A 72089-nucleotide genomic window follows, 5' to 3' on the forward strand; every position below is an offset into this window, starting at 1 on the left:
CAAAGTCCAGCTCATGGTCAGTAATTAATGGGGTCATTCAGGAGTCAATAATGGCACCAATGCTGCTTAAAGTCTTCAGTAACAAACCAGATGATGGGACAGAATGCATCCTTAACAAGTTTGTGGACAACACCAAGTTGGAGAAAGCAATCAATATCCTGAGGGGCAGGGCTGCTACTCAGAGGCACCTGGACAAGGTAAAGAAATCATCAAATTCATTAAGAGCAAGATATTGCACATAAGATGGAATAACATCATGTAACGCTACGGGCTGGGGCCCAACCATCTAGGAAGCAGGTCTGCAGAAAGGGACATTGGTGTCCTTGTGGACAAGAAGTTGACCATGAGCCAGCAGTGTGTGCTTGTAGCAGAGGGCTACATTAGGAAAAAGGTCACCAGCAGGTCAAGGGAAGTAATCCTTCCACTTCATTCAGTGCTTCTAAGACGACATCTGTAGTACTGTGTCCCATTTTGGGCTCCCCAGTGCAAAATAGGTATCGATTTACTGGAGTAAGTTCAGCAGAGGCCACCAAGCTGATCAAGGACCTGGAGCACGGGCCATATGAGGAAAGGCTGAGAAAGCCGGATTTGTTCAGCTTGGAGGAGAGAAGCTGAAAGGAAGACCATACTGCTGTCTACAGCTAGCTGTTCAGAGGATGATAGAGCTAGAGTCTTCATGAGGGTACATAGTGACAGGATGGGAGGCAATGGAAGCAAGTTGCAACATGGGAGATTCCAAATAGGTATTAGGGAAAAAAATACACCATAAGGGTGATCAAATACTGGTGTAGGACATCCAGAAAGGTTGTGTAGTGCCCATCCTTGGAGGTGTTCAAAGTTGGCTGAACATGGACCTAAACAACTTGATCTGTTTTGAGCAGGGAATTGGACAATTTGACTTCTGGAGGTTCCTCCTAACCTAAATGATGATTCTAGGATTCTGACAGTATTCTTGAGATTTCTAGGGAGAATTTCCAGCTACTTTTATCCTGATTACCACACAGATGTGAACATTTCAAGTCAGAGGTAGTCTTTATTTTAAAGTCTCTTAAAAATGGTTGTGATGTGGGTTTTTTTTCCTTTTTGGTAAGAACTGTTCAAAAAAAGAAGTGCTGACATTGAAAGCAAGAGGCTGTGAGAGAGGTTGTTCTTCCTGGAAAAGCTTTTTTGTCAGTTGTAGAGACTGCTTAAAGCTTTTCAGCCCCAAAGGAAAACTGCTATCCTTAAGGCTGGGGCAACGGGGCTGGATCAAGATGCTCCTGACATGAAAAAGGGAGCAGCGTGCGAAAGAGGTACAAGTGCAGTGAAAAGTCAAAAAAGAGAGCCCTGAAAATTTGCTGTCAGCAGAGGATGAGGAGGGGACAGTGACTATCTGCTAGCAGAATCACATTTCTGTTAGCAATAGTTGTGGTCTTATCCTCCCATAAACCATCCCGGAGAGCAGCAGGATTTCCAGAGTGCTTCCTGGGCCTGGCATATTCCTGCACTTTTGTGTTCACAATAATAAGGCAAGCTGCACTTCGTGGAGAAAACAAAATTATTGCAATTCATCATTGTGCAGTCTTCCACATTTTGTTCTCATATTATTCTGTGTGTGTCTTCAGTGTCTTACAGGGACTTCGGAAAGTTAGGAATTGCAAAGTGCACGTTTCTACAGTAAAGTATCTTTTGCCTTGGAACAGCACTATATCGTTTTATTTTTTTGAATTTTGCAAAGCCTTTTGGATATATTTTCTGGGGTTAAATGGTTACATTTAGACTAAATACATGCAAACAGGTGATTTGCCATGCGGTTCCTTTGTGGCATAATTTAAAAGTATTATCACATGACCTGTTTTCACAGGCTTGCTTTTTTTTTTTTTTCTTTTTAACTTTCTAAGGACAAAATCTCACTGTTCATTAGTTTGTCATTAAAAACCAAGAAAACATAGCTGACATCAACAGACATCACTAATCATTGCCTATAATATCAGTTGGCATGCATTTAGTTGATTTTATCACATGACTGTAGGTAAAGGGGAACCTCAATAAGTTTACAGAACACTAATATTAGTTGGTATGTATTTCAGACATAGAATACAGTTTTTAAAATGCTGTTACTGTGGCCAGCTCCCCTTTGTTTTCCCAGATAATGATTCTTTATACAGCAATTTTGAGGCTTCATTCAGCAGCCATTGAACTATTTTGAATTTTGCCTGCACAATGACATGACATTCATTTTTTCTATGAGTGGACACCAACAAAATTCCATAGGACGTTCCCAGGTATCCCAAAGGACTAAAGCCCTCAAAGCTGAACACGAGAGTTTACAGTTAGTGAATGTCACAGTCCTACCTCTGTGATCAGGTCCAGTGGGTCATGTTCTTTGTGGTTTCAACCTCCAACTCCAGCTGTTAGATTCAGAGTATCCGTTTTCTGGCAATGCATTTCATATGGTTCTTATCCCAGAGCAAATTCATGCCACAAAAATATTTCTTAAAATACAGATTTAAAAAATGGGTTTTGTCATTTTGTGTCTCACTACAGCTGGAGGTGTCACTAACAAGATGATGAACAGGAATCAGTTATGTGTTCTACAACAGACATCCATAGTGCTCTCTTTGCATGCTCATTGTAACTTGAGACAAAATAGTGATTCATTATTATAGACTAGAGTGCAAGATACAGTTAAAATACCAACATATCAATAGATGACAGAAAATAAATTGTCTTCCACATTTTTCATTAAATCTGTAAATGCCTTTAAATGCAAGATACTGTTCAGATGACCAAAACTGTATTATATACATATTAAGAAATATATACAATCTTCCATAGATCTTTATTCAGTAGCACATTCCCAGACTTGTGCAGTTCTTTAAAAATACAATTGGGAAATATAAGTAATCATTTTTGTCTAGATGTGTTCTTAAAGGAAGAAGTGGAGAGACAGAAGTGCATTTCTGCTCCTGAGAATAAGCCAGGCAGAATTATTCTATTCAGTCAATAATTTGGTGTGAAAACCTGATCTCACTGAAGCCAACAGTAATAGGATTAAATCTTTAGTTTTAATTCTTCTTTGAGAGTGAAATTTTCACTTGCATGGAGAGGCAGGATAAGGCTAATGCGTCATGTCAGTCTCATTGAGACTTTACCACACCTCCACTTCCCTCTTTACTGAAACAGAATGTACAAGTGGTCTTCCCCCATCTGTGTGAAGATAAGTTTTTTCTAATTAGAGTTCCATTGTAAGAACAATCCTAGAATACTTTTTTTTTTTTTTTTAAATAAATAGAAAATACAACACTTTTTAATCAAGATAATAGTAAATGCTTGAAAACACTCCAAATTTTCTGGAAACAGACTTTGTCCCTGAGGCCCTAGTTTTGCCTTCACTAGTCACCTTGTGCAGAACACAGGGTCTACATGACTTTCATCCTCCTTTTTCTCAAAGTGTCTATGTCTGATATGAATACTTCTATATAACAGAAATAATAATATCCTCAAAGATGAATGAATCTGTACAGAACTGGTATGTTCTTCCTGCCCACACTTTCAAACCATGCTATAACCACATCACCTATTGCAGTACTTTGCACTGTACTGTCACAGTGCTTTGCTGTACTTCACATAGACTTTTGGCAAGCAAATAAACATTTAACATTTTGTGGTTCTTGGATGCTTTTCTATCAGTGTAGAAACATAAGGATGATGTTTAGTATGTCTTTATGGCTTCAGGAGCAGCATATCAGCTGTATAAATTACAATTACTACAGAAATATTTTTCATAATATCCCAGTCAGGAAACCCAAACTGGATTGTAATAGCAACCTGAATTCCTCCTTTTCCTATCTGAATACCTGCCATGGATTTACCAGTGGCCTGTCTCCTCTCCCCTGAGCAGCACTACTGAAAGTAATGTTCATTTCAAGTCTTATGTTCAAATAACTTCATTGGCTGTGTGTTTACACACAGATCCCTAATCTGATTTAGAGATAATACAAACCACATTGTGTAAAAAACTATGATGCTGTGATGTATAACCCAGATGGTAATCTGATCTGTATGGTCACTGTTACAATCTGTTACCTCAAAAAGAAGAAATCCAGTCTGAATTTGAGCTGAGTTTGAAAAAAAAATATGGAAACCCATCCTTTTATTTTATAAACTGTGCAAATATGAACTGTAGGTACACGAATTATGTGGCTGAGATCACCTGTCTTTGCCTGAGATGTGACTACATGATCTGCCTGATCTCCATTACAGTCAACGAAGACATAGTGAGTTCTGTTGATCAGTTCCCCTGACCAACGAAGACAGGTGCCTGTTTCAAGATAAAATTAATAATTTCCTAGAACTCCATGGACTACAATGGGAATTTATAAAATAAATCCTGTGCAAACACCTACATTGGTAACATCCCAAATTAGGCAAGATAAAACCCCATCTAGCTATCCAAAGTGAGATGTTTGAACTAGCAATCAAAGTTCCTTCTAAAATCAATGAAAGGAGACCAGCACCTCCACAAAGCAATTCACCTAATCCTTGGATGTGTGTTTATCATCATAGATGGAAGGAAACATATTGTCACTATAGGGAACCTTGAAGCTTAGGTTAGGCACTAACAGTGGATTTTGTTCATGATTAGATGTAGACATGTGAAGCAGGTATCTCAGCTACCATTATAGACAAAAGAGTTTCTTCTTTTGGTCTTAGCATCATTTGAGATGATCTAGGATATACTGCCCTGTGTCCAGTAGCCACTCGAGATGATCACAAGTCATATGCCATAATTTCCAGCCTGTTGCAGATATGTAAGGTGTGCTGAAGTGCATCAAATGACACTGGATCTGTGTATTTAGGTAAATAAATGGAACACAATGAAAATTTAATCATATCTAAAAAAAGAATATTGTGTAAAGTAAATGTGTAAGAAATCAACCATTTGTATTATATCAACTACCGTAACATTGACCACAAAACATGAACAGAATAGACTGTATTCCAAATCTCAGTGTACATAAGTTTGAAAAAACTGTGAGGAAAGGCTCTTAATGTTAATATTTGCTTTTACACAAGTGTTCTTCTCTCCATTTTACAAGTCTGATTGAAAAATACTACTACTGCCACCAGTACATACACAGAAATGTGATGTTTGGCTTGTGTGCAGAAAACAGTGTGTATACTTCACCCTCTTTGTTCAGTTATAGGAGGGGAAACCATCACTCCTCAACCTTGATGAGCTTCTGTGCCCATAGACAAGTACCTTCACTACGTCTTCTAAAAAATGCATCCTGATCTTGTATAAAGAACACAATACAAAACTGGGAGGAGTGACTGATTTACCAGCACTGCCATCCAGTGAGGCCTGGGCAGGCCGGAGAGCCGGCGGAGAGGGACCGAGTGACCTTCAGCAAAGGCCAGAGCAGGGTCCTGCCCCTGGGGAGGGACAGCCCCAGGCACCAGCAGGGGCTGGGGGTGACCTGCTGGGGGGCAGCTCTGCGGGGAAGGGCCCGGGAGTGCTGGTGGGCAGCAAGGTGCCCACGGGCCAGCGGTGTGCCCTGTGGCCAAGGGGCCAGTGGGACCCTGGGGGGCACCAGGAGGAGCGTGGTGGCCAGCAGGTCGAGGGAGGGGGTCCTCCCCCTCTGCTCTGCCCTGGTGGGGCCGCACCTGGAGTGCTGGGTCCAGTGCTGGGCTCCCCAGCTCCACAGAGACTGGGAGCTACTGGGGAGGGGCCAGCAGGGTCCTACAGAGATGATGAGGGGACTGGAGCATCTCCCTGATGAGGGAAGGCTGGGAGAGCTGGGGCTGTTCAGCCTGGAGAAGAGATGGCTGAGGGGGGATCTCATCGATGTCTGCAAATACCTTAAGGGTGAGTGTCAGGAGGACAGGGCCAGGCTCTTTTCAGTGGTGCCCAGCGACAGGACAAGGGACAACAGGCACAAACTGCAACACAACAAGTTCCATCTGAATGTGAGGAAGATCTTTGTTACCCTGAGGGTGACAGAGCCCTGGCACAGGCTGCCCAGAGATGCTGTGGCGTCTCCTTCTCTGGAGACATTCAGAACCCACCTGGACGTGATCCTGTGCAGCCTGCTCTGGGTGACCCTGCTTTAGTAGGGGGTTGGCCAAGATGATCTTCAGAGGTCCCTTCCAACCCCGACCATTCTGTTATTCTGTGTAATACAAAACTCCCACTGAATTAAAAAAATGCCTCAGTCATATCTCTGGGAGCAGAATTCAGCTCAGAGCTATTATGCTTGCACTCACCTGCTGCTTTATTTCTAAAATACATTTCCAATTGATACCTTGTATAAATCATTAATTGAGAGCAATGTGCTTTATCAAGGAGATGGTATTCCAGTCACAAAATGCCATCAAAATGGCAAGCCCCCAAAAGTAAGGAAGAATGACCAGAACATTACAACTATATTCTCGGGTTTCTCGATGACAAACTGTTGCATGACTATTACACATTTACAAAGTATCAGTTTTCATTTGGTCATTGTTGTTTAAAGCAGGAGAAGGTTTGCTCTTCTGACCATCAGTTCCTCCTTTGGATGTGTCCTGGAAGAAAAGCCTTGGCATCCACAGTGACATTAATATTCGTTTGTATTCATTCCGAAAATTCTGGTTAAGGAGTCCATATATTATTGCATTAAGGCAGCTGTTGAAATAGGCCATGAAGTAACTTACAATAAATAACCATTCAGGAACTTTTGGTGCCATTTCCATAGGATCAATGGCTACAGCCAGTCCAATGAAGTTTAGAGGTGCCCAGCAAAAGGCAAAAATCACAAAAACTACAAACATGGTAAGAAAGTTTCTAAAGTCACTTGGCTTCAGTCTTGGTTTTGTTTCTGATTTGACTCGTCTTCTAACTTGAATTACTAAAACCCAAATTCGAAGGTAGCAGAAGCTCACAATTGTGATAGGGACGATGAAGTGAATTACCACAACAGCTATCGTATAGTAGGAGCTTGCAGTCTGAACAAATGTGCATGAATAGATGCGTGGATCATACTTTAAAGAGCCAACAAAAAAATTTGGCACTGTTGCAATTACTGTTAATACCCAGACTAAGGAGACGTACAGCATGGTGTTCCAACAGCTGTACACTTTGTCATAGGCAAAACTATGACATATATAACAATATCGGTTTATCGCGATTGCAGTGATGTTGAAAATAGAGCCTATTACACTTAGTCCCATCACAAAGCCACTCACTTTACAGTGCATTTCACCCAACGTCCATCCATTGCGGAAAATAGCTAAGAGCACCAGTGGGTATGGATACAAGGCCACCACCAGATCAGCCAAAGCTAGGCTCACCACAAATGCATTACCTGGGGAGAAAGAAACATACATAGACATAAGTCTGAAAGCAAGCATAGCTGTGAACAAGAATGAAATATAATATATTATTTTTGATATCTGCAATGCTAAATTATTAATGATGTCAGCAAGTGGCAGGTACATAGGACCAATAGGTCTGTATGGGAAATGATTTTACAGTTCAGCTTAGCCATGGAAATAGCTGCAGCAACACGACGTTTCAGATCTGTCGGTGACAGAATTATACCCTCCTTTCTGTTCTAATCTTTAATAAACATAACCATCAGCGAGCCATTACGTAAGCACAGGTTGAGTTATCTCAGTGTAGCTAACTCCCCAACTGGATTGAATAAGGTGAAAAAGAAAAAAAAATAAATCTAAACTGTGCCAGGTAGGCAGGCCATTATGCCATTCTAACCTATCACAGGGATATTAACAGGTTTGACAGGTGTCAATGGGAATGATATACAAAGACCAGATCTATAGGGAGGTTGTTGTATGTATATTCTAAATTGCTACACAATAGTCTGTAGTATAGATATTTTCTGCATGAATGGCCTACCCATACTGCTGTTATTTTACCATTGGATTGACTAAGAGCGAATTGCTTTCATCACCCTCTGTGGAAAAGCATACTTAATCATACAAAGGAAAAAATCATCAATGCAAGAGAAAGTATTCAAATTCATGGAAGGAGCCTTTAGATCCTTTTCTGTTGATGACATTTAAAGAAATTTTAGTGATATGGTTGAGACTTTTTGCCTCTCTTTAAACAGTGTTCTTTTCATCAGTTTGAAATTTCTGAACATTTTATCTAAGGATACGTTAATAAAATGTTGAGATATTAAACAATATTTCTGAAAAATGAAACGTGTAATCATACTCTAGGAACTTCCAGGAAGCAGAAAATAGAGGTACTAAATTTAGATTCTTGGCATTTAGATAGCATAAAACACAATTCTGGTTTGCATACTCACTTTTTTGCTTTAAAGTCCTTCACAGCAAGAACAGAAGTGCAAAAGACCCAAGCGGCTTTTAAAATTGCTTGCAGAACATAACTATTTTTCGAAAAGAGCAGTTAGATGCTCAGTTCTACAAATGCTGAGCTTTCTGGCTGTCACCTAGGAAAGCAGTTCTCCGTTTAGTTTGAAGTATAGAAATAACGTTGTGGATCATCATCATTAGCTGGGAGCCATAAAACCAACAACCATGTAGGATTGAACTCCTCAAAATATGGCAGACGTTCACCTGTATGCTGTTTGCTCCAGCTGCTCTGCATCTGTAGCTTGCTTAACCTGAATGAAGGGATAGGGAGCTCTCTTTCTCCCACACACTTTAGCGGAAGACCACGCTCATCAGAATTTGCACAACAGCTAGTGAACTTAATAGAAAGAAGGATTATCAATCTCTAGCTACAGAAACATGGCTTATTTCAAGAGTGGTGTGCAATTTATTTTAAACGGTTCCTTTTATATGTTTAGCAGCCTGTGGCACCATTGCTTTATACTTTATAGGCCACAGAAATGTTTTCATAGCTACAGTTCACTGACATGGCACTGGAGGTAAGGCAACTCCATGCTACTTGTCTTAGAAGCAGGGTGTAAAACCAATAGTACTGTGTTGGGGTTTGTGCCCTCCCAAGCCAGTCACTCCCTGTGCTGGGAGTTAAGGGTTGTCTATTTATAGAGTATGTTGTTGGACCTGCACAAGGACACATTTCCTGCTGGCTTTATACAATTCAGTGATGACATGCTGTTGTGGAAAAGGTAAACATAATTTTCAGATGCAAAACCACATAAAGTAATTTTTCTGTCTTATTCGGGATTGCTAAGGCATTAGAAAAATGTCTCCAATTTGGTGCTTCACACTTCAAGGAAGAAGTAAACTCTAGTTAGAGCTAATCTAGAGCAAAGCAAATATCTACCAGTTTTGTGATCTGTGAGGAAAACTGAACAAACTAGGGAGATGATTGAGGGGGAGATGATAATCTCAAATAAGCAAAGCAAAAAGGATATAATCCATTCCCATGACTGTGGTGAACACAAACAAGCTTCAGGCACAACAAAGACGTTTCAAATTAGATGCTGAGAAAAAGGTTTTAATGGCAAGAAGAAGGAAGTACTGGAACATCTTGCTTTGAGTCTGCCATTTGAGGTTGTAAGAATATGTTAAATTAGCATTTGTCAGTACTGGCCTAGATACAGCTGATTCCTGTTTTGAGCATAGGAAGGATAAGATGACTTTGAAGGCCTCATCTAGCCATATGATAACTAGAATAAAAGACAAGACTAACAAAGGAGCAAGGGCATCTTTATCAGAATGTATTTATATCATAGCAACAAGAATTTCTATTATGTTTTTTATCATTGTATCTGACATCAGAAGATAGAGAATTCAAGAGAAGTCAAGAGAAAGAAAGAAAGAGAGAAAGAAAAAAAGAAAGAAAGAAAGAAAAAGAAAAAGAAAGAAAGAAGGAAGGAAGAAAGGAAGGAATGGAGGAAGGGAGGAATGAAGAGGAGAAATACAGAGTTTTGTCTGTGTGTGTGCTAAAATTAACCTAATCTATAAGGCCTCCCAGCATCAACTTATATCTAAAATGTAATTGTTTAGTTAAAATCAAGTGGGCATTCAGCTCTTTCAATTATATTTGGAAATTTACTGTGCAGTACATTTGGCAAGAGAATTTCACAAATTTTTTTTGTAATTTAGGACTTGAAAATTCCAGCTGCAATGAGTAAGGTCAGTTAGCAATGAACCTGTCAAAAACATAGTATACCACTTTACAACACAGAAGAAAAATTGTGCAATACCTATAAAGGTCTCAAGTGATATGTCACTTTTATTGCTGTTTACAGGGTTGAGTGTTCACACTGAGCACTGCAAAGTAAGGTCCAATGTTTTTTTCTTTCTAGGTGGCTGACTGCGGAATGAAGTTTAATGTTCTAGCATTGCAATGAATAATCTACGAAAGTAGAGAGAAACTTTTCTATTTCATAAAAAATACATAATCAACATTTTGAGAAATAAAGTTCTTAGATGTCTTTTAAGTGCTTGGAGAAAGTCAATGTTCCTTGGTACATCTAAGACACAGCACTTGGACTGGTTATAATTACATGCATAAGATAACCAAAGAGGTAAATTTTTGCTGTCAGTAACAAAATAAAAACCACAGAACGCTCATCTAGTTGGAAGTATTATAATTATTTCCATAATTTACCTGATGTTTCCAGATTTCAGTTTCATCAGACAGAAGGTTGTATTCATTTACAAGAAACACATTTGCTTGCTGGAATGGAAAGCCCCCTTGATTACAAGCAGTAGTTACTAAAAAGCAACTGTCTCTCCAGGGACTCAAAAAGATACGCATCTGCAAAGTTGCAAACATTGATGGTTGGGTGCATAAAAAACCAAAATAAGTTTGATATTGACTTTGGGTGCAACAGAACTAGATCGACACTTCATGAAGCATTCTTGCATGTTGGTTTTGCTACCTCAATTAAGAGAAAAAAGGAGCATTTCACACCCTCTTGTAATCTTGATATGACTTGATATTGTAGGAATTTAATGCCAGAACAAACTTTTTGGTAAGGTCAGAAATTTTATGAGGTAAGCATCTGCCTTCTGAAAAGACAACCGACTTCCAATGTCTAACAAAACCAGAAGCCATTGCAATTGCCAACCATTTTTTAAAGGTTTTGCTTCTTTCTTAGGTTTCAAACTGGCTAAAATGATTAATTATAAATCATGGTATTTTGTTTTTCATCAGACAGTGTTTTGGTTGTTACACATTTGTTTAACAAGTTGTTATACATTGCATACAGACATCACCCTCTTAGGTCTATTTCCCCCTGGCTACAGTCATGTTCATCCTTGTATACTCTTCTTCTGCATCCATTACTCGTCTTCTTTAGCATACAAATGCCTAGCTTCAGGACAGGAAAATTGTTCCTGTGCAGCCTATCCTGCAGACTGTTTCCCTGCCCCCTCCTCTCCTCCTGTTGAACTTGGATTCTTGTGTAGCAACAAAAGTAAGGAGCAGGATCAGGCAAGGCTGAACCTCAATCAATATGACTATAATGTGTTGGCAGATTTTTTTGTAAATACCAAGGATGACTCAGGATAGTTATTTTATTCTCCCATTTCCATATCCTAACCTTAAGGGGAAACTCACAGCTACTCCCACAGATTTTTTACTTCATTATGTCTTCAGCTGGAATGTGAGAAGGCTCTTCTCACATGTTTGGGCTTGAGGCCTAAGAAGTACTGGTTATAATTAAATAGCCTTTTATACTGGCTGAGAATAAGAACTAGAGGTTTTATGTGACATCATGCTGACAACTACCTGTAGGTACTTATCTCTAGGATAAGAGGAGCAAGGTCTTGGCATGCATGAAGTAAGTCCTGTCATTCTATAAAATGAAGCCAGTCATTCCTCTGCAGCGTTCGCAGTAAATAAGTATCCTCAAGAAGAAGTTAGACTGACAGACTGTCCATACACACTAGGCATGTCGCTAGTGCTAGCTCATTCTTCAACCTCCTTCTTTATTCCTCTGCCAGACTCCTGTAGCCCTTGTACTTGAAATGAGTTCTGGAAGGCTTCTGGTAGCTTTCTTGTTGTGGTTGATATATAAAGACAGAAATTTGAGCTCAGTTTCTAAACACCCTTATAGTCAAAACCACAAGATATCACTTCAGGGATGCCTGGTGTCATCCATTCTGTAAGGTACTTTTATATAAAACTAAGCATACAAAATGCTTTTTTGCTCAAGTATTTAAGAAGTTCACAAAATACACAAGGTGAGTCTAATATTTCATTTCTTTCCTGTAAGTCTTTAAAAGGGGAAAAAAAATTGCAGTCTTGATCATAATTCCAAATTTCTGCAAGCTATATGCTGCTTGATACAAAACCCTTCCTCGGCTGTGATACCACCTCTCTCTAATAAAGGTAACTTTGATCCTGATGCTAGGCTTGGTATGGAAGTTGCTGGTGGCTTATAAGTTTTGTTTCTGACCACCAGCAATTGTAGAAAAAAAATGTTATTTTTATACTTTTATTCTTAATGTTTTTGCCCTTATTTATGTTTCATACAACATGTTGTTTACTATGTTACATTACATTGGTGTAAATTATCTGCCTTTTAGGTCTCTTTAATGACTGCTGAAGTTGGTGGCAGAATTGCTATAAACTTAAAGGAGACATTAATCAGATATAAGAAAATAAAGACCTGTTATTAACAAGAATGTGTAATACTGAAAGCATTTGGTCCACATAACCACAACAATGAAAAAAATGTAGCACTTGAATTATATTTGGATGTAAAAAATCCAAAAATCAAAGCCTAAACCCATTTTACAGTTCCTGCAACTTTTAAAAGAGCAGGTTTTACCTTCAGACAAAGAGGAATAGCAGTGTGCTAATCCCAAGGCATGTTAGCCAGGATTCGCTACAGCAAGTGCCTTGTTTGATGTGTTGTTTGAGTCTAGACCAACGTGGAGATTGAAGAGGTATATATAACAGCTTGAAGAAAGCAATCAGTCCTTCAGTCAAGAAGACTGTCCCTCTTTAATGTCTCCTTGTCTATAATTGCCAATAGAAACAACGCAGCTCTGATGAAGTATTGTCTTGAACTTTCTTGTGCAACGTCACCTTTTGAGAACCAAGCTTAAACGTGATTTGCAGGCTCCAGACCCTGTTGAATCCTCATTAAAGGGAGTCTCAAGGTCTGGGCCAGATAAAACAGGAGCATACTCAACTAAGAGAAAATTGGTAGAAAATTGACTTAATGTGTCTATGTCTCCACTCCTTGTTGTATGAGAATAGCCCTGAGATTGAAACTAAGGACCAATCTGCTCAGCCAAACCATTTAAGCAGCAGATTATTCTATGTGCCAGCCTGACTGCAAACCTGAGCATGAGGTGTGAGTGCTTTTCCAGCTCAGACTTCAGGCAAAACAGGTGATTACTGTGATGGAACTGTGTAGCTGGTCACACTCCTGGAGCTTCTTCATTAATACGTATGTCCATGTACACATGGATGCTTACTACTTATTCAGCTGACTGTCTTTCCCAATTTTTGAGTTAATTTTGGCATGTTTTATGAGGAATTACATAAAAAATAGAAGGCTATGCTTTCAGAGCCAGGACTTGTGCTAAACTTCCAGGTGCTGGCTTTTAAACTGAAGCCCTGGCCACCTTATTGCTGGCTCTTGCTGCTGCCATTGTCACCTACATTTTCTGACCTGTCATATTTTCCACTGGGCTTCAGTTCCTGTAATTCTTGCAGCTCATTTCAGGCTTGGTTGTAGAGATTCCTCTTAAGGTTTGTTCTTTAAAGTGGAAAGAAAAACATGACTCTGGAGGAACTGAAGAACTGGCACCAGGTCAGCAGGCAGAACTAAGAACTGTGTAGGTTTTTTTTCCTTTGTCCAGAATGGCTCTGCAAATACGGCTTAAACGGCATGCAGGGAGATGTCAGCTGCTCCTGGAGAAAGGCTAATGCTTCATACTTCCTCACTACTGATTTTTGTCTCTAGTTTTGGCTTTTTTAATTAGTTGTGGGGGTTTTTAACAGTAATTAAGCTCTCGTAGTTCTTGATTTTTTGTTTAAAAGTTACCTCTGTCATCTCCTTTTTTTCTCACAATCCATCAGAAGAAGAACAACCTTCTACCCTGATTCAGGTGAAACTCTGTTCATGTCAGCAGGAACGAAGCCACCAGAGGTTGACACTGGCAGCAGGTGGAGCAGAGACTTAAGTCTTTCACAGACTGATGTTTGCATTCCCTGTGACAGTACAAGCCAAGATCTAGGGTAATCTTTGATTTACTGAGACATATTAAACTGTATAATGTTCAACATTGTGTTACTAACAGAAGATTTAATATAATGCTTCAAACAAGTGCCACATGTGTTTTTGTTTTCTTTTAATATGACAGTTTAAAAGTGATGATATGCTTCTTTGTAGTTATGTTTCATGTTTTCAGGTATTAGCAGGATATACTGCAGACTGATGTAATGGAAAGGGACAGGCAATATGTTCTCACTAGAACCACGGTATTTTAAAGACTAGTAAAAAATACAGCATAGACAATGAAACAAGGCTGGTTGTTGATCTATGAAAAGTTCAGGATATTTCTTTTTAAGAAATGTATGTTCTATGAAACTGTTTAAAATGTTTGGCGAGTATAATTATCCTATGATAAGTACAAGGAAAATTCTGTACCATTACTGGGAGTAGAATCACTGAATCGTTTAGGTTGGAAAAGCCCTTTAAGGTTATTGAGTCCAACTGTTAACCCAGGACTGCCAAGTCCACCCCTAAACCGTGTCTCTAAGCGCTACATCTAGGCATTTTATAAACAACTCCAGGGATGCTGATTCCACCATCTCCCTGGGCAGCCTGTTCCAATCCTTCACCACCCTTTCAGTAAAGAAATTTTTCCTAATCTCCAGTCTAAACCTCCCCTGGTGAAACTTGAGGCCATTTCCTCTTGTCCTGTCACTTGTTACTTGGGAGAAGAGACCAACACTCACCTCACTACAGCCTCCTGTCAGGTAGTTCTGAGAGTGATAATGTGTCCCCTCAGCCTCCTTTTCTCCAGGTTAAACCACTCCATTTCCCTCAGACACTTCCCATCAGACTTGTGCTCCAGACCTTTCCTCAGCTCGGTTGCCCATCCCTGGACACTCTCCAGCACCTCAGTGTCCCTCTTGCAGTGAGGGGCCCAGAACTGAACCCAGCATTCGAGGTGCGGCCTCACCAGTGCCCAGTACAGGGGGACGGTCACTGCCCTTGTCCTGCTGGCCGCTCTGTTTCTGATACAAGCCAGGATGCTGCTGGCCTTCTTGGCCACCTGGGCACACTGCTGGCTCATGTTCAGCTGGCTGTCGGCCAGCACCCCCAGTGCCTTTCCCACCAGGCAGCTTTCTGCAGCTCTTCCCCAAGCCCGCAGCGCTGCCTGGGGCTGGTGTGACCCACAGGCAGGACCCAGCACTGAGCAGTGTTGGACCTCACACAACTGGCCTCAACCCATGGGTCCAGCCTGTCCAGATCGCTCTGCAGAGCCTTCCTGCCCCCCAGCAGATCAACACTCCCCTCTCAGCTTGGTGTCATCTACAAACTTACTGAGGGTGCACTCAATCCCCTTGTTCAGATCATTGATAAAGACATTAAACAGGACTGACCCCAGTACTGAGCCCTGGGAACACCACTTGTGACCAGCCGCCAGCTGGATGGAACTCCATTCACCACCACTCATTGGGACCAGCCATCCACCCAGTTTTCTGCCCAGTGAAGAGTAAGCCCATCCAAGCCATGAACAGCCAGTTTCTCCAGGCAAATCCCGTGGGAAATGGTGTCAAAGGCTTTACTAAGGTCCAGGTAGAGCGGGTAGACAACATCCATAGCCTTTCTCTTACCCACTAAGCAGGTCACCTTGTCATGGAAGATCAGGTTCGTCAAGCAGGACCTGCCTTCCATAAACCCACCCTGGCTGGGCCTGATCCCCCAGCTGTCCTGCACGTGCTGCGTGATGACACTCAGGTTGATCTGCTCCACAACCTTTCCCGGCACTGAGGTCAGGCTGACAGACCTGTAGTTCCCTGGATCCCTTTCTTGCCCTTCTTGTAGATGGGCATCACATTGTCTAGCCTCCAGTCTTATGGGACCTCCCTGGTTAGCCAGAACTGCTGATAAGAGATGGAAAGTGGCTCGGTGAGCACTTCTACCAGCTCCCTCAGTACCCTTGGGTGGATCCCATCCGGCCCCATAGGCTTGTGTGTGTCTAAGCAGTGTAGCAGGTCAGTGACCATTTCCCTTGGGTTATGGGAAGCTGCCTTCCAGCTCAGAGGGCTGGGTACCCAGAGAAAAACCGGTGTTACTGTAAAGACTGAAGCAAAGGAGGCATTAGTCACCTCAGCCTTTTCCTCATCCTTTGCCGCTACATTTATCCCAACATCCAATAAGGGATGCAGATTCTCCTTAGCCCTTCTTCAGTTACTAATGTATTTATAGAAACATTTTTTACTGTCTTTTAGGTCAGTTGCCAAATTAAGTTCTAGCCAGGCTTTGGCCCTCCTAATTTTCTCCCTGCATAACCTCACAACATCCTTGCAGTCCTCCAGAATTTCCTGCCTCTTCTTCCAAAGGTCAAAACCTCTCCTTTTTTCCCCTGAGTGCCAGGCAAAGCTCCCTGTTCAGCCGGGCCGGTCTTCTGCCCCGCTGGCTCCTCTTTCAGCACATGGGGACAGCCTGCCTCTGTGCCTTTAGGGTTTCCTTCTTGAAGCACGCCCAGTCTTCCTGGGCTCCTTTGCCTTTTGGGGCTGTACTATACAAAGAGCAGAAGGGGAGTTTTACTGTGCCAGTTATCTTTTTATTGTGCAGCTACCTAAAGGCTTTGAGAGAGCTTTGTCTTCAGAAGAAATCCAGGTATAGACACTCTGAAAGTTAGATGCCTGGGTTTTCACAGGAAAGTCTGGGATCCAGATTCAATAGGGTTTAAACCTTCGTCATACACTTTCTGGATGAAAGCACTATGCTGTTTTGTAGAAGATAAGAAGAGCAACTTTTTGTTTTAAGATGAAACAATACAAACACCCCACTGTGGGATAGTTTAGTGGAGAATCCGCTCTACATCCCTTTTTCAAACTGTTCTGTAATGCAAAGAAAGCAGGATTCACAGAAATAGAAGTTCAGCATGTAAAAGGAAGCTTATGATTGTGGCCTAGTGACTTGCAGACTGCTGGACTGGGACAGATTTGTGTTCTTGGCCCTACATCTGCAGATATGAGTTGGTGCTGGAAGCTACATTTGCAGGAGCTGATTTCGGGCTTATAAGCTGTAGCTCTCAAGTGTCAACATAGTCTTGCCGAAAAGAGGCACCTAAGTTGCGCTGTTGATTAATATGTTTCTGAGATCATGATTTTGGTGTGCTTGGCAGCTAGGTATGACTATAACCCAGTGGGCAAAGCTTCTGACTTTTCTGTGTGCTCAGGCTTCTCCTTCTGGTTAAATATGGGGGCACCGGTACTTGCTGTGAGTTTGATGAATTTCACAATAGACTTCAGGTGCCAAAAAAAAAAAAAAAAAAAAAAAAAATTCCAGTGCTGTGCCGTTAAAAACTTAGTGAAGGCTTGAGATTTGTAACCCCTAGGTGTACAGTTTTGCTTGCCGGTGGCTTCCTCTGGTGCGAGTAGGGACAGTGGCGACTCTCTAGTGCCACCTAGTGCACCAGCCACCGCAGAGCCAAGGCACCGCACCCCCTCGCCGGGCAGGCGGCGGGAGCCAGCGGGTGGTTCTTCCAGAGACAAAGTCTGATGGATAATCAGATAGATCTTTTATGAGGTGATACTTTCCTGGGCTTCTGATATTTTCTGAGATTGCAGGAACTTTCCTGGTACTGGGGGTTTTCAGAGAGAAAAGCAGAAGCAGAAGACAAGCTCATCTAGAGACTTCACTATCACCTAGTGGTTAGGACACTTCCATGGTAGAAGATCCTTTCTTTGAAAAAGGATTTGAGCGTATGTCTCCCATAGTCCCAAAAAGTGCCCTACTCACCAGCCCTGCTGCTCTTCTGGGGTTAGCCTGCTTGTCTCTTTCTAGGTTATGTTCAAGAATTTCACCCTAGAACCAGAACACACAGGTTATCACTTATATTGTAGAGTGCTTTTCATCAGTATGTTTCAAAGCAAAAAAAACCCCAACAACAAAAAACAAACAAACAAACAAAATATCCTTCTTGTGATTTAACAGGTGGGAAACTGAGATAGATAGGTGCAGGGACTCTCCCAAGACACAGATTAGGAAGAATACTCTAGGTTCATGACCCTTGCTCTTCTCTATTAATACCATGTTTATTAGGCACACTATGGAAAAAGTGACAGCGCCTGTCCAGCTCGCTCCTCCAAAATGACACCATAGTGGCATACTGGTACTGAAGGATGGGGCCAATAGAAGAGCTAGAGCTATGAAGCCAAGCTAGTCAAATTCAAAGCAAAAGGGGGTGGTTGCTGTGATAGGTAGTAAACCTGTGCAACTCCTTAACAGATCTTGCAGATGCAAAAATTTTACCTGTATTCAAGGGAAGGCTGGAAAAGTACTTCAAAGAGGCATCAGTTGAAGGTAAATAAATAGACATAACATACTAGGTTCAGGAAATCCTCCAAGCTGGAAGGAATCACAAGCCTAGAGAATACGGAAGTATCATAGAGGGTTGCTCTGTCCTCTTTTTTTTTTTTTTTTTTTCCCCTGAGTGCCTGCTTACATGTACAGTTAAAGACAGTGTGAAGCTAGCTATGCCCTTTGTCTGTATCAATACAACTGCTTTAATGATGAGGACAGTAGGTTTCAGTGACACTGTTCAGAAGCTCAGCTCCTTCTCGGGCTCCTCTGTTGTGGTGATCTGAGTGGTACAATGTGACATTACCATTCAGGTCCTTGCCATCCACTCCTCCACACAACCAGCCCAGTTTTGCTGACAGAATGTTTGAAGGGGTGGATAACCTTGTTCTCTCTGTCTAGCCACCTGCAACTGAGCTGCGTTTTGCAGCAGGCTTCGGTGCAAAGATCCCTTACACCTATGCCCTCACCCTGTAGTCAGGGTCTTGCCTTCAGGGCAGTCTAGGGTGGCAAAAGGCCCCTGCTGTTGGTGAGAGAATGTCTCTATCTAGGGTACTATTGCTTTTCATGCAAGGAATGAAGCCAAGACATTTACTCTGAGAGCTTACCACTACGGACACCAGTGACAGCCCAGCTTCAAAACTTCCAGCTGCTGAGCATGATCATTAAATAACAGCAAAAACCAGACTGGTTTTTCACTAATTCATGAAGTTAGTTGTGTTTCCTGTATCTGTCGTTACGTATCAGTTTAATTTTCTTCACTTGAAGTAATCACAGCTGTTGATTGCTTCAACCAAGGAAGAATAGGAAACCTACATGAACAACTGCAAGTATGAAAACTCATTTACTGCTGACAAAGGGGCTAATATGAAAAGCTGTAAAATAGAACAGGTGCAATCTAGTCAGATCCTATAAATAGCTAGGCAACTTATTATTGGTAATAACTTTTTTTTCCAGTCTCCCAACACTATATTGCATTTCATAGAAAAAAAAGAATTGAAATATGTAGCGTTTTGTAGGATGTTATATTGTAAAAAAAAAAAAAAAAAAAAAAAGAAAAAAGAAAAACTAAAACTTGGTTTGGATTAGCGACAAAAGACTTAAAAGTGGAAGCAAACAAAGTAACAACATTTCACAGCTAAAAACTCTGGACAAAACTTAGTTGTGTCCTGGCAGATAATAATTTACATTGTGTGAAAGGACAGCTCATTTTTACCTTTCACTATTACCTTCTATTACCTTCATCTTTGCTACTGTCTTTAGCCTGAATTTGTCGAAGGAAATTATTTTGGGTTTTTTTTCTCTCTTGCAGCAACAAAACAGCCTCAGGTTCTTAGAACAACTTATCTTCCACATTCTTTTAGAAAGGAGGACAGGAAATTGAAGAATGAAAATAATTTTGTGTGAACAGAAACTGTGTTTTGTTTTCTTAAGCTGGTTCGTTTGTCGTTGGTTTGGGTTTTTTTTAACATTCACTAGCAGATTAGTTGAATAAATAAAAAAGCAAACCCTAGAACATAAAATAATAGTATTTTGTAATATAAGGCTCAAGATATTACAGAAGTTATTCAAAATATTCAGCAGATATATCAAGCAAATAAAATTGAGACTATTGCAAATTATGGGACATAACTCAGCATGAGTGAGCCCAGAGATTTGGTTAGCTATAATAACGTGCATCTTGCAGCTTTGCCCTGTACACCCATTTAAACAGAACAGAGCATTCTGACCAGTACAAATGCTTGGATCTCCTCTTATGGAAATGAAGATATTAAAGTGGTAATTTCCACAGTGATTTACTCAACTGTTCTGTGAGGCTCAGACGGACTTGCAGCCTGTGGCATCTACACAACCAGAGACAAGTACATGCAAAGCATGTACATGCAAACCAGTTACAGCTGCAAAAAGAAATCAAATCAAAGCCCATTATTACTGCTATGTACTTTTAGGGGTTCCTGTGTTCAACTCCCAGACAGTGGGGGATCCTAAGACAGTCTTGGAATTCTATAAAATGGGATCTGATACACTGTAATAAATATAGTATATGGGAACATCTAATATGGGGAACACTTAGGTAGACAAGCTGCTAACGCTTCTAACATTCTCTGGAGTCCCTTCATTATGACCCTCCTCGTTTCTTATTTTGCCAAGGAAGAGAATAGATGATACTGGATGAAAATGACCATTATAACATTTCAGTGAGGAAACGTCTTACCCTTTTTGTTCTGAGATTTTGGAAGGCCTCATCACTGTACATGCATAGGGAGATGAATGTCTTCAGAAGCTGTTGTCAGACTGTGCCATCTGCTTCTTTTGGAAACAAGGTCTTAAAGCAAAGTACACTGACATGATTCATCTTATAATGATACCCATAGGTTTGTAAACAGCGTGTAAACAGATGAGTAAATCAAATGCTTTTACAGAAAGTGATTGTGTATTCTCTTCTAAAGTATTGGCTGGTTTGCGTTTCAGCTCAATAGAGACAAAGTGTGTAATGATCATTTCCTGAATTAAGGTCTTTGAGAGCCAAGAATTACTTGACAAAAACTCTGTTGTGGCTGGGCCTGTGAGTCACGATACTGATGAGACGATAGTTAAATGAAGGGTGACAGACATAGACATATTACCAATATAACCACTGAATCTTTTATGTTGGAATTGATCTCTTGAGATCATCTAGTCCAACCTTGCCGTTCAAAGCAGAGTCAACTACAGCAGGTTGTTCAGGGCCATGTACAATCAGGGTTTGACTATCTCCAGCCATGGAGACTCAACAGCCTCTCTGGGTGACCTGCTTCGGTAAGGAAGAGGTATACAGGGTATTTACTGTTTTCTCTAGGGAGCAGGAGGAAGCTGCTGTTGATTCTGCAACAGATGAGGATCTAATTGATCTACTAAATAGCAGAGGGTATCTACAATCATACCTGCTACTATGTAGGTACAGAAAAGATGTGGTCATTAACAGCAAGCTAGAGCTGCTTGGTCAGAAGAACAAGTACCAGTGCAGATTAGAGTAGGTGGGGGCTTTGTTTTGTTTATGCTGGTGTCTTCAGAACCCTTGTGGCAGCAGGATCTGAACAGTCCCTGACTGAACATAATGGTCTGAGCCAAACAGAGAATCTGGACCAACAAATGTTTACAGACCTGGGGGGCAGAAGGTGGAGTATGGTGAGGGCTGCACAGAAAGAGGGAAGAGGCACCAGATCCTAACAAAAAAAATTTTGGAAACCAATTCCCACTGGCTTTAACAAGGCCAGAATTTTCCTCCTTTAATCTAGACAGTCAAATACTAGGTTCAGCTTACCCAGGTTGCAGAATCCTTTTCCACGTACTACTTGGATGATCCTTAAGCACTGTGAACGGCAACTAGGCATTCAGACTAACTCCTTGTGGGAGTCCTAGCTGTAGCCCAAGTGAGTGACCTGGTGGCCTGCGATGCAGAGAGAGCAGTGGGTGACTTCAGTCCGTATGAAGTACTGACTCACACCTCTGAAAACTGGGCCAAACCAATGCAATCTGTACAAAATTAAGCTCAAATGGAAATCACTTTTGTAGATATCACATGAGAAGGTTGTGTTTGAAGGTCATGCACTTCACTATTTTGTTTGCTGTCCATAAGCAGATGAGATACTCTTGCTTCATATTTAACCAAGAAGCTAACTGTATAGCAAGTTTTACAAGCTTTAAGGTCCTAGCCTGCCAGGGGTTTCCTATGAGTGACTAAAGAGGATTACATTGTTTTAAGATCATCTGACTAAAGGACGGAATTACAGGATCTCAAATTAATTAATTTTTGCTCAGTTTTGAAGCCAGAAATGCCCAGTGCTGAAATTAGACTCTGTGCAGTTAATATTTCATACCTGGGACCATAATCATACGTAAAATCTTTTAAACTCTTTTGACACGCTTACTGGTAGATCATTTTTTTCTAGGCAGATCAGTATGGTTAAACTGCCTTTTTACAAGGCCTGCTTCGATATCTGATGAACATTTAATGCATTTTGCTTCTAATGACTTCAAAAGAAAGCAAAAAAAAAAAAAAAAAGGGAAATGTTGCTTAACATGAAGACCGATTCAGAAAACAATCTGTTGTTCGTGGGCTCTAACCCTACCTGTGAATCTAATAAGTATTTTTGCAGTCACTTCAGAGCTCTCACAGGTAGGCTTTGTGTCCTTGAGTAGGACTGCTCTATATTTCCAGAGCACAACAATCACTTTCTGCCACTATATTTTATGCCAGTAAAATACCTGGAACATGCCAGTGTGCTACCTGACTTTTGGCAGGGGACCTGGAATTTTAGATTTTCTTTCTATCATGACCTCTAATGTAACAAGGCAAAGGCATATAAGGTACCAGTCCCCTATTAATCAAATTATTGTTGTATTACCTAAGTATTAGGCCTTCCTATTTAACAGAAAGTTCTTTAAATACAGCTTTTTCTGTCAGGTGACTGTGCTGATGTAATTAAAAGTGTGAGAAAGTGTGCTGCTTTGTTTTCTCTTTTGGAAAATTATTTTTATGTTTCAGTTAAGGGTTGGACCTACTGATACAGAAGATTAATGAGAGTTTACCTCCCAGCTGCTTTCAGTATCACTGTATACTGCCAATACAGAGTTCTGCCACCAAAAGGCTATTCCTTGCTTAACAGATGACAAAGGTGCTAATGCTCCTGCAAACATATTTCCAGCTTCACTTTCTTTTCCTGTTTGGTCTTTTCCAAACTGGAGCGATAAAGGAATGGAAAACTAGTGTCAGTAAGCAGTAAAAGACCATGTTAAAGGCTTAGGAAATGTACTACCTTTAAACATATGTGCACTGAGAAAAAAAGCAAGCTTTTCAGAAATCAGGGATCTCAGAAATCAGGATGAGTCAAACCTAACTTACGCATCAATAAGCCAGTGCTGTTAATAGAGTTCCGCCAATTATGTCAAATGAAAATCTTTCCACCAGTACTTATTATACAATACAATTTTTTACAGCAAATTGTGGTGTTGTGCTGGAGTCTTAAGAATCACCGTGTCACATACTGGTTTAGGTTGAAAGGGAACTCTTGATATCATCTAGTCCAACATCTCCTGCTCAAGCATGGTCAGTGACAGCAGGTTGCCCAGGACTGTGTCCAGTTGGGTTTTCAGGATCTCCAGAGATGGAGACTCTACAACCTCAATAATGTAATGTAATGTAATGTAATGTAATGTAATGTAATGTAATGTAACGTAATGTAATGTAATGTAATATATATAATATAATATACTGATTATAGATTGAATATAGATTCCCAAGAGTCTTAAGACCCTTGTAGCTCACAGAAAGCAGGGATGGATTATCTCCCGGTTGATATGTAGTGACTACACCACCTGCGTGTCTTCACTTGTCTTGAAGCAAAGCATCAGGATTTAATATATCAATGTCCTTTAACTTGTCAGTAGAAGAGCTGAATAGAGTTGGCTCTTTCTAAGAACATCTTTTAAAAGTCGTAAAGACTACAACACTAATGGACTCCAGCATGGGCAGGAACAGCATGAGTAACTTCAATAGACACTTTTTTAAAAAACCCAGCAAGTAGACTATTTTTACTTGAATGAAAAATAGGAAATAAAAATACCTAGACTGATTAGATTACACATATTCATAGGTGACAGTCATTTGACATAAGGTCTTTTTCTCTATTTGAACTCAAATGAAATGATGTGTATACTGAGGTAATTGGAAAAATTGCACTAGCTTTAGAATGAAAGGACATTGAGAATTGCATGCAGGATTTGAGCAAATCTTAGAGACATGAGGATGCCTATATATAAGTCCTTGTCTCTTTTGCAGCGATATATTTTACAGTGTGATGCTAGCTCTGAACTTGTAATTAGTTAACATAGTTATATTTAAAAGGATGATGTTCTGGTGGGCAGCAAGGTGCCCATGGGCCAGCAGTATGCCCCGTAGCCAAGGGGCCAGTGGGACCCTGGGGGGCACCAGGAGGAGCGTGGTGGCCAGCAGGTCGAGGGAGGGGGTCCTCCCCCTCTGCTCTGCCCTGGTGGGGCCGCACCTGGAGTGCTGGGTCCAGTGCTGGGCTCCCCAGCTCCACAGAGACTGGGAGCTACTGGAGAGGGGCCAGCAGGGTCCTAGAGAGATGATGAGGGGGCTGGAGCATCTCCCTGATGAGGGAAGGCTGAGGGAGCTGGGGCTGTTCAGCCTGGAGAAGAGATGGCTGAGGGGGGATCTCGTCAATGTCTACCAATATCTTAAGGGTGAGTGTCAGGAGGACAGGGCCAGGCTCTTTTCAGTGGTGCCCAGCGACAGGACAAGGGACAACGGGCACAAAGTGCAGCACAAGTTCTGTTTGAATATGAGGAAGATCTTTGTTAGCTTGAGGGTGACAGAGCCCTGGCACAGGCTGCCCAGAGATGCTGTGGGGTCTTTTTCTCTGGAGACATTCAGAACCTGCCTGGACGTGATCCTGTGCAGCCTGCTCTGGGTGGCCCAGCTTTAGCAGGGGGGTAGACAAGATGATCTCCAGAGGTCCCTTCCAACCCTGACCATTCTGTGATAATGTGATTAAGCAGATATTTTTCCTTTTAGTCAGACTGCTAGCTCCAGTGGCTGCATGTGGTATTTTCTGACAATTGTTGCCCTTGTGCAAATATGGCAATCTAAACCAACAGATGAACAGATGTTGCTCTATAGCAGAAAGATGACAATGTGGATATGTCACGCAACATTATTATAACCTTAATACAGGTATTTAAACACTGAAAATGAGCCATGTCTGTAAAAAGCAGCTGAAAAAAATAGTAACTTTGTGAGAAGGGTTATGTTTTTATTTCGTAAATAACTTAAGCAGTAAGCGTGCTGACAACACCAAGCTGTGTGATGATGTGGACACGCTGGAGGTAGGGGTTGCCATCCAGAGGGACCTTGACAGCCTAGAGAGGTGGCCCATGCAAACCTCGTGAAGTTCAACAAGGCCAAGTGCAAGGTCCTGCGTGTGGGGCAGAGCAATCACGGATAAAGGCTGGGCAGATGAGTGGACTGAGAGCAGCCCTAAGGAGAAGGACCTGGGAATACCCGTGGATGAAAATCTGGACAGGAGTCAGCAGTGTGTGCTGGCAGCCCAGAAAGCCAACCATATCCTGGACTACATCAAAAGAAGTGTGACCAGCAGGTCCAGGGAGGGGATTCTCTTCCTTTACTCTGCTCTTCTCGTAAGACCCCCGCCTGGTGTGTTGCATCCAGCTCTGGAGTCCCCAGCATAAGAATGACATGGACCTGCTGGAGTGGGTTCAGAGGAGAGCCACATAGATAATCAGAGGGCTGGAGCCCCTCTCCTAGGAAGACAGGCTGAGAGAGTTGGGGTTGTTCAGCCTGGACAAGAGAAGGCTCCAGGGAGACCTTACAGCAGCCTGCCAGTGCCTAAAGGGGGCCTTCAGGAAAGCTGGAGAGGGGCTTTTTACAAGGGCATGTAGTAATAGGACAAGGCAGAATGGCTTTAAGCTGAAAGAGGGTAGATTTAGCTTAGATATTAGAAAGAAATTATTTACTGAGAGTATGGTGAGACACTTGCACAAGTTGCCCAGATTTGTGGATGCTCCATTGCTGGAAGTGTTCAAGGCCAGGCTGGATGGGTCTTTGAGCAACCTGGTCTAGTGGAAGGTGTCCCTGCCTGTGGCAAGGGGGTTGAAATGAGATGATCTTTAAGGTACCTTCCAACCTAAACCATTCTGTGATTTATTAACAAGTGTAAACAAATACCTCTATAATTAATAAATAATTAAAAGAGAATCCCAGCAATCCAGATCCTAGTAATTTGATGAACATGTTTAGGCTGTTGTTATCTGTTGTCATGTCAAGATATGACTGTCCCATACACATCTGAAATGTCAGGAAAACACTGACTCTGATATAGCTCAGTCCTTATCAGTATTGTGACCAAAAGTAAACCAGAAGATTCCAAAGTTAAGGAGGACAATGGAGTTGCACCCACACTGATTTAGACATATTTCTGTCAGGAAACCTCTTTCATGCCCATATCAAGGTGGGAGTCTAAAAACTAGAACAACACTCAAACTGATTTTTAGGAAGATGAAAATTCCTATAGCATTTCTTCCCTTCCGCAAAGGAAAAAAATTGTTTTTGTTTTTCAGCTCAGGATAACACGGCTGTTTTTATATATATTCTTGGGAGTATTTGACAGCTTATGTCAAGGTGCCAATATGTGCTTGTAAAGGATAACTTCTAAGAAGCTAAAGTCTGGAGCATATCTGAGGATACTGGTACTCAGAATAGATTTGAATTGGAGTAGAACTTCCTCCTAGAGGCAGAGAACAGGTTATCATTGATTTAATAAGATGACTGTAGTCTCCTATAACATCCTCAATAGACTGGTTCAAGTCACTTGGTGAATATATACATATGCTAAGAGTAGTTGAAAAAATTACTTTTTTGAAGTAAGCTGTCCTGGCTCTCTGTGAGTGGATTTGGTCTCTTTGCTCTTTGGCTGATTATGTCAAAGAGCACCACGAATCCTTGAATTGCTTCTGCTGATCCATCCAAGAACAGAGCTCTACTGCAGGGAGGTCATGCCTCATGCAGTCAGTGAGTCTCGCAAAAGAAATGCCAGTCCAGAGTCCAGGAGAGAGCTGGCAGCAAAGGGAGTGCTGCTAAGACACATTAGAATTGCCATACTACAGCTGCTAAGATATCCTTATAATTTCCTGTATCTGTGGGGTTTTTTGCATTGGTTATTTCACATGAAGGGAAATTTATTCATACTCTGAGCTGAAAAAAAACACAACTGTGTGACTGTGGTAGACTTGGACCTATGGAGAGCCTGGGTATGGGTTGCAGGCAAAGCATCGCACTAACATCATCCTTCGGTTTTTCTTTCACTCAGAACATGGGTAGAGTGGACTCGTGCCAAATGAAATACACAACATAAATATACCCTTAGATTCTTCCATTACAAGTTCAAGAAAACTTTTATAGTCCTCCAGTGCAACTAAACGCTTATCATTCTATTTCCTCTAAAAGTAGGTGCACCAACAGCTCCATTTGGCAAGTGGTATAGAATTTAGCATTATATTCCAAAGTAAAAGTGTCTTGAAGATGATCTTGGCAATATACTTCCTACTCACTTACAAACAAATTGATCACTCTTCTACAGGAGAAAACAAGATTTTGGTTTAGAGCTATCATCCAATGTGGTGTTGCCTGGTGCTTCGAACGAGGATACAAAGTACCCTATAGCTGTAGAAAAACCTGCCTCAGACTGCAATTTTGCCGTAATCCTTAGTTGCTAGAATTTGGTTTACACCTGCCACTAATATATTGCACACTTTCTCCAGTTTTTGGTAGCATTAGCCATTATGGCTTTGAACACTCAAAATATTCCTAAAAGAGTCAGTAGTTATTTAAATTTGCCAAATTTCTGACTTCCACAGTTTACCTAGCATTTCAGAAAACTACTTCTATTTTAGTATTCTCCATCTCCAAATTATGTTGAACATGTCCTTGGTCTTGCATTGTGATTCTCCAGATGATGAAAAAAAAGATTATTCTAGTCTGTCTTCTCTAAGGCTATCCACTATTTTATACACAGTGTCATATAAAGCCATCTCCTATTGCTTTTGAAGAAACTGTTTATCTCCTCAGGATTCCCTGTGATGCAGAGTGATACAGACATAATTTTTTTCGTTCATTATGTTTCTGTACTTTTGCATGTTTCTTTCAATCCCTTTAGGCCTATAATTTCCTTACAAACTTTCTAATTCCATATTACTAAATTTATATTCTTTAGATTTCTTCTCATCTAGAACATTCTTAGGTCTTTGATTTTCACTTTTTCCAAATTTACTTGCAAGTTTTCCTTCCTTTCACTGAAGGATACTTCCTTTGTTAATTTTCCAAATTTGCAAACGAACAATACTGGCTTTTCATTTTGCTCTCCTACTTTTGGAATTATTAACAGGTTAATAAACTTTAAAGTTATTATTTTATAAGTAACTTTGAAGATTTATTTTCCCAGCTGGTTACTGTTTGAACTAAGTCTCATAGCAAAGGGGAGGGAATTGGTGATGAACTACTTGTGTTTCCTCTCCAAGAAGAGAATAGAAGTGTAATTAGAAGTATGAGATGAGTCATGGGAATATGACTGAATAATTCCAGAAGTGATGTAGAAAGACTTGGAGTATTGATCATTTGGAGGTATTCTCTGAGAAGAGGTTTCATATCTTCATGGACAGACTTCACCTAAGCATGTGGCATACCAGCTTGCAATCCAAGCTGGCAGAATGAATAAAAAAGAACTTGAAATTGAGAGAAGGGAGGAGAGCCTGAGAAGGAACCACATAGTTTCTTCATTTAACACCCATGGCAGGGGGAATTTTGGCTTCAGGAACGTGGTGGCAACAAATATAGAAAATAGAAACTCAAAGACTGAGGAGTTTGACTGAAGTGGAAATTTGAAAAGCAGTAGAGGCAGTAAAAAAATGCCAGGAACCTATGCAACAACATAGGGGATCCAAAACCAGTGAGAAATTAAAATCAAACTTTATGGAAATAATTCTGTTAGAATAGAATTGCACCAATGATCAGAGAAGAAAAATATTAACTGAAAGGTATACTCTTCATAAAAAGAAAAAAAACACTAAAAAAACCTAAAAAAAAAAAAAAAAAGAGGATAATATACTTTTAAAAACCAAAATTACACTGGGGAAAAATTGTACAATGTGCAAGGAAGCATGCAGAAACCTGCCGTAGGATGTGATCACCTCTATTTTAGTAGGTAAATACTAATGGGAACGATTTAATGATGGGACACTGCAGTTCCTAGCATTGTAAAGGAGGTAATAAACACGCTGACCATTGAGTACTGGACATCCACCCAGTAGATTTCTTCAATACAGAGTCTATTTGCCAACACATCCTGGCTATTGTTTAGATAATGAACAAAGACATCCCTGAAGAGCCTGTCATAGAAAATAAGGTTGTGTTGAAAGCAGATGAGATTATTTTGTTTAAATTAAATAGAAGAATAAACAAAACATACATAACTAAGAAGAAGTTTTGCACATTTTTATAAACAAAAGAAGCTAATTAGGAAAGTGAAATCAACTGTATTGAGAAGCTTAGGGGCCTGAATGTGGAAGAAGCTTGGCATTTCTTCATGGTGAAGATACAAAAATATTCTCTGGAACTTGCATCCAAAATAGGGAAAAAATATAAGAAGTTCCAGATCTAGCTGGAGGAAAAGTTGTCTCAGCAAGGATAGCAGAGGCAAAAAATGAGGCTAGAAGGTGGGCTAGAAAAGATGCGCCCACCAGAGAAAACTGCTAGAGAGAGCAAAAAAAATGATAAAACAGGAACTGACAAAGACCCTAAACTTCATTGGCTTTGCAAAGACTTCTAAAACTAATCAAATGCCCTTTCACCACATAAACAAAAGGAAAAAGGAAAGAGGAGTTACAAGGGAAGGGGGAATCTGAATCTGAATATTAGCTTAAAATTCCTGCTGGTCTGAAAAAGATTTTGCTGCAGTTCTTAATAAGGACAATAACAGTGGGTTGGGTGACAAGGCAGGTTGGCATGTGATTAATTAACGTATCTACAATAAAGCAAAAATGTCAGAGAGATTGAATATCATAGAATCACCTACGCTGGATAAGACCTTTAAGATCATCAAGTCCACCACTAAACCATGTCCCTAAGCACATCTATGGTTTTTTTTAACACTTCCAGGGATGATAATGCCACCACTGGCCTGGGCAGCCTTCTACCAATCCTTCAACACCCTTTCAGTGAATAAATTTTTCCTAATATGCAATCTAAACCTCCCCTGGCACAACTTGATGTTGTTTCCTCTAGTTCTATCACTTGTTATGTGGGAGAAGAGACCTACGCTATACTTGATGGCAGGAATTTTTTAACATCTGTTATCTCAGAGATAGTGTCATGAGTTCTGAAAGGACAGAGCGCTATGTGTGGACCTGTAAAAATGGGCTGAATATATTCTCTGGTCCTCACTGCCAGTAGGGAAGTCCTGATTTCTCTCAGGCTGTGGCACAGAGCTTGGCTCCCCACATGCATCCCAAAAAGCAGCTTTGCCGTGACTCACCTGCAGCTGTGGTGCTCTCACAGTTTACTAGCCATCTCTTCTTCCCTTTCTGTGGTGCTGGCAAAATTGCCATTTCTTTTTGCATGAATGGTGCTAGCAATAAGTCATAAAAACAATTAGTCAGGGAGTAATGAGAAAACTAAAACAGCGTTGCCACCTCTGGAAGATTCATCTCCCATAGACTATGTGCTAACATGGCACTTGTATTTAAGGTGATGAATCGGCTGCAAAGGAAGAATGAATCGACAAATCCTTGAGCTTCTTGATCTCATCTTAACTGTGGGTTAAGGATGCAGAAACAAATTTGGAAGAAAAGGAAAATTAAAGATGCAGGAAAGACAAATGGAAAAGAATTCAACATGAGCTTATACAAAGTGGCCATACCAACTAATCTGGTCATCTTTATTTAATAAAAGCTGGACTTGGATGTTCTGTACCTGGGAGGTTGCTCTAAACTGATATAAGCACGTATGTTAGGGTACCACACACAGTCTGTTGTTACCACTGCCTGGATGGTGATGAAAGAAAACTGTTGGACCAGAGGGAGTTAACCTCCACTGAACTAATTTTGTCTGGTTCAGAAGCATTATGTCACAAAACACAAAGAGAACTAATGAAATTTTGTGATTATACAAAGTTGAGAGCCTACATTGATACAGGGAAATGTCAAGATCTTTTTTTCCTTGAGGATAAAAAGAAAAGAAAGTGGATGGAGTACAATAGCATGAGGTATGAGGTCAGGTACTGAAGAAATAATAATTGTGTGGACTGAAAACAAAAGAAAAAGAAGAGCTGCATTAGCAAGTGACTGCACAAAGAAGAGTCATATGTATGATGTTATTTTATAAAGGGAAAATGTGGCTCCAAGGCATACCATGTCTGTTTTGTCCATCCATGGAAGGACAGAACAGAATAGAATGTTAATATTATTTTCTGGAAGGTATTGGTGGTACTTCATCTGCATCACTGTGAACAGTTCAGTTTTCTCTTGTCCAAGACATTATTTCAGCTGGGATAGGTGAGCTGAAAGGCCTAAAACAATCAGGGAAACAAAGAGCCTAGTTAACTAGAGAAAACTGAAAGTATTTGACTCGCTTACCATGGAAAAACAAAGGTTAAGAGGTAAATACATGTTCATTGTCCATTAAAAGGGCACAAGAGTTCACACCAGGTAGAGAAATGATCCATCCAAGTTAAATGCCCATTACAGTTCTACAAATTAAAATGTCCACTATAAATTAGCAACTAATAAGCATAAAGTTAAAATAAAACCCCCAGTGTGGCCAAAGAGATGAAGAATAACTGAAACCAGCATATAACAATGGAGAAAACATACCCTCAACTATACTACAGAGATGCAGAGCAAAGGTTATGGAAAGGGAAATAGCATGGAAAAAACTACAAGACTTGGTTATATGGCTGAACATGTTTATTTAGTAGACAGACGACTACCAAAATTACAATTCTAGGTGCAGGAAGTTTTCATTTTGTCTGAATGTAGATTTGAGAAGTACTGTCCATCTCTGCACTCACATGCACATTAGTTAGAACTAAACATGCAAATCTTACAGGTAAAAGAAACACATTTTGATTTAATTTGTGTTTCAACAGCACTTTGCTATTTGAATGGAAATCAGGGTCTCATCATACTGTGTTAGCTGTTATATATAGAAAAGAAAACAGTAGAGAGAAAAGAGGTGACACAAGGCACTAAAAATACCATTTTCTGCTAATGTATTCTGTGGCAGTGCACCAAGGTTAGTACTAGGCCTTCTGCCAAAAGTCAAAGGGTCCCAAGTCCTCGCTACTCTTTGAGTTAATACCCAATTCTCACCTCTTGCTGATTTTATGCTGGCTTTAATGACCATGAAATACAAATGGGTTGCTTTATCTGCCTCCTGTGGGAGACGCCTTGCCAGTTCCCACCTTCTGAAGTGCTTCCTACCCTAGCCCATAATGTTATGTTTATAGCTATGGCTATACAAATGTTTCCTGATATTCTTAAAAGCATCTAGTGGTTTTGATTGACTTAATGCACCTTCAGGGTACTTGGCCATCCAGCAGTGGTGTGGAGCACTTGTAAACTTTATCACTTCAAAAGTTTAGCACTTTAAAAGCTGCCTTCAACTTGGGCACCCTTCATTGAAGGTGGTCAAAATCAATAGTTGCTTTTGAAAATTGAGAACACATTTGACATTTCAAATAGAAAGACAGGCTAATATATTTTATTATTTCCATATACAAAATTTTATTTAATTTTGTAGTGTGTTGGACAAAGTTACTCCTCTCCCCAGTCAGAAGTGATAAAAGCATTAGTATCTGCAAATGAAATCACTTTTAGGGATCAGAAGTTGCTCAGCCTCTCCCAGAAAGACTGGGTGCAGTTATGTAAGAAGAAAAGCATGTTGATTCATACCAATTATGCTATGCATTTCTTGGAAGAGCCTTCGCAAGTTTTCCCCTCCCCCACCAAAACCAAATTTAAACGTGGGAAAGAGGCTTCTGTACAGTATGAAACAATCCTTCTGCCGTAAGGCTGGCAAAATTCCCACTGTTTAAGGAGTGAGTGAGCAAACTCTAAAAGCACCAGTTCTACTGAAATCAAATGATAACTAAAATTGAATGCATTGTTAGTAGTTTGACTTTAAGACAATTAGAGCAAATGAGTTGTTAATGGTTAATCCAAGATACAAGCATATTTGTATGTCCTGCTAAGCGCTTCGTTGAGCGCCAGCAAGTTCTTTGTTTAAACGAGGAAAGTACCACCACAAGAGGAATGAACGAGCAGACTGGAAGTTTACCACAAGAAGCACTAACCAGGGGGAAAGTAATTCCGGCAGGGGGAGATCGCGACCACCGACTCAAGAGCCCCCTACCCCTCCGACTCCAAAAGAAGTGGAGGCTGAGCATGCGGACTAATTAACATAAGAAGTGAGGGAACTGCTTAACAAATAGGAAAATGAGTACGAAGTAATGAAAGAATTACGTAACTTGTACCCAATGAAGGCTGATGCCTTCGCTTGCGGAGTATAAACAGAGTGAAGTTTTGGCAGTGGGTGAGCCAGGCATTCGGGGGTACCACCCAGCTCCCTACTTTGTGCAAACTAGAATAAATGAATAGAAATACCTCGGCTCGGTGTGTCAGTTGATGCTGCGCACCGGGTAATGAACCTGCCTACGGGACAACACTACCCATTCTCCATTTCTCTCCTGCTGAGCATAATACTTACCAGCATAAAGGTTAATGGGTCATTTTATTTCACTCCATTCTTGTGTCCCGTATTATATAACAGCATTACAATAGATTTGGGTTTGATCATGCTTTAGTTTTAAGGACAGTGATGCATAATTACACTGTTTGCAATTATCGGATTCCTCTGTGAAGCCCAGGACAGAATAGTGCTGATATATCCTGGGAATATGTTAAAGCCCTGTTTTGCTTTCTGCAGGGAAGATTACTCTTTGTACTAGAGAAGTGGGTAGAGCTGCTTAATTTATTCCTTATACACTTGTGGCTGATTTGAAGTCCCAAACTCTCATCCTTACCAAAAAAAATCTCATCTTCTTCAAAAATAATTGAATGCTTATGGTGCTATAGCTCTTCTTTATTTCTTCTGTCACCTGGATCCCCTGTCTCTTGTCAGGACCATTCCACCAGCTTCATCTCATTCCTCTGACTCCTTTCGTGCCATTTTTCCTCACCACTTCACTTACTACCACATCCACTCCCCTTGTGAGTACGAACATGTTGTTTCTGGTTCGCTCAGAAAGGAAGACCTGTAAGTACACCTGCTTGTCCATCTTCTTTCCTGGTGGGAGGCTAAGGGCTCCCAAGCACTGTCTTAGCTCTCCACCCCCTCTCCATCACTCTACCCACATCAGTTTGCAGTCCTGTTCCACTCTGCTACCTCCTTAAGAATTTTTCTCTGAAGACTTCTGTGGACATTTACCAAACTCCTCTTTCAGCTGCATCCCCAAGAGCCATCTCTCACCGATGGAAAACTAAAGACTGGCAATTTAAAAGTTACTTAACTTTATGGAAATTATGCAGAAGGAACTCCCTGTTATTCTTCAGGGTACTTATCAAAGATGACAAGATCCCGGTGACTCACGGCGGCTGCCGAGGGGGAGCTCCCTCCCCCGCCGCGGCGGCACGCCCGCTCCCGGCCCGGCGCCGCTCGGGGAACGGAGGGCTCCCGCTCCCGGGGTGCACCGCCTTCCTCAGCTCGGCACCGGGTAAGGCTCTGCCGCTCTCGGGAACGGCTCGGTCCCCTTGAACGCACAGCCCAGGTAGGAGGCAGAGGGCTGCGCCCCGAGCCTGCCCTGCCCACCCGCACCGCGCCTCGGGACCCTCGAGTCCGGCGCTGCTCCGCGGGCTGTCACCGCTCAGCCCCGCGCAGCCGGGACCCGCCGGCACCCCTCGCTTGCCGTTACACCTGTAGAGTGTAGGTGTACACTCCTGTACACCTTCATTAGGGAGAGGAAGTCTCATCCCTCTGTGAACTCCTGTTCCTAAGCATCACTTCATGTATAACAAGGGCGAATGAGTGCCAGCGTCCAGCTAGCAGCTCTAGTCACTCACTGCACGTGAAACACGAGAGCGCTCGGGAAGCGGCACCCGTTAAAAACACACCCACAACCAAAAACCACCCAGGAGAAACCAGTCAGCAAGCTGTCCCTCCCTCCCCTTGGCGGGGTAGCACCCCGCTGCCTCCCGGTTGCGGACCTGGACCGATACGGTACAGAGCCCGTGGGGGATGCCGCGTCTCTGACTCGACCCAGGTCTCTTCAGAGTCTCGTTACCCTGACCTGCCTGCGCATCGCAAAACGATGGCATTCAAGACTCGAAGAAGCGAGCACTTTCAGGAACTTCTCGGTGCTACCCGAGTAGCTAACACCGCTATTTCGGGCGGGGGTAGCACCTTATCCTGCAGCAATACCCCACGTCAGCCGGGCGCAGGTGTGCCAGCAGCCGCCCAGCTGCGCGTCAGGCAGCGGGCGGCTGCATCAGCGGCAGGAGCCACCCTCATGCAGCGGGACAGGCGTGAATCTGGTGAGAAAATGTCCGGCAGGCAAATCCGAGAAGCTGGTGCTAGCTAGAGTTTTGTAGTTACACGTGTAGCTAGCCCAGCAAAGGCGAGAAAGCAAGCTTAGCAAATGAGAAGAGGCAGAATCACATTTTAGCACACACAAAGAACTATAGACACGATTCAGGAGACAGCACCCCACTTTATTTGCTGCTTTCTGGTTGAAGGATATTCGGTGAGGAGACAAGAAAGATGTGTCGTGAAAAGCTACTGTGGACGCCGATGGAGAGAGACTCCGGAGCGTGGGCAGAGCCACGCTCCCACACATGCACAGCACCTCATCATCCTCAGAAGTACTCTTAAGCAAGTTTTAAAGTTTCTTCTTTCTTCCTCCGACCGTTTCGGGCTCTGTCTCCGGTACGTTAACGGGGTAGCACCGATTCGCCTCATCAGTAGCTCCACAGGGACTGCACGGTGCCCCGGTCGCCAGTTGCCGGCCTGCGCCGCCCCCCGCCCCGGGCAGGACAAAGCGGGGGCTGCGGGCAGCGCCGGGGCCCTGCGCCAGGGGGGCTCCCGGGACGGGGTGCCTGGGGGTCCCTGCGCACACCGCAGGGCACGCACCCACGGAGGGGGGGGTCGTTGGTCCCCTGCCGTCAGCAGGCGGCCCGCCCGGACACCACGAGCGGGCTGGTCTCCTCAGGGCAGTTTGCAGCGGGGACCGGGGCGCCCGCAGGGCTCCGGGCGCTCGTTGCCACCTGCCGCCGCCGGGGCGGGTGCCGGGGGCTCGGGCCCTTACCTGAGTTCCTGAGCTTGCGGTTCTTGAAGACGGAGACGACGACCAGCAGGTTGCCCAGGATGTCCACCACGGTGGTGAAGATCAGGACGCTGGAGAGCACCGCCACCACCCAGGCGGGCCGCGGGGCACCCGCCGCCTCCCGCTCCGCCAAGCCGAAGCGGCCCCTGCCGCCCGGGTCGCAGCAGTTCCTCAGGGAGCCATTCCCCAGCATCGCTGCGCTCCGCCCGCGGCCCCAGCAGCGGCGCGGCGACCCCGCTGACTGGCCGCGTGCGCGGGCGGGAAGGCTTTTAACGGCCGCGCCGGGCGCGCTGCTCCCCCCCTCCCCCGCGGAGCGGCCGGGGCGGGGCGAGGGGCGGGGCGGAGGGCGGGGCGGGGGGCGGTGCCCCGCCCCGCGGCGCGGTGCGGGGATCCCCGGCCGGCGGCGGGCCCCTCCCGGTGCTGAGGGGGCGGCGGGGGCCGTGGCGGCGGCGGCGGGAGCAGGGCCCGCGGGCCGCGGCGCTGACCGCGCTCCCTTATCCCCGCTGAGGGCCTGCGCGAAGGGCCTCTCCCTCGGGGCTGCCCCCGGCAGCAGCCGCCGGCCGGCAACCTCCGCCCGCCGCGGCGGGGAAGCGGGGGTCTGGTTTGTATTTCCCGAGGCTTGGCGCACCGTGGCTCCCGGCAGCGCAAGGCCGGGGAACCCTCTTCCCCTCACTGCCTCCCGGCGCCCGGTTCGCTCGGGCAGGCTTCTGGCGCATCCCTTCCTTAGGCCGCAGATCGAACAAGGATTGACACTTACATTGCTGCGGCCTTGGCCTTCGTGCTTGGGCAAGACAGTCTGTGGGATCAAGGCAAGGACACGGCCCTTAGGGGGGCACCAAGGACACCGCCCTTAGGGGGAGGCACCTGCAAAAGTCACGGATGGGACATGCTCTGAACCGGTGTCCACTTTGGCCACTTTGGAAAATGTGTGCATTCCAGAGGTTTTCCCTTACAAGCTGCAGGAGGTCACCAATGGACTTCACTCCGCAACTGTTTGAAAGACAGACCATCATTTGGGACCCCAAAGTGACAGATGCCATATATGCTCATGTACATTAAATAAATAAGATTCGGGTGACAAAGGAGGACAGATCCCACGTCTCCCTCCATGTCTGGCTTCCAGCATAGCTGGCATTAGTTACCAGGTGCCGCTGGCAGTGCCTCAGCGGGTTCACATAGCGTGTGCTGATGATTAGGGCTGCTCACAGCAGGTGTAACTCTGGAAGGGGTTTGTGTCCTACTGTGCACCGTTTTCAGGCCAACCAGGCCACACTGGATCGGTGTCCTCCTTCCAGGTTTTGCCCCAATTTTGAGAGCGATGCAGGAGCTACAAGTGCAGAAGTTACTGTGGAGTTGTATTTTTCCTCTTTGTGTCTGTTCAACACAGAGAAAGGCAAAGGTATGCCCTATTGTTTTTCAAGAATTAGGTCTTGAGATGGTTTGCCTTGTTTAGCTCATTTGGAAAAATGGGGGAAGTTTCTGTCATTTCTAACAGCAAATATTTTATTAGGGCACATTGCTGCTTTGAATCTTACCTCTACACAAATATGCACTGGTGTAATCAAAATACTACAAATTATTGCGTGGACTTCTATTTCCAAATTAGAAATAGTTTATTGTTGTTCAATTTAAATGAATTCCTAATCAATTTTAGCTAAAGTACTAAAGTAGGCCTGGTTGGAATGAACATGAAAGTGTACATGTGGATTTTTGTACCAGTCTTATTTACACCGATTTAGAAAAAAATAATCATACCTCAGATGCTTTCTGTTTAATGTAGGCTATATGTAAGGCATCATGATCCTTTTCAACCTACAGAAGGAGTTATCACAGCTTCGTGGCTTGAACCAAAGAAGGACTGTCTTCTAAGAACTATCACTCTTGAATACTTATTTTGCAGTTCTGCCATAGGAAAGTAATACTTGCACACTTGATGGAAAAGGCCCATTCTTGATGGAAGCAAAAGTTTACTTGTTTTTTCTTTTTCTTTCTCCAGAAGTTTTAAAGGAAGTTTATCCAAGGAAATGCCTATTCGTCAGTGCAAACAAGGATTTTTCTCCAATGAATAATAATCTACCTTTAAGAAGAGCTTTTGTGTTACAGTGTCTCCCTTTATGTACCTTTGCTCCAGTTTGCCTTTTCAGAAAGTTGGTATCCTCACTGCCCATTATCTATGTACTGCTTTAGTCTTATTGAGTTATTATGGAAAACTTACAGATATTACCATTTATTCTCATGCCTGGGGCTCTTTCTGGGCATCTTTCCAGAGTCTGTATAAGTGCTTTTAGGAAAAATGTGACATTTTGTGGTCTGTTATTACTACAGGATTTTTCTATTAAATGTTTGTCAAAAGCTTATACTGTCCCTAAACATAAATGTGACTTTTCAAAGTAGGCTTTGCTCTTGCTGTTCTCCAGGTTTGCAGTTCATCCACACAAGAGGAACACTATATCATTTCCCTGCCACATACAATTGTTATGTAGCATCACTCATTTTGTTTTACAGCTTCCCAAAAGTGTGCCAAGTAATTTAGAGAAAAATTAGAAAGCTATGGCCTGAACTTGGCCTGAAGTATGAGTCTGATCAAAATGTGAAATAAAATAAGTGTTGCTGACTTTGCAAAAACAGCATGTGTTTTGTGGCTGCACTGGCATTTGACAATGGGAAAACAAGTAGGCAGGAATCAAAATGGGAGCCTTTCTGCCTCGGCCAAAAAAAAAAAAAAAAAAAAAAAAGAGAGTTATTTATAAAAGGGTGTTATAAAAATTAATCTTATTTGCTTTTTAAAATGATTTATTAAACTGCATTAAACAATCTATGGATGTTCTTACTTAGTTTTTAGTAGCCTTATTTCATATTAAACTAATTTCTCTTTGAAAGTGAAATGCGTGCTTGAACTATTGATTGTTATGGTTAATATGAAATAACTCATTGTTGCGGAAAGCACTCCATCTCAAAGAAATGGGTGTATTCTTCACAGGTGGATGGTTATGACCTTGGTGTGTTTAAAATTTGGGGAAATTTCTTCGATGTCTAGGAGAAGTAACAGTTCTGTGTTTCTTTTTGAAAGCAATTAAAGTTTTTTTAAGGCAAACTATATTTGTGTTGCAGGATAAGACCGGGAATTGCCTGGATAGTGGAACAATCAAATATTCCATGCATCCCTCTGCTCTGTCGGAGGCTGTACTGTGTAGTTTGCCTTTTTTTTTTTGTTTGGTTTTTTTTTTTTTTAATTCTGAAGACAAATAACTGCTTCCTAGAGATACATTCATGCCCTTTGTTTTCCGTGTTTTGTTAAATTTGATTTTCTGAAGGGCTTAACTTTAATTGGAAGTCAAAACTTCTAATGACTATGAATGAAATTTCAGGGCAGAGGTTCCTATTGGTGAAATCTCTTGAAATCTGGGTATTCCAATAGAACAGAAGAGGATATTACACCTCTTCTCTGTTTATGTTAGCACACATTTCTACAAGTAGCATGTACTTCTACCAGACCAAAGGACATTTAGAGCTAAAATGCACAGTCTTCAAATAATGTTTCTCCTTTTAACTGTCTCAGTTTGAGTTTACTGTTTTTAGTGTACACCATGGCAAAGACTGGAGTTTGGACTTCTATACCACTTCCATTTCTATCCAATTTTATATTTTTTTTAATAGTTCTTTATATAGTTTTGAGTCAACTGGAGCCCAGCCATTGTTTAAATGAAGGCCTGTTTGCCTGTCCACTGCCATCACGAGCCTTATAGAAAAGTTTTATCTCCTTTAATAAAAAACAGCCTGTCTTTTCTGTAGGAACAGAAGATTCACTTAGTAACATTTTCTGGTCTGGGTTTCATCTTTTCCCATGCAATGTTAATATTTTGGAGGCAGAAATCAAAGCCTTAGTCGAGGAAAGTTTATTTTGTTGTTCACCATTTCCCAGCCCTTTTTTCCTGTTGGAAGTTGCCCATAAAATGAGATCTGTCATCCCATTCTCAGTAATTTATTGCTATTTTACTTACATTGGATTTCCATGGCACTTAACAGGATCCTTTTGCTGTGAACTGTCAATAAAAAGAGTCACCTGGTTTTGAAACTTCATATAGATTGGGAAAAACAAAGATGGGGAGTGGGAAGGGATTTAGGTTGGATACACCTTAACCTGAGTGGGAGAGAGATCGATCTACTTCTAAAAGACTGTGTACATTCATTGTGCTGTCATCATTGCATAGGTGTGGGAGGTATGTGGAATAGATAACCTTGTGCACGTCTTTCTGCTGAAACTGAAGAGGAGCTTTGATGACTATCTTAGACCAAGTACTTCAGTGTTAAGGGATTAAAGGTGCCACTTGCTGGTGAAGATTATTCCAAGGGGTCACAGCAGGACTAAAATTAAACCTCCATCTTCTGATTCGGGACTCAGTGTCAACACTTCAAAGCCATCCTATCTCTAAACATGCTCACCTATTCCACCTTCCCTACTCTTTAGTGTCAGTAGATACACGTATATATGTACTCCATGTATTATATAAACTATATATATGTATTTTTTTAAAAAAAACATATACACACATATGTGGTGGATTGACCCTGGCTGAATGCCAGGTGCCCACAAAAACCACTCTATCACTGTCCTCCTGAACTGGACAGGGGAAAGAAAACATAACGACAGGCTCGTGGGTCGGGGTAAGGACAGGGAGGTCACTCAGCAATTACCAGACGCAGTTTAGGGAAATTAGTTTAATTTATTACCATTCAATTCAGAAAACACCTTCCCCCACCTCTCCCTTCTTCCCGGGCTTCACTTAATTCCCAGTTTCTCTACCTCCTCCCGCCAAGAGGTGCAGAGGGACAGAAAACGGGGGCTGCGGTGGGCGCACCCCGGGCTGTCCCGGCCGCTGCTGCCCCGCCGGGGGAGGGTCCTCACCCCCTGCCCGGCCCCAGCGCGGGGCCCCCCGCGGGGCGCAGCCCCTCAGGCCCAGCCGGCTCCAGCCCCCCCGGGGGCACCGGCCCTGCCCGCAGCCCGGCCCCGGCCCGGGCTCCTCCCCGCGGGGCCACGGGCCCTGCCCGGAGCCGGCTCCAGCGCGGCCCCCGCGGGTCACAGCCCCCCGCGGGCACCCCCTGCCCCGGGCTGCGGGGGGGAGCTGCTCCCCCGCGGGCTCCGTGGGCTGAGGGGCACAGCCTGCCCCGCCGGGGGCTGCCCTGCCCTGCCCGGCCCTGCCCTTCCCCGCGGGCTGCCGGGGAGCCTCTGCTGCGGCGCCCGGAGCCCCCCCGGCCTCCTCCGGCCCGGCCCGGCCCGGCCCTGCCCCGGGGGGCTGCGGGGCTGCTGCTCGCCCCTCCCGGCCCCCCTCGCTGCCGCCGCTGTTCCCCCCCGCGGGGGTTTTTCCCCTTCTCAGCCCCTTCTCCCCGCGGCGCTGCCCCCGCGGCTGCGGGGCTCGGCCTCGGCCAGCGGCGGGCCCGGCCTGGAGCCGGGGGGCAGCGGCTCTGCCGGCCGGGGGGAGCTGCCCGCGGCACCGGCACCCGGGCACGCAGCCCCGGTACAATACACAGACACCTTCTGTGTACACTTGTGTGCAAGCTACTGTTGCTATTCCACTCCTGGGACTGTACTGCAAGTTCCTGCTGTGCTTTTCTAACATAAACACTTGGCTACAATGGAAGAAACTGATTTTCATCCGTGACCCTAACCAATATTTGAACTTAGATTTTTCAGGGGTGAAAGGCTAATTCCATAATCCCATATAACCCTTTGACTAATCCTTTTTAAGATGGAAAACAGAGCCAGAAGAAAACAATTGGTTTATATTATTAAAGGAGCTAACAGACTCCCTTGTTCACGTAGCACTCGGATGCTGTTATCTGTGCCCTTCAGCTTGTTTGTGCAAGGAGCTGCTAGTTCTGCCACAGCCAGAAGCCAGGATGGGCATGGGAGAGAGCGTCGTGCTGGCAATCGGGAGGCTCTGCAGTCCCAGTGGTGACCATCTCCTGGATTTGTCCCAGCCATAGGGCTATCTAACTTCATTTCTTTGTCTCTTTTGTCACATTAAAATGAGGCTAAGGAAACTCTTGTTATGTACTTCTTGGGAGGGAATTGAGAGTTAATTATTTAACTGATGAAAATGTATTTAATTTTGCTTCTATTGCAGCTTACTGTCTTTTGTTTAAGTTAATGCAAAGCTGTCACGATGGCCTAAACTGCATAAAAAACAGCCTGTAGCTCTCTGCCAATACCAGCAGTAAGAGATGCTCTGCTTCATAGGGTTGGCCACGAACTCAACATGAGCTGAAATTTGGAACCAAGGAATAATTGGGTTTGGTGAATCAAATGAGTTCTCAACTTAAATACAACTTTTTCATAAATAAAGGGCTCAGATTTTATTCTTCACCACCAAGATTTTATTCTTCACCACCAGTTTCCACAAGTGTTGTCCCAAAGACAGTATAAACTGTGCTGTCCAGAGCTCTATCAAGTCAAGGTGTCAGGTACAAGGAGATACGAGGCACCACTGGGGACCAGCCCGGTGGCTGACACCATACGCACAACACACAGAGTTACTGCTGCCTTTTTCTCAAAGCAGTGGAAGTCTGGCTCTTTGTCTTCTAGCCAGCTCCTGATTTTTAGGAAGCTTCTAGAAGTTTAATAACCTCAAAGCTTGAGGCTGTGAGTCAAATTTGATGGAATTAAGGAAAAGTTTAAAAGTTTTTGGGAGGGGCTAACAAAAGGCGAGATGTTTTAGTCGAAGGCCTGATTGTCTTCAGTCCCATTTCCGCAGGGAATTTAGGTTACAATGGTCTGGTACTTAGGGCACTTCCACCTGGGCTACCTGGTGCTGTATCCACTTGGTTCTTGTATGCCAGGGAACAAGGACTGGGACTGGAGCTGGAACATGATGGACCCACGGGAATAAAAAAGCAAGTCAGGCTTGGTGATTGCTTGATTAGAATATATCATTTTCTGATAACTACCATCACACCGATCAAATAATATGCTCAGCTGGATTTGTTTTTCCACTGCTACCTATGATTCAGAGGCAACAGCCTGGCTCTTTCGCTTTGATAACTAACAAGAGTACCAGTGAGTCAACGGTGGTTGGTGATGTGGTGCTATTTATTGCAATTTAAGACTTACCGTGTCTCTCAGGGTTGGGAGACAGAACAATAGACCATTGTGTAAATTGGAACTTCGTGTGTGGATTCGTTGACTTGCCTGAAGAACAGAAGCTGACCCACTGAATTATCTGCTACCCTAGGTATAGCTGCTGTTTGGGGGTAATGCATTTAGAGCCATATAACTCTCTTTAGTGACAGTCAACATAAAGTCTTAACAGCACTTCAGTTACTGTAATAGTGTTTGAGAGAGAAACATTATTGTCGTACCAGAAGTGGTGTAGTGCTCTTGTGATAGTCTTCATTCCAGGTGAATTTCATCTATTAAAGTCTTTGAGGTGAAACATGGTTTTATGGGTATTAAATCATTCACTGCACTACAGTCTTCTTCTACTTAGTGTTGAAATTATACATCTAGTTTAGGATTTTAGTGTGCCAGTTTCAGAAAGGGTTCGTAAGAATCCCCAGCTACTTTTTTATCTAGGGTGCAGTAATAATCATGCTTTTCTTCTGGCACTTTGCTAGCACAAAGGACAAAATCATATTAGAGGACAAAGCTGTATTTATGGTAAATGTTAACTATTCATGCATTGACTGGAATTCAGTAACTGGACAAAATGCCTGGAGGTATATTTGTGGAAGTGGTTCAGAACTGTTTTTTAACTCGGTATGATTATTAACTCAAACAATAAATGAAATACTGCCAGGCTTGTTATTGCTGACATGCAGGATATGACTGAAAGCAGAACATCAAATGAAGAATTCAGGAAGCAATTTGGAACATGCTGTGGTGGCACTATGTTTAAAACTAACATAAAGGAAAAAAGCGTATCTAGCTTTATGAAGTGAAGCTTGGCTGGCAGTAGATGAGGGCTGTGTGGGTTACAGGGAAGTGGTATGGGACATGGATGAAAATCAGGAAAGGAAGAGATGACAAAACTGGCCTTTTTTTCTAGTTTTGAATTTTAATTGGTACATTACTGAAAACAGGATACTTGAAAAGTGCGCTAATATGAAGGAGTAAACAGGTTTAGAGTATCATAAGGGGAAAGGTGATTAAAACTATTAGATATTTAAGGTTTCAGAGAAGGGAAGGAAAACCAAAAAAATTTCCAATTTTGAAAGTTAAGGTCCTTAAAGTAGCACATATACAGAAATAGAATATAAATAGTCTTTTTCAGTCAAGGATCTCAGAGGGGCCACATTAAAAAAAACAACCAGGAGGCCACTGAGATATGCAAATTGACAATAAGTGAATATTTCGGCAGCAGAAGCCAAATAACCATTTCCCCCACTGTCGCCATGGTCTAAACTTGATTCGCTTGTGGAACAAGTCTGTCCATTACAGATAACAAAGGGTCATCCAAAACTATGTCATAGGGTAACACAAAAAAGGTTGAATTCAGAGGTTACCAACCTTCATTCTGCTATTTGTCTGACACTTCCCTGACTTCCAACCTTAAGCTGCCATTGTCTATAATTCTTTATATGTCATGTCCTGGATTTTTAATTAAGAAAGAAAACTGAAAATCGAATGTTCTGCCATTCAGGTTTTGCTGACCTTTATATGGGCTGTCACTGATAGTGAACATTATATATTTAAACCTCTACAGCTCTCTTCCCTTCAAATTAATGAGATAATGACTAGTCACAGTTAGTTGTCATTCTTTTTTATTCATCAACATTAAATCAGTCTTAGGCTATTGAGTTTCATGGCTCCTTGCTTTCAGTAGAAGTCTGGAGATGCTCAGGATTTTGGGTTTCATTCTAGAGTCTGGAAAGGCAGAAAGGCTTTGTTTTTAGGGCTCAACTTGTTTCTCCCATATTTATTCCCTTCTGCTCTATCCTACCCTTTTCCTCCATATCTGCTCCTTCTGCTGTATCACGTCTTGTTTTTGCTCTAATCTCTTTTCTTCCCTCCTTACTGCATTGTTCCTATTTACTTTCTCAGACAATCCTTGTCTTCCCTTTGGGATCTCTCTTTGAGATCCCAGCCCGTCCCTATCCTCACGTGCCTGGCAAATTCCAGATCTCCCGTTCACTACCATGAAAGTTTTGTCTTACCCTTTTCCCTACTTGAATGGCTTCCCAATCTCACCATCCTTTTCCTGCAGTTCGTATCAATCAGCCTTGCATTTTCTTTCTCCCTTGCTGCTGATCCCTCATTCTCTCCCTAGGTGCCTGTACCTCAAAGCATCTCGTCTTAGTGCTTTGTTCACTTTTCATTTATGAAATTCTGGCCTAGGCTTCGACAGCAGTCTGGTCCTTGTACCAGCCTTGCCTGGCCAATGATCCTAACCTACCGTTTCCTCTCACTGTGTCCTGCTTTTGACTTGATTTGGATTGATTCTTGTCCTTCCCCCACTAAGTGAAGAAAACTTCCTTGGTGTGTTTAAGGGCATTAGCACGGTTTGAGGGCAATGAGCACACAGGGGTCATGTTGCTTTTGTTTGCAGTTATAAACCCACTCCAGTCACTCTCAGGACAGGCATTTCATGGGAGACCTTTGGAAGAGCCTGTAGCCTTTTACTGAAACATGAGTGGTAAGGAGGGGATGAAATACATTCAACCACTCTGTTGAGATGGCATTTGCAATAGTCACCGTGAGGAGAGAGCAGAATCTGTGCAAGTTTTGGGGGATTCACGTTTAGTCAGCATTAGAACTTGAGAAAAGGTAATACATGTTCAAGAAGAATAGTAGCTACAGACAGGTTTGCCCTGTAACTTTGGGGACAGTATGACATTAGCCTAAAATTTGGGTTTGAGCAGCTCAGTTCCATAGGATGCATCAGCAGCTCTTTATGGTGAGGGGTCATGGTGGGGTTCAGTTAATGGATGCCTTCTTGAGGATAAATAGCAGAAGGGTTCGTGAGCCTTGAGTTTACTTACTGCATCTCTGGGGAAAAGGAGGCAGAAAGTGAATAGTAGCTCTAAAGCGTTCTCTCCAAGCAATATCTGCCTACACATGGTGTCTGTGATCTACAATCTTGTATCATATGTGTTTTTATGTCTACCTACTATGCCATCTTGAAGGTCTTTTTAAAGGTTTTGGGGGGGTTCTGGGTGTGGAGTTTTGGTTGTTTTTTGTTTGTTTGTTGTTTTTTTGCCACCTTATGAAACAAACTGGACCTGGACCTCTTTTTTTCAGCCAGTTTTTTAGTAACTATGATTACCCTTTCTTGGCTTCACAGTGCTGTCCCTAGATAGTAGAGAGTTTCTCCATTCCTGAATTTCTGTCTCAATCTTTGAAGAAGCTTTCACAATTTAGCAGGGATTTACTTTATTTTCTTATTCTTTGTTGTAAGGCTAGTCGGACTTCAGGGATGGTAAACATCGAGCTTGTCATAACCAGTGCTGGTGCTGTAAAGTAGAAAACTACAAAGCCACCTTTGCTGCACAGCAGCTGATCATGGACCAAACATTAAAACTTTTTGATTTTAGGTTTTAGGTTCTTCTTTCCTTTCCTTTTTCCTTACCAGAATAATTTTAGAAAGCTGTTTTAAAGGCTTCCTCAGAGATCTTGGAAATAACAAGCATTTCCCTGTCTTTTCTCCTGTGTTTGAAACAGGATGGATCACACTGTTATGTAAGTTCAGTGTTTCAGTCTTCCATCTATGACTGTGGAGGCTGCATTGTTTCAGAGACCATGGGACCAAGTAGGTGAAGCTGGAGGAGGATAGCCTAATGGCGCTAAGTGGCAGCATTTATACTACTTTGTGCAGTTCTGATTAAAACTGTGTCCCTGAAACATGACAAAGCAGTGAAAAAAAACTACCCTAATTAGGAAGGTTGAGGAGCATACTGTAAGATATGCTCTTATTCACCCAAATAGGATCTTCTTAGCTTCTATGAGACTGGAAAGGCTTTAAAAGAAAAGAAAATGTAGTCCTGCACTGCTGTGTCATAGGACTTTACTGGTTTTGTACCTCCTGCAGAAATACTGATAGTTCACTATGCCATTACTGCTATGTTGCAACAAGATTTTGGCACTTGGAGAGTAATAGTGCCCACGACCCCTAACCTGCACTTTGCTAGTGGTGCCTACTTGTACTTCTGGCATTGCTATTTCATGTCAGTAAATTTAAAACTGAATTGTTAAGAGCTCTATTTGTTTGGAAATAAATAAAGTGTTAGACTGAAATAAAGTATGTCTCTCTAAATATGTTTGCATCAGCAAACCCTTTCTGAAATGCATGTTTATATAAACAAATGTTTATACAAAACTAAGATCCCACTAATGGTTTTTAATATTAAGACTCTAAATTGTTGCACTTGAGGTCAGGGTCAGGACAGGGCAATGGATCTTCTTCAAGGCTTTCACTTTTTCCTTATCTGGTCTTGTGATGTGATAACTTGCAAAGGTCTGTGGGTAGCCCATCATTATCTTCCAAGTATTTGTTACACACCATCCTGCTAAGCTCTGAGTTGTTATAGTGTATACAATTTACACACTCACCAAAATCACCCTGATGATTCTTCAGGCACGAAGTCCAACTCAGTCCAGCTTTTAAGTACCCTTAGTATTTGTTGTAATCGATTAAAATTCACCCCCAAATTTACTGACCTATTATAGCATATAATTGCAATGATTTCTTTAGTAAGCATTACTTAAAACATAAGTAGTAAGGAATAACATCCTTCCACAGAGTTTACACTAAATATACACATATGTGCATTGTAGGTCAGACAACTTATAACATTTTTGGACACAAAACATACACAAAGACAACTGGAGCCTACATAGACAATTACAGATTAATTGGAAATGGATGGGGCAATTTAGTAGTGACTCTTGATCATGTTTGAAGCAGGAAGTTGTTATCTTCCCTAGTGTAATGCCTGCCTTGCTCTGCTGTATGCCTTCTGTAGACAGTCCAGAAAATTCCATCTTGTTCCATAGTCCATCACTCATGCAGAGCTCTTACCTCAGAAGCAATATTATATATTCCTAAAATTACCTGATTAGCTCCTTGATAAAAGTCTTTCCATCAAATTGCTACAGATTGCATATTCTATGCATATTTATTGTTTTGATGTCTTCATAATTGGGAAACATCTGGGGTTTGCCCTATGACACTTTTTACTTACCCCAGGTCCATCAGTTTATTCATAGTTGTTTTGAAATGCCTTGGCTGAAGCACTATACAAATGTGCAGGCTTTTAAAATACAGCTGATACATTTCTGTACCTAACTGATTTACCTTCACTTTTCAACACCCAAAATATTAAGTTCTATAAATAGACAAAATCATATCCATGTGCACTTTTATATTACATACACACCTTTATGAGGTGGTGATCTATTAATCATATTCACTAGTAATACAAAAAGATACATCCATCATCACTGACAGAGTTTCTGATTTGGATCCAATTTTCCCAGTTACTTTCAGTTGTTCGTTTTTTTCTCCTGTTTTATCTTCAGACAGGACAATGGACCTATAAAAGTATTATATTTATGCCATTTCAGATGTGATAATGATCTGAAATGAAAATAAAAATGGAATTAAAATCAAGTGAAGCAAAGTCAAGCAACTTATAATTCTTAATATTCATATAGATGGAATGGATTACCTTTCTGTTCTACCTCTGGAAGACAAAACAGAAAGGATTGTTATTAAAAGTTATCTGAGTTACTCCAGCCTAAGCATCTCCCTCCATAGGATTTTTTAGTGATATTAAAGGCCTGATTAATTGGATTTTTGCTTTTTTATTTCATACAATTCATCACCTAATGTCCTCATACTATTGTTTATCGAGTCTCAATTCACGTTTATTATCCATTAATTATCTATTATTTATAACTGATGTTTGTTTTAGCTTAAATTACCAGTTCTTATTATGCTTTCCACCATCTTTCCTTTTTTTAATTTTTTTTTTCCCATTTCCTTCTCTGTACTCTATAAAAATACTAGTTTTCATATATCACTTAAAATCATACATTATAGTGTTCATTTCAGTTTTCAAGGGTTAAGTGTCTCTGAGTTCAATAAAATACCTAATACCTCTCTCTGCCTCGGTAGAGTCACACCTAAGCCACCATTCTTTCAACTGTTAACTACTTACATGCTGGTTGTGTTACAACTGGTTGGTATTTGTTTTCAAACTTGTGCTTTTTTGTTGTTGTTTTTCTTTCTTTCCCCCTGATTTTGTATCCAATGGACACCCCCCCCCCCCCCCCCCAAGCTTCTTTCATGCACATACTCACATGCTTCACTGAATTTAACAATGTTATCTGTGAACTGGAACTGCTTGTTTTCATGTTAATTGTACTGCATTTGGCTGTCTTGTTCTGCAGTTTTAAACTTTTTACCTATTCTACCAGTCAGGTGTTCTTTTGTATGTGGTTCTCATTGTCTTTGGACTCTTTTTCAGAATGCACCTTAGAGGAGTCTCAAAGCTGATGCTTGTTTTCTCTTCTTGTTTTCTGATTCTGGGGTTCATACCCTGTTTGGCTCTCATACTTATATGATACTTCACTCTTAAATCTCTTTCTTAGGTCCGATTACTGCAGATGATCGTTAGCAAATGTTAAAACCCTGACTCATTCCTGTGTTTATTATCCTTTTGAGCCTTTTGTTCATCTCAAAATTTTCCTTGCTTGTTGGAACCTCTGTGCTAATTGAACCAAAGAAATGGTTACCTAGCTGATTCGGTGGTTCCTGATGCTCGAGCTAAGTTCTCATACTGTTACCGGAATGGGTTTTGCTCATTTAACCCGTCACTCCATAGAGGTGTCCCTGTTTAAGAGCACTGTCATTTTTGTAATTGCTTTAATCTGACTGGGACTTCAGTTCCTTGTATTAACAGTTTGCTTTTACATCTCTAGCCATTCTCTTTTACTACAATCTCGATGATTAAAAAAGCTATTGGTTTCCTTGGGACGGCTGGCTAAATTGCAGAGCTGTTTTGCAATAGTGGGTAGTGTGGTGGGTAGCTGCTCTTTTCCAGATTTGCCAGCACAATTATTATTATCAGTCCCTAGTCTGGATGGGTCTGGATCACTCTGTCTCTCTGCATCCTAGCGTTCCAGGTCTCCCAAAGAGCTATTACAAACCTGTGATGACTTTGAAACTCTGCTTCCATGGTCACTGAGTGTTTCTCTCATCCTTTGTGGTCAGTGCCTGCAGGAGGATGGCAGGGGTCAGCAGCCTGACTGATTCTAATGGAATATTCAACTTCTTTTTTATATGCTCCTTCTCTAAGAAAAACACAAACAACCCTTTAGCACTTCCTTTGGTTCTTGCATTTACTCCATTAGAGTAGCTTCTTGATTGCATTGGGCACAGCCTTACCCTGGTATTCAAGCTTTCTTTGTTACATTGATGGATGTGCTAGTACCCTGCAGTTTGTTTCCTGATCACCCCTTAGCTCCACCAGAATGGTGATCCAGTTCTAATTTTACTATGAGCCATGGGAAGGGAAGGGACAGGACCCCCAAGACTGTCACTAGAAGGGAGAGGATACAGGGCCCGCTTTCCTCTTCCCTTGCACTGATCTCCTACAAGCAGTACAGCAGATTGCTTGTTGGGGCGTTATCCAGCCATTCATGCTTCTGAAGCATCTTCTATGTATCCGATACTCTTGCCGAGTATCTTCTGCTGTACTATTTCTTAGCACTATGTTAGGGGTGATGTTACTCTGTCACTCCTTACTTCACCACCACACTTTCACCACTTACCCTGAGAAAGGTTGTTGAAGGAGTTATATTGTCAAAGGTAACAGTTTGTATAGCTTCTAAATTATTCCTCTCCCTAGATTTCTTTCCTTAAGTGACTATAATTTACTTTTGTCCATACCACTGTTGTCTCTTAACCAAGCTTTTAGTTTATTCCATACTGGCTTCCACAATAATAGATCCAAAAGTTGCAGACCCTTAGCCCTGGGCACAGACCATCCACAACAGTTGTTTTAAGTGTGACCTAGTCGCAGCTTGGGTCTTGTCTACCTTATCAATCAGAAGACCACAGACAGAACGTAACAACTTTTTCAGCTGCACATATACCTCTGTGCTCTTATTTGGCTTATGCTCATCCAGGTAATACAATTATTCAGTTTCTGATCTTACATTTAAAGCTTGCACAGTGCAGCACATCAACTCAGTCTGCTAGCGCTTCCCTCGTTGGTTCCCAGATCTACCTTAAACTTATTTATCTGGGTGGTGTTTTTTATTTCCTAAACCATTTTGCCTGACGCAGAAAGTTGCACTCCTCTAGTGATCAGTAATTAGCTACTGTGGTTTATGCTTACAACCTGGGCCTCTGGTACTGTCTTTCCTTTTTTTTCTCATTTTGCTCCCTTTCACTGAATATCCTAGGAGATTTACTATGTCACCGTACACCATTAGTATTTATAGGGTGAAGAAACAGCCTTCTAATTTGCACAGACACACTCCCATCTGCTAAATCTGGCATTTCCCAATTTGTCACATTCTTCTAAATTTAAGCCTTTCTTTCTAAAACGGCTCCTCTGCCCAGGGTCATTTGACTGCGCCTGAGCAGCTGCCACGAAGCACGTGGGAGCTGTTGGCATCCTCACAATGAAGGTAATCAAGTTCTAGTCCAACAGTGTTACAAGAATGGTGGCAATCCTGGATCCAACGAAGCGTGTACATAAGCTTCAGGCAGCTATTTGGTCCTGCCTGCACACTGTCTCACAACCGGGACAAGCAAATGCTGCTTTCTAGCACTGGTGCCCTCTCAAACACTCGGTAGACTTCAGTTTTGCCTTGAGAAATACATCCCAACAGAAATGGCCTGGCTGAGTGGGAGAAGGTGTGCAAAGAGGTGCTAGCATCTGATCTCGGGGAAGCGATGCAAATGTGAGCCAAGTGCTGTTTCTGTCTGCAGCAGGTTTCTGACCTGCTTCTTTCCTGTCGGTGAGGTCAGCACGGAGCTGTGAGGGGGGATGTGTGGGGGGAGAGGCTGCCAAGTTTTGGGAGTGCAACTGATTATAAATGGAATGCTTTCACACATTAATATTTATGCGGTGTGCCCACAAATGGCAAAGAAAGGTTATTTTTAGATTAGTTGTATTTCTGTGGAAAACAAATCTGAAGAGGTGTTGTGAGACTTCAGTGGCACAACTGATAGGAAAAAGTGGGCTTTTTGTCTGATCACTAGGCAAGGGAGCTTTATCATATTAAATCTGTAGGTTTTAATGAATGGCTGAAAGTACATTCATTCCTTCATCAGTTTCACAGCCTATTGCAAACAGATTTTAGTGAAACTGTTTACTGTGCTATTAATTATTAAATGAGACCATATTTTCCCTAATGGTCTTGAACCATCACCAAGAATGTTTTAGCTTTGTCTTTGACCGTGCTAATAATAATCGTACCTGTTGCATGCTACAATTACTCTAATGTTTTACTTTCCAGCTACTCTAGAAGCAGTTGAACTTACTTTGGTAACATAGTGGTAGGGTATATACAGGTTGCAATACAGTTTTGATCTAGTATTCCCTTTTGAAATGCCATTATATCAAATCCATTAAGTGCTTACAATGGATGGGCTGAAAAAATTACTGTCAGAGAAAAATAAAGAGGTGCCATATTTCTGTGTCTTAGTGATTCAACAGCAGATCCGCTGAGTTCACCCCCCAAAAAAATCTAGTTTTTCAGTCCTGCAAACTCAATTTCAATTCTGATAGTCAACTGGGCTTTTGACTTCCCAATTATCATCACTGGTAATAAAGAAAATTCTTCAAAATGAACACCACCATGCTGTGTTCTTTTAATTACCTATAAAAATGCTCTGACAGCCTTCTATCTTCTCCATGAAGATATTTCTGAATTGATTGTGAGACTGTGATTAGCAAGGACAAGCCTCACCTTGATTTCAAGAACTGCAGTTGAATAAACAGGCTTTGCAGTTAAAAACCCCCATAGTTTATAAGATTTGGAACTAAGAAAATTGATACTGCAATCAGTGGAAGAGTAAATACAGAACTCTGATCACTTTACAGGTTTCTATAATACTTTAGCCAGTTTAGCACCAATTCTAATCCAGAAAATAAGTATTTACGTCTGAATATGCTTTAGTTTGACAGTTTGACTTGACAAGAGGTAAGTTGTGGTCTTGGTAGTGATCTGAATCCCTCAGAGCAGAGACATGAGCTTCAATAAGCAATCCCTTCATGAGGCTGTTTAATGCTAAGCTCCAAATAACATATCCTGGATTGCTCTCTCACATATATTTTAATCAGCTAAAAGGATGATTTGTTTAAAAAAAGCTAATTACCTTTAGGCAAGAGATCAGTATTGTTAATGTCGGTATTCACGCAATTCCTCTACTTAATCACACACATTTTCACAGACTGATGCACCTACGTGCAGTCTGTTTAATAAGACACATTCCCTATCCACTAGCTGCAGAAATTAGACAGTAGCTGGATCAGAAGAAAAATGTTTTTGAATTCCTGTTCCTGCAGGAGCTTTTCCTCCTTTCCACAAAATGGTTAGGAGGGTAGACTCTGAAAGGCAAGGATTTTTTTAATTATTTCTTTAAAAAAAAGTTTGCAAAGGGTACTACAGAGCAGTAGTTTGCTACTGCTTGTGGATTCTTCTCCATTTTAATTTTTTGAACATGCAGCACAAAGATCACAAGGGTCTCATAGGGCTTGTGTTGAATTGTCTCTGTGAACAGGCAAACACCACCCCTTGCTCTGAGCTCTGTTATTCTGATCTGCTGACCTGCATGCAGTCAGGAGTCAAAAGGAATTGTTCCAACAGGGCATTCATATGGGATCATTTCTATTAAGTCATTAAGCACTACAAGCAACCCTTTTTCAAGGTTTTGTAATTTTTCCCTTATCTAATCAAAAAGAGAAGAAGGAAGAAGCTTTTAGTGAACCATAAGCTTAGGTGCATCACCATAACCAAAGTTACTGGACTGGTTAATGAAAATGGTGTACAGATTCCATTAGACTGTGAGAATATCCTACAGTCATGGTTGCAAAACTCAGCTCAGAGGACACCTCAGACTTTCTTGTGAGCTCCCAGCATTGCAACATACAGCAGGTCCATAAAGTCTAATGTTTAATATGGTTTTCCAGACTTCCTAAGACTACACACCACAGCTTCAGGGTTTTCCAAAAACTGTGGGGAACCAAACAGATAAAAATTTCACCTCTGCAGGATTATAGATTATGAATTGTGAAACTGCTCTGAAGTTCATCTGAAAATTGATAGGCCATAGCTGTGCTTCATTATGAAGGGTTCAAGCAGCTGTTAGCTCTGTTTTATCACTGTGTGATATATCACACTGTTGTGGCCAAATATTTTATTGTGTCCACCATGCGCAGTGTGCCTGTGAAATTCTCTCATCAGGCAGAGTTAGATTCAGAGATGCTATTCAAGCTAGTGAGCTTTTTAACATGCTAGAAAATCGGATTCTAATACGTTGGTGTAATGTACATGAGAAAGGAAGAGTAATGAGAGGTGGCAGGAAAAGCAGCCAACAGGGAAATAAAAAATAATTCAAGACTGCAACAAGACACAAAAGATGGCTTACATCTTATCACCTACCATAGCTACTTTATTGGCCAGTTTTGTTATTAGCTGGTGGCAAGCCAACAACTTTCCTGCCAGTTAAGCTGTACTGGCTCTTCAGTGCTTTGGAAGACTGAGCTGGAATCTCATCATCGTGATCAGTCAGTGAGAAAACAATGGGGTTTTAATTGTTGAATCTTCATCGCTGATAATAAGAGAAGAGGAACAAAGAGCATGGGTGATTTTCAGATTCCAGATCTGCCGTTGTTGATAGTTACGTAAGTCATATATTAATTCCTAAAATATAACTGCCTTGTTATCTGTGAAATCCTCTTTTATCTTCCCTTTTATTACATGAAAGTTGTTACTCTTCTTTGTACCTCTAGGGTTTGGTGTCATCATGTCACATTTCATCTCCTCATTTGTTAAATTTTGCCTTTTCTATTCACATAGCAGAGCCAGTTGGGAATCGCTACCACTCCTGCCCCACAAATGCTTTTCTGAGCTTCTCTATCAGCCTACAGATCTTTCATTGAAGTACTTCCCTAAAAGTTAGTTCCATTCTTACAGAAAGTAAACTAACTACCAGTGAGTAGGAGAAACTAAACAGTCACTCTACATAACAAAATTATTTGATTAAGCAAAATAATTGTTTTGGTCATATATGTTTCACTTAAGTTTCTTGCCTTTTATCTCTTTAGAGGAGTAGTGAAGATTAATACTTTCCAGAGAATTCTTCCTTTCCAAGGATTTTTCCAGAGGCTGTTGGAAAATTGAAAATGCTAGGAATTGATAATACTGGGAATGTCATAATATGGAAAAAGGAAGTAGGAAAAGACTTGAAGTCAGACAAAAATATCTTTTTTATATCACTACAGTCACATTTTAATAGCTCATGTCACACGCAGCACCTACTTTTGAAAGTCCTCCTATTTCCTCCCTTATCCCAGCTTTTCACTACAGCTCTTCAAGTTTAGATTCATGTTTAGACATGAAGAGTGAGTGTAGATAGCATTCTAGTTGAGTCATGTCTTACACAATGCTTCATGCTCTACACGTGAAACTTGTGGACTGATGATTTACTATAGGATAACATTTTCCACTTTGGTGGCTTGTGTTTATCCTGATGAATAACCAGAGCTTCCTCCATTTCCAGTAGATGACTTGTCAGCTTTCAGGCAAAATTCTCATTAGTTGATTGGTACCCCGGAGTTCCGTTCAGTACTGTTCAGTGTTTATCCTATTTAGGTTACTCATAGTCACCTAGTTCTTCATCTGTACCTTGGTATCTTCCACACTGCTAATACCAGCTCAATTTTTGTTCATGTCAGTGTATTTATCCACTCTAATCTCCTTCTAGTTTGCTTGAACAGTATTCGTTGTCACTCCTTTGCCACCATGCAATTTTTACACCTCACCTACAATACAACTTTTATGCTGCTAGTTGGAAAGGCCCAAGCTTATGAAAGTCTCCACTTCCAAATCCAGCGTTTGGCAAAATCTCAGCATAATTGCAGAAAAGAATGGGTGGCTGGAGGCAAGTGCGGTCCAGAAAATGGGAGGCAAATAGCCAGCGACTTCTTGCACAGAGCCTGAACCACTGCTGTAATGTGCACAGGCTCATCGTCAAAGAGCGAATCATCTTAAACCAAAGCAGGCCACCGCACACAGTAAAATCACAGAAGTGTTCAAAGCTAACATTGTTCCATGAACAGAAGATTACAGTGAACAGTTGGATACCTCAACCATCCACAAGAAAAACTCTGGAAGACTGTCTGTTAACTTGATAGTATCTTACAATGGGAGGATGATAGTATCTTACTGGAGGATAAACATCAGAGGAAGGTGCAAAACTATGGCGATGTCCAAGAAAGGCTTTTGACATGATCTTCTGTAGCATACTCATAGAGAAAGGATAGATCAGCAGATCATGTGGTAGACTGAAAACTCAAAGGATTGTGATCATGGCAGGAAGTCTAGTTGAAGGCCAGTAACTAGCGATGTACCCTAGGGGTCAACACTGTGCAGATCTGTTCAACATCTTCATTAATAATCTAGGTGGTGGGACTGAATGTAATCCTTAGCAGTTTTGCTGATGGCACAAAACTGGGAGGAGTGGCTGATATGCCAGAGGGTCATGCTGCCATCCAGAGGGGTTTGGACAGGCTGGAGAGATGGGCTGACAGGAACCTCATGAAATTCGACAAGGGGAAGTGCAAAGTCCTGCATTTGGGGAGGAACAACTCCAGGCACCAGTATATGCACAGGGCATCAAACCGGAAAGTAGCTTGGCAGAAAATGACCTGGGGATCTTGGTGGACGCCAAGCTGAACATAAGCCAGGAATGTGTCCTTGTCACAAAGGTGGCCATTTGCATCCTGGGATGCATTAGGCAAAGTATTGCCAGCAGGGCAAGGGAGGTGATACCCCTCCTCACAGCACAGGTGAGGCCACATCTGCAGTGCTGTAGGTTGAGATAAGAACAATTTAATAATGGGAATAAATTAAAATATAACAGTAACTATAATAAAAACAGCAGCACCAACAACTCTAATGGTGAGAGAGAGGAATAAAACCCAACAGAAACAAGCAATGAACAATACCATTACTCACCACCTGCTGACCAATGCCCAGCCGGTCCCCCAGCAGGGATCAGCCCCCCCCAGCCAACCCCCCCAGTTTACATACTGAGCATGACGTTCTATGTATGGAATATCCCCTTGGCTAGCTCGGGTCAGTGTCCTGGCTCTGCTCCCTCCCGGCTTCTTGTGCACCTGCTCACTGGCAGAGCGCGCGAAACTGAAAAGTCCTTGACTTAGTGTAAGCACTACTTGGCAACAGCTAAAACATCAGTGTGTGGACAATTTATGCACAGTCCAACCCTCATCCCTTCACCACAGTAACAACAACAAAAATCAGGTTAACAGCTGGACTTGATCTTAAAGGTCTGTTCCAACCTAAACAATTCTATGATTCTGTGATAGTTGTGTGCTGTTCCAGATTTCTCCTGCTTTTCAGCTTTCAAAAGATGTATCTGATAGCCAGCAACAAACTCAAAATCTGCAGAACAAAGAATGAGATTGTTACCTTCTTGACCATTTCATTGCCTCCACCAACAATTTGAAAATTGTTTTATTAGAATTTTGCTTTGAACTGAGGAGAGCTGAGCAGATCTCTCTTCCTTAGCATGCCAGAACCAATGCAGCTTAATTAGAAAAGTAAGATCTTTTGCCCACTAAGTAATCTGTTACCTCAAAAACATGGGGGGAACAACTCTGTTAAATAAGAAAGTGCTATTATTAGGTATCTTCTTGTCTGACCCAAGTGACATTTTAAACGTGCCGGAGATGATAAATAGGGTTCTAGATGGCTGATGTCTCATTGTGATAACAGATAGATTTCATTTTAAAAGAGAAGGGTAGTCTGAGCATTTGCTTGCTACCTGTATTGTGTATTTTCACCGTGGTAGCAGTGGGAAAAACGAAGGAATAGTGAAGAGGTACATATGATTGGTACTTTAGAATCGACTGAGGTACAGGGTGCTTCACTTGAGTCTAGGCAAAATACACAATGTCAACCATCACCTGGCAAATTAATTTTAATGACAATATAGTGGTGTAGAGCAAGATATAGCAGGGCAGCATTAAAGCTATTTAGATAATTTAGATGGATTCAATTTGTTCAGACCTACTGAAATTCACTCTGAAGTCACTAAATATCTTAACCATTACAAATTGCAAGAATTTCTGCGAGTTGATCCCCGTAGCCTGCAGAGAGCAAGATTTAAAATCAACAAGATTGAATTCAAAAGAGGCAATCCCAGAGAATGACCATTAGGAAAAGGAAATCAAATGCACAAGTGTAAAAATGGTAACTCAGCTGAAGAGCTGCAGTAAAAGGATCTAGGGTGCAATAAATCAGAAACCAACCCAACAAATGAACATGTCAGAGAAACTGACCACAGTGCAATTTTTTTTTCCAGGAATGCAAGTCGTGTTCTACATTAACAGAAGAGAAAATGATAAGATAGATTTTTTTCAGTCTACTAAGCTCTTAGCTAAGCTAAGCCTTGCTGAAATACTGTGTACAGTCTAAGCATCATATTTTAAGTAAAATGTAGACAACTTGTTGTTCTCCAAACTCTCTCCAAGAGTAATTAAAGGATTGGATAACATGACCGAAGAGGAAAGTCTAAACAAATTGAATATGTTTAGTCAAGAAAAGAGAACATGAGAGAAAGCATCCTGGTTGTAACAAGTTGCTACAAAGCAGACAATGAGAAATTGTTCTCCAGATCACTATGGGGAGACAGGCAGAGGAAATCTGATTAATTACAATAAATAAAATGGAGTTCATATTTAAGAAAACATTTTAACTGGGGGTTGCAGACAGATTTCTGTGTGGAGGTAATGAAAAATCTCTATTAAGAGGCAAACCAAGCTCAGAGAGGAGGCTTAAAGTTTGCTGCCAGAGAGCTAGGTTGTAAGAATGAGGCAAATTTGTACTCTAATCCAGAATTTGTGGAGGCTTTTGAGTATAAAACCACTAAGGTCATAACACATCCATGTCCTCACACAGACAGGCCTGTACAATGTGCAGTTAATTATTTAATGTGCCTGTCAGTGCTGATGTTAGAAAGAACGATTGCAAAAGAAATTACATGTTGTGTGAAACGTGGTCTGATATGGAGCAGAATGCATATTAAGCAATGAACGGACAACGAATGGAAATGCAGAGTGCAAGATGGCATATCACTTCCAACAGAAAAAAGAAATATTTTAACATCACTTGTATTCTCTTCTGCTTTTTAATTATGTTCTCATTCTGTTCCATTTGCAGTTTACATCAGGAGCCAGCCAAAGAAGGAAGGGGAAAAGTGTGGAGGAGCAGGAAAGAAAACTGTTGGAGAAGTTGACATTGTGTTCAGGGCTGCACTCAATGGCAATGTGTGTGTCTGTGAAGGCAGAAAGGACTACAAAGCCATTACAGGATCCTTTAACTGGAAATGATACTGCAGTCAAATTAACAGCCATCCCCACCCTGTGTGCCTGCCTGTGAATGCCAGTAGGGATGAAATATTACTATCAAGGAGATTTATGTGACAAAAGACGCCTGGGTTTATTGAGGAAAGGAGAGACCTAGGTGCAAAGAAGGAAGGGACAGGTGCTCTATCCACCAAAGTTAGCTGGTTTTGGTAGTAACAGAACAGCAAGGTGTTGGAAAAGATAATTAAGACATGAAGCTTACAGTATTGTGAAACATTCTATAAGGACGGATAATTGTATTAGAAAAACACCTCTGATGCTCAGTGGAGAGCAGCTTCATGCCTGAAGAGTCTTCAGAAGTGTGAAACATGATGTATAAATAAACCTAATGGATAAAATACCAATTAGCTCAAACTTTGATTTACATGAAGACGACTGACATCCCTGTGAGTCAGGAACGCAGATCTCAAGAGCAGATAGGATTTAGTTTGTTTTTGAAGAATTGCCAAGGTTTATGGAATGTTGCCTTTGATATGTTCAAAGGAAAATTTCCTCCAGAATTAAAGCTGGTCTGTGTGTCTATAGGTGTGTGTATGTGTATGAGTGTGTTTTATTTGATCAGTAGGCTGTGTGAAGAACTATTATAAAGAACAGGGAGTAGGAGTGTATCACTTAACGTTTCTCTACATTAAAAAAAAATAACATTGTATGTCCAAGTTACTAATTTAAAGAAAAGTAGATTGTAGTGTACCTTCATGCACTGCAGAACTCGGTCCCTTCATCAACCAAATAATTTTCTCAGTGAATTTATGCTGCTAAAGGGAATCACGTTTAAAACAAAGTGGGTGGTTTTCCCCATTTTGCTTTTGTAACAGATGTTGTATGTATGTAAATGTATCAACACATTTATCCAGAGAACAATAGTTCATGGATTATTTCTTTATTAATAGGGTGAGAAATGCTGAGAAGGGGGGGTTGTTACCCTGTGAAGATAAAGCCTTGTCATCTTAGTGGAAGCTTATAACAGTCCAGTGTGTCTTTGTCCCAAAGTCTATCTACCAAGGTCAACATGCTTGAATGCCCATGCATCCAGAAGGGATGACCAGTAAATCTGAGGTCAGTGTGAGTAATCGCTTCCCTGAGGGATAAGTTTATGGACTTATAGTTAAGCTGATGAGCAGAATGATTCTTCAGTTTCATTACATTCTTGTTTGTTTTCCATCTGCTTTAACCTCACACAGGTAACTGGTGGCAGGCTGTACTTAAAGACAGAGAAGAAGCCAGAAGGCATTTGTGTTAATTCAGCACTCTTCTCATGCCAAGTCTTTGATGCCTTCCAGAATATCTGCAAGACGATGTGGAATATTTATGAATATTTGTAGAAGGTATCTTGCTTATTATAATTATGCTGATGCTAAACAGCTGAGAGAACCAGATTAGTTTGTGGTACCATCACAGTGCTGATGACAGTCACTCCACTACTGCTCCAAAGGAGGCTGTGTGATTTGTTTGCTGTTCCGTTGTATTGCCAAGGCTATCAGTATTACACAGGATCTGTTGAGCACTGACAGTGTTTAGTGTTGTTTAAGACACAAAACACAGTTCCTCCTGTTAGAAATCAAAACTCTAAAGGAATCTGGTATGCAATATGCAATCTCACTGTGAAACTAAAAAAAAATAAATTATCACAATGTTTAATTATGCATTCTATATCTTTTATTGACCCTTTTTCTTGAGGCCAGTATGGATAAATATAATGAAACTAGGACAAAGCTTAAGAGAACTATCTATCTACATTTTTATAAGTTCATTCTTCAGCATAGCATGTAAGTGTCTTCTGCATTGAAAACAATGTGTCAGAGAAACTTAGGACTGATTCATCTGACTGAATGTGATATTTTCAACTACAGTTGAACTACCTGTTCACAATCCCGTTAACTGTAAATTAGCAAAGCAGACATTTCTTTGGTGAATTTTTTTTTTCTGAAATAGATATTAAACATAACTCAAGTGAACTACATCTCAAGAGTGCTTTCACCATAGGCATCTACAGTTGAGTAATATTAGATCCTTGATGGCTTGCTTATGATACCTGATTGCTTGCTCTAGCTGGGTGCAAGAGGTGTATCCTGGCCGCAGCACAGACCTTCAAAGAAGCAGGTAAGTGGGAAAACTGGGAAGTAGGCTGGCTTTTGAATAATCATAATTACACACCAGATAGTGCTAAAAATTATTGATATGCTTTTAATTGCTTTCAAACTCTGTTATGCAAGTACTAGATATGAAACCCAGAATAGCCAGACCCTGACAGGGCAGAAATACAGGGTGAAGAACATTTTGCCTACATTGACATCTACACTTGAAAAATCAGTTCCTCTCTTTAAAGGAAGCCTAATCTCACTAGCTCTAAAGTTAGGCAAGGTGAGTCTGGCTCAGAGCGTGCTAAGAGATTATTGCAAACTTGTACAATTTGTGTGACTGCAAACATTAAATTCAAGTTAGATAAGCAGGCATGAAGCAGAAGAGGTGAGAGAGGTGGCATTTGGCCAAGCTGAGGGGGGAAGCGAACATCCACTGAGTGGGAAAATAATGCATCTACCTTTGCTAGCTTGGTCCAGTGCTCTAGCTGCAGCTCTTCTGTGATCTGAGGACACGACAGCCATCACCAAGGTGGCTTTTTCTTACTTCTTTCTTAATGCCACTTCTTTCTGGAAACACCAGACATATCTTGCTTCAGTATAAACAGCATTTTTTTTTCACATAATACAGCGTGTGAAAAATATCTCTCTCCACAGCAACACAGCTCTGCATAGTTCAGCACTCTCCCGTTTTAAAGACTACATCCACAGCCTCAACCTTACCTTAGGCAGACTGATGGCATGTGCTCTTGCACTCAGACATGATCACACAGAGGCTGTTTGTACTTCTCAAGCCTCTCCAGGGGTTATTAGGGTTTTTGCTGGTGTACTGTGTAGACTTAGAAGTTTTACAAAAGATTTTGGCCAGGGCCTAAACATTCATCAACAGGTATGCATGGGCTCTACTGTTGTGTAGGAACACAGAACTGGGGTCATGAAATCAAATCCCATTTTCTGTAACTGAGGTCAACCATGTAACTTGTGTTAAACACACAAGATCACACAACAACCCTTTGGTCCACAGTATTCCTCTCCCACACTGCAAAAATCCTTTAATAGACCAATTACCCAGAAAAAATGCAGTATGTCCAGGATGATTCACCAGAGCAGGAACAGTTGGTCAATATATACCTGCACAAATCAGTAAGCATTTTCACCGTGGTTCATGTGATACTGGCAGCTAGAGCCCTAGTAACATTTACTCCTTGAAATGATGAGAAAAATCTCTCGCACAACATAACTGCATTTATCACAAATATGACTGAAGTCCATCCTGTCAAATTATAGTTATAATTCAAGCTATGTGGAAGGTGAAAAGTTATTTTCTTTAATGACTTGCTAATTAACTAAGCTGACAGATATGTACTACAGTGAAGAGGGTGTCTGACTGGCAGTTTATTCTTGACAAACAGAAATGTTTCTCATTCTCATTTTTCTTTTTACTTTTTCTTTCATAGCTTTTAGTAGAAATGAGTTTTATAGTCAGAACAACAGCTAAACAATGCACTTTGGAGCAGGTAGTGAATAAAAGTTCATGTAGTGTCTTCACCATGGCCTAATGACTCATATAGGTGTTAATGATGAGTGAGACATGACTCAGGATCACTGGGTCACTGGGTTCATGTATTTCATGTTCACGTCTTCAGACTGTCATTAAGACTGTGACCAGGTACTGCAATCAGCACTGCTCATTACATTGACTGTCACTGCTCCTCATTATACCACAGAATGGGCATGAGTGTAATCCCCTACACAGCTACTAGTTTTGCTTTCTCTTGCTTTAAGCATCATTGACTGTTTTAGGTCATCCAACAGTTTTCTGAACTTGGCTGATCTCACCTATGACATCTAGGTACACCAAGCTTGGTAAAGTACACACCAGAGTAAAGACAAAACTGTGAAGGATTCAGTTTTAAATTAAGTTATTTAAATAAGGGTGTCTTCATGTAGATGTCTGTATATGTGAGCTATGTGTCTAGGCCCTGATAATAGTTTGGAGCAATTCAGAGCTCCTTTCGGTTGACGGCACTCGGTCCATGGTGTTACTTGAGATCCTTGAGGCTGCCCAAAATCTCTGCTCAGGGCTGACAGATGTGGCGATGGTTGTACAGCAAACCTGTGCCCCTTTGGAGTGACACCTCCAAACAGCAACCCTATACCACCTCAAATGACAATAGACACGTTGGCTTAGGCAGATGAATTGAGCCTCTTTTCATTATAGTCAAGGGAGCCTGGACAGAGCGATTCATTTCATCCTAAAGCAGGCACCTAGTGGCTAGTCATTCAGTCGGCTCTATCGATGGCATTGACTAGGACTTCAGCTGTCGGAAGACAGATCACCTCCTTTGAGCATCCAGGGTATCCTGGTTTGGTACCAGCTACCAGTCCAGAATGACACAGCTTCGCCATAGGTTCTACGTTGCATTAGCTAATCCCACACAGGTGCCTTAAATACCATTGGGGCATCTGCAACGGCAGCAGAGCTTTACATTTATACAAATTCAGCCATGGGAGCCCAAAGACTGTAAAGGGAGCTTAGTTTGTATGCAGACACACAGAGAAGTGTCCAAGACTGGAAGACAGCCTGTAATTGCTCTCAATCAATTGTGGTGGGTTGACCCCAGCTGGGCCAGGTGCCCACCACAGCCACCCTGTCACTGCCCCCTCAGCTGGGTGGGGGGGATGTGATGAAAAGCTGGTGGGCTGAGACAAGGACAGGGAGCCATCCCTCACCAATTGCCATCACAGGCAAAACAGGCTCGACTTTTAATTTATTACCAATAAAATCAGAGTAGGATAATGAGAAATAAAACCAAATCTAAAACCCACCTTCCCCCACCGCTCCCTTCTTCCTGGGCTCATCCCCTTGAGCATCGCAGGGGAACTGGGAACGGGGCTGCGGTGAGCGCATCACCCGCTGTCTCTGCTGCTCCTTCCCCCTCGCACTCTGCCCCTGCCCCGGTGCGGGGCCCTCCCCGGGCTGCGGGGGGTGGAGGGGGAGATGTTGTGTCTGTGTTGATCCGTGTGGCCAGCTGTGTTAGTGTGTGTGTGTGGGGGTGTGGACACAGAGCTGCAGCAACCTCCATCACTACTGCCGGGACAGGCGGAAGCCCACTGAGGGCTGTAGCCCACTGGAGTTGGCCACAGTTAGATGCCCTGGTGGAAGTTTTATCTGCCCCTGTGATGCTCCCTGCAATCCATCAATCCACCCACTGGTGAGAAAGCAAGCCACAAGGACACGTGCCCATAGTGTGGGTCCCTACTTGTTGCACCTTGGGCTGTCAGCCTACCAGCTCGCATACCTGTTTTGAATAATCTCTTCTTTCTCCTGGGGGATTCAACCCTGTGCTCTACAGGAACGCCATTCACCAGCTTTGCTAGACCTAATACCCCTTGAGGCTTCTCTGTCTCCAGCACAGTGGAGTTGGACATTTACTATGCCATTAAGTCAGGTCATACTAGGAAAATAAAGTTTTGACTTCTTCAGTGCAGTCTTTTTTTAATTTTTCTCTACTGTGCCTTTTGTTTATAATAATGCACTGCTCAAAGACCAGTAAGATAAGTGAGTTAAAAATCCTTAGGTCATTCTTAATTTTTAAAATATCCTAATAATATTAGGATAAATAGATTAGCTAAAATCAATGAAATTGACTGGACACTTACAACAATTAGTCACTGGAGTTGTTTTTAATGTTGATTTAATTAGATTTTCTAAGTGCTTCGAGGTCTTAATAACATTTTTGTTATTATTTCCTAGAACACAAAATAATGATTCAAACTCCAGAAACTGTAATAAGCAATAAATAAAGAACAGCAATAGGCATATAGAATCTTCATAATTGGCACTTATTTTAATGCTGTTTGGAAAATCCCTGTGTTTATTTGTAGCTATCCTTAACTGATTTATCCATAAAGTTTAAATTATAATTAATCACATTTACCATATTTTCCAAAAGAGATTGTTGGAGGGCATTTGCCAAAGGGATATGAGAGATTACTTTTAGCATTTAATCCACCAACAATCATCTAAAATGGCAATTACCATCTAACAGGTGAGTAACACTTATCCGATAAACTATGTGTTGGTACTTGGAGTGCTTCTCTAGACTCTCAGGCATTATGAAAATCCAGTGTTGCAGAGGTTTTAAAAGCATTTAGCACTTAGCATTCAATACAGCAGGAGCTGCTGTAAACTCATGATAAGATTCAGAGCTATGAGATCATCCCACTTGTTTAATTTTTATTATCTCAGGAGGAATGCTAGATCCTCTGCTGGCATAAAGTGTTGTAGCTTAATTGACTTATAATATATACCAGATGGTGATTTGCCCAGTATTTTTGGTTTGTAGTGCTAGTGCTTAGGATTAGACTACTCCTATCTCAGTCCTAGACAATCTGAATAAACAAGACTTATGGCATGAGCTTCAATCTCTACTAATTTTTCTAGGAGCTGAGGCAAAAACAGCTCTTTGACTTGACAAGAAATTCTGAAATGAAATTAAATTGAAACTGAAATAAAAATGTCCAGATTCAAGCCCTTTTCTATTCTAGGTCTATTTTCTATACTGAGTTGTACAAGTCTTTCATTTAACTAAAGAATTTTTTGAGGAAGCTGAACATGTGAATGGATTGGGGAACTCGCTAAGATCACTATCATACCTAAGCATCAAAAGGTAACCAGATGGGCTCTGTTAAGGGGAGCTTCAGGATGCCTTTCAGTCCCAGCATTTAATCAGTTGTGAGATCGTTAAATGAACATACCTCACAGAAATGCTCTATGTTGAATCATGCAAAATCAGCTGGGAGTTGGATGCATACAAAGTGATATATTCTTTACCTTAGGCTCCATAGGAGAAAATTAGTAATGTATTAATGATCAAGTTTAAAATAGAGGTTGATATGAGCTTTGGAAAAAAATGTACCTGGTGCAGAACTTTTCTAAACTCAGGTATACTAAGGCAAAGATGTTTCATATTAGCTCATTAAACTGAAGTATATCTGTTGCCTCTTCTTGAACTTGCAGGTCTGTGGGAAATTATATTAACCAGCTTTCATAATTGGCAAGCGAACATCTTTTTTATAAACTGTCTTTTAAGGTAAATATAAAAGGAATTGGCCTGGCTTATAAAGAAGCTGAATTCAATAAGTTTTTTCCCATAGGTTGCTTTTAATCAGCAAGTTATTACTCAAGTTATGAGTAATACTGCACGGCTGATTCTTTACTTTTGTGATTCCATCAAAGTCAGACACTATCAACTTATGCAAGTGCAGCTCAGACTGCCAGATGTTTCAAAAATTGTTTCTAAATGGTGGGTCTTTTATTTATGTGCATGTCCTTTTCCTTTTTATAACATAAATACCAGTTTTGCTTCTCTCCACTTCTTAGGAAAAATTGGTTCAGAGAAGACAAGCTCTGTATCATTTTGGATGTGAACTCCACCAGGTCTAGCCAACTCAAATTCATTATTTAATGTGTCCATTCTGCATTCTAACCCACATCCTTACCTCTTTGTTCAAGTTCACATGAATCATTAGTAAGCTTTTTTTTTCCAAACAAAAATCTAAGAAGCTACTAAATACTTCAGCCTGCTCTACAAAGAATATTGTCTTCCTAGACCTATGCTCTCCTTTGTTTTTCACATTGCAAACATATTTTATAAAGCCTTTTCTTATTGCTTTTATGTAACCCACTAAGTGAAACTGATTTTTTTCAGCTTTCTGTTTTTTTATTCATGTAAGCTTATGGCATTCTTTATCTCTTGCCATAGTTGTGCTCTCTAGTTTACACTTGGTATGATTCTCCATTGATTTTCAAGTCTTTAAAGACCTCTAATGCAATCACAGCAATCTCTATATTTTTCCTCTTCAGTAGGATGTTTTGCTATGGTACATCTATTTCAGTAACTTCCAGATCTTCTGCTTTCATGTAACTCTTGGATTATCCCAGGGAGCTGTACCTCATAGCTCCCTGAGTTTGACACAGTTGCTTGCTGATTGCAAGAAAATCAACTGATTGATGACAGCAGCAAAAGAATCACAAAATCATTCTGGTTGGGAGGAACCTCAGGAGTTCTGTAGTCTACCCTCTGCCTAAAGCAGGGTCAGCTAGGAGATCAGATGAAGTTGTTTAAGTTATTCAGGGTTTTGTCCAGTTGGATCTTGAAAAACCTTCAAGGACAGAGATTCCACAGCCTTTATGGACCACATTTTCCAGTACCTGACTGTACCTTATTATTTGCATTTGGAACCTTTCTTGCAGTTTATGACCACTGTTTCTTGTCCTCATGCCACATGTAGCTGTGAAGAGCCTGGATCTGTCTTCTTGAAAACCTACTCATAGGTACTGGCAGGCTGCTGTTAGGTCCCGCTAAAGCTATTCTCCATGCTGAGCAAGCCCAGCTTCCTCAGCCTCTCCACACAGGTCAGGTGCTTCCTCTGCTGACCATTTTGGTGGCCCTATGCTGGACTTGGTCCAGTTTATCTATGTCTCTGTTTAGAAACCTGACAACTGCCCTGAGCATCTTTTCCCCTCAGCACTGTGTCCCGTGGGATCCCACCTCCCACCTTCCTGGACAGACTGAAGTCTGCTTGCCAAAGGCCAGGCGTTGTACTCTGCTCCTTGCCTTTCTCAGTCCCTTCAAGCCCTTGAAACTGCTATTCCATTGTCACTATAACCAGGATTGCCACATCCCCAACCAGTTGTTCCTTGATAGTGAATAGCAGATCCAGCTGCTCATCATCCTGGTTGACTCATTCAAAGACCTGGCACCCTCCAGAATTCTTCTGGATTACTTGCATCCCATTGTGTTGCTTGTCCAGCAGATGTCAAGGAGATTAAAGTTCCCATTAAGAAAATAAGGATCTGTGATCCAGAGACTTATTCAGGTAGTTTCATAGCTCTTCCGTGGTTTTAATGATACTCATACAAAACATATTTCTCTCTCATATTTAATGATAGGCATCACTAAAAAGCCACAACAACCTTTCATGTACAGTTAGGTGTATTGCAGTATATACTCTTTTTCTGTAAGCATTCTAGGCCTAAGTGTGTAAAAATAATGTTTACAGGTTCTATCTCATCTCAATGCTCATAGCATTTTGTTATGCTTAAGTAAAGGCATGCATTTACATCTTGGCTGGTTACTATAACTGGAAAATAAATCACTGTGTGAAAGATACACGATATTGCTCAATTACTTGGAGGAATTTAAATAAGCATGTGTGTTACGAAAAATACATAACAGCTTCATAGAACTGTATATGTTTCATTTGTTAAATAACTTAACTGAACCACACTGTAGTGGCTAAAAATGTATTTAGTGCTAACACAGATTAGAAGGGACCTGGGTTACTTCAACAAGGTCTTGTTCAGCATAGGGCTTTCTGAACATTGCCCTTGCTGTTTCTCTGCTCTCTGTGGATGACAGCAATGCCATTTTTGATAGGGTAACATATGGCCATTCTGTAGAGTTCCTTGAAGGAGACATCCAGAAAGATGACTAAGTATGGGCTTTCCCAGCTGCTTGTATTTGAAACTGTAAAAAGGGACAGCACCAGACAGTACCATTTGCCTGCACAAATGTATAAGTGCCATGAGCCAATGCAGCTATATCAGAGAGCTCACACACAGAGGCAGCTGTACTTCACTAGTGACTTGTCCTCTATAAATACCCCGGGTTGCATGTGAACTTAATCTTACCACAGGCAGTCTTTTGCTTGATGACAGTCAAAGTCATTATGCAATCGCAGGATCATAGGATATATCAGGTTGGAAGGGAGCTGAGGAAGTTTTTTGTGCAGTCGGTGGTGTCCACATAAAAACGTATTGTAGAGCATCACACAAATCCATCACTAAACAATGCAGCCAGACTTGGGTGGAGGCAGAGGGTAAGTGGATGGCTCCATGCCATGTGAACAGGAAAGTTCGGACACCAGGAAGACCTAAGGCACATGAATACCCTCTCTTCCCCAGTACAATATCCCTGGGTTGACCCTTTCTATATTCTACAACAAACTTAATTCTAAGGCTTCTTTAAGTCTTTAAAGCAACATGTTGGATGTTTTCTGCACTTGTTAAAAACTGGCTTCAAAATCTGAGCTCTGAAGTTTGGTTTGATAACAGTTTCATTATATAGTATGTTTATTGTAAATCACAGGGGTAGTTAGATGTAAGATCTATACCACAATTATGGCTGACTCCTCTGTAGATGGAAAAGCAACAGTCTGATCAAAGTCAGTGCAGATTTATGTGGAAGATTTTGAGTTGAAAGTATTTTCCTTTCCCTTACAGTTGGTGCAAATGACTAGGACAGGATAGCATCAAGAGTCTGTATATATCTCCAGATACTCTTTCAATGAAACCTTAGCGGGGGGAGGAGAAAAGGTTGTGGGTCAGCCCTGGGGGGGCACAGGGAACACCTCCTGGGCTAGAAGAAGCCGCTTTGGGAGAACAAGAACCAGGCAGTCCAGACTACCTGTGGAGTCCTGGTGTTCATATCTACTCAGCCTTTTGCTGTGGAGGATACTCATGCACCAAGCTGTAGGGCCTCCTTGGGGACTTCTCCAGGCTGTGGAATGATCCCCCATTGGAGCAAATGACCTTTGGAAACACTGCTACCCCTTCTGCTGTCAGCTCAAGGCACATTTCTGTGACCAGGCATTTTTCTACCAAAGCAAACAGCAAAACACAGCACTGAACAACATACTCCAAAACAATTAATTCTGCACACCTCACCTGCTGGAATTGCCTCAGGTGGGAAGGTGCTAAGAAATTACACTGATGAGCACAGAGTAAAATTTTGTCAAGAACAGGAAAAACTTAAATAGGACTTGCATTTCTCCATGTTTTATTTTTTCAGCATAGTGATCATGTATTCAAAATAAACAGAAATAAAAAAATATTTTGCTGTTTTATTTCAAAATTCTGGCATATTTGCTAGGAAATTACTGATATCCTGAACAGAAGTGGGGTGAGAATATACTGTTTGTTTCTGTATTAGCTTATTAAAATTCTATTTGGATAATTGAATTGAGAACAGTTCAAGTGCTGCCACATTATATCTTGCCTGGTTAAAACGGCCATTAGATTGTTATAGCCTTTTCTGTGATCTGTGTCAGCTTAATGTTAATCACACAGAAAAACTCGGTCACCAACTAACCTTATTTCAACAGTGCCATCAGGAACTGGCTGGTCTATAGATCATATACCCTCTGAGCTCTGAAACCATGAATTAGAGACCTCAGTGTAGTAGTGGACCTCTGGACTTCTCCCTGGAAGCTAAGAAGAAATACTGGTGACTTACAATTGGGCTTGTGAAACCTGGGAAATGGAGCCAAAACACAGATATGTTAACGGTCTGTATGGTATCCCATGCTCAATACCTTTGCTAATTAAACATTTTCTGAGGAACTGAATTTTCACTTTGGATTGTATCTTTGTACATACTTCTGAATTATTTTCCAATCACATCAGACTGTCTGATGGTCCTTTCTTTTCTCTCTCTCTCTCTCTTTTTTTTTAAACTGAATAACTCATAAAGCATTGCCGGTGTCTTTTTCTGCACATTAATATACCTTTTGCAATGGGAATAGTAAAATGTGTACTACAGGCTCCCTGTTGTAGTTTCAAACTTTGCACTGATTTGTCCTCACACTTGTACTAACAAAACAGCATGGGGTCAAGTCTGAGAAATGTGTGTACTTCAGAACATGGGTGGTGCTTGTTCTGAAGTTGTCTTTTAAAGCCGATGAGATAAATCACACCTTAAAAATGCCCATTTTTCCCAGATGATAAATTCATTCAATGAGTGTCTATGTCATCTGTGGACATCTGCACTGGTAGCATATGCAGTGGAATCCAACTCAGTGCTTTAAAAATGTGAGCTATTCAGCTCATGGGAATCACAGAATGATAAAATATTTTAGGTTGCAAAGGACTTCGGGAGCTCATCTGGCCTGACCCACCAGTCACAGCAGGGCTGATATCACAGTTAAATGAGGTTGTTAAAGCTCTT

At 41.7% G+C, this 72089-nt stretch overlaps 1 protein-coding gene across 1 annotated transcript; it reads right to left on the reverse strand.

The window, feature by feature from the left end:
- Positions 1–6242: 6242 nt before the first annotated feature.
- On the reverse strand, positions 6243–36667 carry MTNR1B (melatonin receptor 1B). Its single transcript, XM_055802397.1, has 2 exons — positions 36359–36667; positions 6243–7325 (listed from the first exon to the last, which is right to left on the reverse strand). The coding sequence occupies exons 1-2, from the start codon at positions 36567–36569 to the stop codon at positions 6457–6459; spliced, it is 1080 nt and encodes a 359-aa protein (XP_055658372.1). The 5' UTR covers positions 36570–36667; the 3' UTR covers positions 6243–6456.
- Positions 36668–72089: the final 35422 nt, after the last annotated feature.

This window comes from Falco peregrinus, chromosome 4, assembly GCF_023634155.1.
Source record: "Falco peregrinus isolate bFalPer1 chromosome 4, bFalPer1.pri, whole genome shotgun sequence".
NCBI lineage: Eukaryota > Metazoa > Chordata > Aves > Falconiformes > Falconidae > Falco > Falco peregrinus.

Coding starts and splice junctions, on each gene's coding strand:
- MTNR1B (XM_055802397.1), bottom strand. CDS start 36,569: ATGCTGGGGAATGGCTCCCTGAGGAACTGCTGCGACCCGGGCGGCAGG. Junction 7,326..36,358: donor CCGCAAGCTCAGGAACTCAG/GTAAGGGCCCGA, acceptor CTTTCTCCCCAG/GTAATGCATTTGTGGTGAGC.